The sequence below is a fragment of the Cololabis saira genome, chromosome 10 (genome assembly GCF_033807715.1).
Source record: "Cololabis saira isolate AMF1-May2022 chromosome 10, fColSai1.1, whole genome shotgun sequence".
NCBI classification, from domain to species: Eukaryota; Metazoa; Chordata; class Actinopteri; order Beloniformes; family Belonidae; genus Cololabis; species Cololabis saira.
Genome location: NC_084596.1, coordinates 31,502,397 through 31,557,095, shown reverse-complemented (window position 1 = coordinate 31,557,095; position 54,699 = coordinate 31,502,397). Strand labels below are relative to the sequence as shown.

The window sequence follows — 54,699 nt, the reverse complement described above, 5'->3', positions numbered from 1 at the left end:
CAAACGTTTAACTTGTTACTTGGCCTTAGACTAAATCCTGGAGGGCAGTTTTTCTCACATGCCTTCACACTTTATTATACTGAAATACAACATTCCCTTCTTTCATTTGAACTTTCTGACAATGAAGCTTCAACAAGTCTCAAAGAGAGATTTTCAAAGAAAACGCATTATGTCTCTATAACTTCGGACAGATCTTCATAAGCTTTGAAAAACAACTGAATGGAAGCAGTTTTATTTGCTGTGTTTTGTCCTTGCACATCATTGGTGTTTCTTAACTCTCCTACAAACATATGAGATGACTTCTGAACAGTACTTAAACAATAAAAGATGCATTCAAAAAGCTGATCACTTACACTGCCTGACACATGAAAAGACCTACCGTACACTTTGTTTCAGCATTCATTAACCATGGCACTACGTCACATTAGTTTTCCCCTTCATGAGCGGCCGATGGACCTCCATACATGAACTGTTGGTTTTGGCCACAGGAAACTGAATACATGTCAAGTAACAAGAAGAACACAAGTATTCAAGATTTATTGAAATGATTTATTGCACCGGCATGTGCCAGGGTGATATGCTTTGGAGACAGCCCATCTTTTAAATGCCTTCATTTTACTGTACTACATCATCCTCTAGTGTTTCTTATCCTTGCTCGCCTTGCTCGCCTCTGCGCTCTCTTCCTCCTCTGGGTTGTACACACTGACGGTGAACTCGCCAGCTTCTGTGCCGTACTTGTTCTTGACCACGAGGGCGTATTTGCCAGAGTCAGCTGTGGTGACAGCAGCGATCGTGATGCTGGCAAACTTGCCATGCTCAAATTTGAGTTTGTAGTGGTCGTTGGTGACCAGCTCCTTTTCATTCTTCGTCCAGGTTACCTCAGGTACGGGATCGCCCCACACATTGCCAGTCAAGTTCAGAGACTGAATAGGAAGGGAAAGTTTTGCAGGGGTTTTTAGGTGTGTCGTACAAACATGCAGTCCACAGAAGGATGAATCACACTTCACTGGAAAGGGTGGTTCAAAAGAATGACGCAATGGAAAAGACAAAAGTGAAACTTGAGACATTCTAATTTATTTACCTTGCCCTCTTGGATTGCAACCACATCTGGCAAGCCTCCAACGACACGAGCGCGGTCTAAGAAAGAAACACAGAAGCGTAAGTCAGTAATATTTAGCAACACTGCACTTTTTTTTATGTTTAAGTGAAATATTGTGAAGCATTAGATGAACATTCTCTATTCTAAATTCATTAAAGCCAAATTCTATTATGAGATCTAGATTCATGCATCATTACGTCCCCTGAAGCCCAATTAAAAATGAAACCTTGGAGAAAATGTTATTTCACACAGCACAGTCTCCATGGAGAAACTAAAGAATAAATAATAACTTACTTCTTTCTGCATGTGCTGCAGCTCTATGGAGGGAAACAGACAAGAGAGTTTCAGAAGAATCTTAAAATGGTACCTCAGTTATTACTTAGTTACAATACCACGGCATGTATTTTTAATTCTTTGGAAAGAGCTCGTAAAGTATATAGGGTGCATTGTACGTTTGTTGCTATTTATTTATATAAACATCCTCTCAGATGGAAATACACGATCAAGCAAAAGAACAATCGAGTCAGATGAGTTTGTTTACTTACTTGAGCCTTTGGAATTCTTCAAATGCTTCCTCCCATGCTGCACCAGAACAAATCAACAATTATGATTTGGTTACATGAGCACAAAAATAGACAAACTTGATGAGATAGAAACTCACCCTTGCCACTCAGCTCAAAGGCTCTCTTAACGCCGTCCTTGCCATCAAAGATATCCATGGTGTATTTGCCCTTGTCCTTCTCGGTGGGTTCATTGATCTTAAGCCACAGCTGCTCTCCTGTGACTCCAGCCTTAACTCTCTCTGAAGCTGCAATCTTTGAATCTCTGATGAAGAAATCAGATAGAAACAGATGGAATTATGCCAGACTATGCCAAAACTAAAACTATAGCAAGAATGAAATAAGGAGCAGCCATTGCAGGTGGCTTTTAAAACTACCACAATTATCTCTGTACAAAAAGTAAATTATACATTTGGAAAGGGTTTGTCTCCACTAATGTTCTCATTTCATGGAATCAGAAGATTACAAAAAGAACTAACTAAGGACCCGGTGCTGTTTTCGCTCTCCAGCGTCCAGCATCAACTTACCTCCATTTATTAAAGTCACCATTTTAAGATTATCTTTTTGATCCTTTATGAAACGGTAGGAAGGTCATTGCTTCCCACTCAACCTTTTTTTTTTTTACTTTTAAGACTTGGCTATACAAGTTGCCGCACCCACTTACAGGAAATCATTATCTTTCATACCACCCATTTATGAATTAGACAGTTCTGGAAGTCAGCATTCACACTTTATGCTTCTCAAAGAGGCATAATATTCTTCAAGATTCGCTTATGTGATTCAATTTGACAGTCTTGACTTCTGTTGGTTTTAATGATATTTATATAAGAAACGATCCTGTATTTTAATCTACCTGTTGTGTCCTCATATACTATAGTGATTTATTTGGTTGATTTTATTCTAATATGTGACAAAATAGATTATATGTGAGCAGAATACTATCATCATTGAAAGCCTGACTCCAAAAAATAAAGATACCCATCTAGCTCACTTTTGACTGACATGTTATTTTTTTTCTGTTTTTGTATTGCAAACAAGTGTCTTGTTGTTTCTTTGTGTAACACTGACCCGTTAGTCTGATGATAAAAATCAGCCTCTTGGCTACACATGTCACCGCTAGAGCTTATTGTTGATTGTTGGTCCTGATAAATATATGACTTCACTAGACTCGAACAAATACTTTACTAGCTAAGAATTCACTGGACTGGAACTAAGAATAAATAAATAAAAATAATACATACACACACACACACACATATATATATACCGGTATATATATATATATATATATATATATATATATATATATATAAAATACCCTCTCTATGCGCCTGACCTACAGTGCTGACTCTTTTAAAAGACCCTTTTAGTTGACTGAATCACTAGTCGACAGTTTACCTGTTTGTTTTATACTTCTCCCTTTATCCTGCTCTGATTTTTATTGTAAAGCACTTTCTGTCTGTGATAAGTGCTATAGAAATAAAGTTGATTGATGTGTATGTATATACACATACACACATATATATATATATATATATATATATATATATATATATATATATATATATATATATATATATATATACATATATATATATATATACTCTATATATATATATATATATATATATATATATATATATATATATATATATATATATATATATATATATATATATATACATACATACACACACACATACAGTACTCGAGTTGTAAAAAAAGATCAGGGGGGATGGTGGATTTTATCATATGGGGACAGATAATTTGTGCTGATTACAAATATTATAATATATTACAAATAATAGCACTGACCAAAACACCTGCAGAAATACTGCAGGAATGACATAGCAGCAGTTAAATGCAGCCTTCTGTAAGCTTTAAATATCCACTGGGCTTACATCAAATACATCAAAACACAACAATAAAAAACAGTTTTCTGAACTTATCAATATGACTCTGTCCTTCACAGGATAAGTAAAATGGATCACTGCAAAAACTCAAAATCTTAACAAGAATATTTGTCTGATTTCTAGTTAAAATGTCTCATTTTAGTAAAAAAAATCTCATTACACTTAAAACAAGACTCATCACTGGAAAAAATAACAATTTTCATCTGTTTCAAGTAGATTTTCACTTAAAATAAGTAAAAAAATCTGCATGTGGAACAAGATTTTATTGCTTGTAATGAGAGGATAAATCTTGGCAGATTTTTCTACTTATTTCAAGTGAAAACTTACTTGAAACAGGTGAAAATTGTCAAATAAGTAATTTTTCTGGTAATTACTCAAAATGTTGAAATAGCACATTCATTGATGTAATGACATAAGGGATGGAAAGGGGGGATGATTTGGACCGTTTTTATTTCAGGGGGGATGCCATCCCCCCTCATCCCCCCTCAACTCGAGTACTGCACACATATACATATACACACATACATGTTTTACATACTTGTGAAGCCACCCAACATTCAGGTTCTCATCGTAATATGTGACCGTAGAGTGGAGAACGATGCCGTGTTCAGTGCTGAGAACTTGTACTTCACTGGAAGAGTGGGCTGGAGGAATAGAAAAATAAAAATAGGCTGTATTAACACCCTGTGGAGGTTGTCAAGAATAATGGCATGTTATAAAGCAAAACATGTTTTGATTAAAACTTGTTAATAGTTTTGACTCAAGAAAAGCACCACACAGACTGACATTCTGCTTCTCTCCAAGGTTTTATGTCTTCATCACTTGTTGGTTATTGTAATTCTTGACTTACCAATAACCCTGAACAGCTCATTCATTACAGCCTCGTATCCTGCAGAAATGATGACAAGAGTAATTTATGTACTATTTCCATATATCACATTTATTCAATGCAGCATGCACTTTTACACTTTTTAATTTTCTTCTCATGAATCCACAAGGATGACTTTACCTGCACCCGTCAGGTTGAAGGAGCTCTTATCTTGGCCCCTCTCGTCCTTCAAGGAGATTTCGTAAACACCTACATCGTGCTTGGAGATCTAGGGTTTAAATGAACATGAGTGAACATGAACATCTTCGCAGCAATTAAGTCTTCCCTTCTCCCTTCAAAATGGAGGAACACAATATAATTCTTGAGGACAGTCAACAGATATAAGAATAGCCAGACAGAGACCAACTAAACCGAAAAGTCAAGCTTTTCTTCCGCCCGTGATGCTGCAGGCATTCGAACAAAAACACGAAAACAGTGAAAGGCAACATGAAAAAGATAAAGACGAGAAGGACACATGGAGACATTAGGCTTCAACTTATGGCAATAGATTATGTCCAGACTTTAGGTCTTGGTGGTTGGCGAGCGTCCTCTGCTGGTGATTTTTTCCTTTTCTCTGTTTTCTCTTCCTTAATAACCCACTGCGAATTAGATAAATAAGCAAGTTATTGCAAATGCAGCTGACAGGAGCTCATGCGATGGTACCAGGCCTCTCTAAATGAATTACAGCTATGCAGTTTTGATGAAACATCAATATAACTTCCCCGCCACCGGGTCCTTATTGAGCAAAAAAAACAAAACAAAATCTGTTATTCAAGGGAGTGGTTTAAAGGTGGCATGGGGAGTTAAATTGAATACTGTGTTAGAGATGAAATGAATTAATTAATTGCACAAATAAACCACATGCTACTTCGACTATACAGGTTTAAATGTTTGGGGGAAAAAGGACTTTAAGACATCTATTTAGATTGTCACATATGACACATTAATGTGCTGACTCCAGTAGCATTCGAACTCCTGTTGGACTCAGGATGGTGAACATGTTTTTAAAGATATTCATAATTTATGTTGCTGTGTATCAGATGGTTGGCAGCACAGCATCTCGCCTGCCTCTACATTGACAGCACAGCTGCATGGGCACTGCTTTGAGCTCTGTTAGCTCTTTACTTATAGGCACCCTCCACCATCTAACTCACTGACCTTTCCAATATTAAAGGTCAGCTCGCTGTCCTTTTTCTCGATTTTCTTCGCGTCCTCATCATCCTCTGTAATTTCAATGCGATCCTTTACCCAAATGATCTCAGTCTGTTCTTTAATATTTCCAATCTGTGAAACAATTAGAATAAAATAATGTAATTCAGATGCATATTCCAAACATTTGAATAGTTACATATTTACACATTTATTTTATCTTTATTTTACCTTGCATTTCAGCAGCACATCACACTCTGGAGTGACAGCAAAATCGAGGTACTCAACAAAGTGGGGACCTGTGAACAGCAAAGATGAAATTATTGCAAAATAACACTAAAAAAAAACAGAATTAAATTTAATGTGGCTGAGATTTGTTACCTTGTTTTCTGATCCATTCTGCTCTCTCAAACTCTGATTTCTTTTGAAGCTCCCTGAATTCTGGGGGAAGACAAAATGCATATTAAATACAAAAAAGTAAAAGTAAATCCAATTTTAAATATCACTGGAAAAATACATAAAAGAAAAGAAGACGTGATAGTAGGGAAAGATAGGCCTCTGCTGCCCCTCAGTGGATATATACCTGAACTGCAGACAATGTCGGCCATGTCAATAGTATGCTTGTTTTCTGCATCTATCATTGATATTAATACACTGATGCATCAATGTGAAACATAAATACGAGGGCTACGTTTGAGGTCTTACCATCTCCGATCAGCACCAGACTGGTTGTGCCCTTTGCTTTGCCGTCCACCAGGTTAAACGTGAACGTTCCCTCGTCCGTGACTTCCAGGGAGTCCATAAACATTTCAATGATGCCGGTGGACTTGTCGAAACTCATATTGTATTTCTGATAGCAATGAAGTGATCAATCAGTTATAATGCTAAATGTGAATGCATAAAGCATAATAAAAAGAGACAAGTTAGAACGGATGTTCATTTCTACCTTTCCTTGCTCAACAATGACATCATTGAAGACGTACTCCACATGGCAGTCAGCGGTGAATTTCTCCAGCTGAGTCCAGAATCGCACACGGCCCTTCTCAAGTAGCTCCATGGCCATTTCACTCTTAAAGGGAATAACTGGAGAATACCAATATTATTAAAGCCTTAATGGATATATACTGTCTATATACTGTAGTTAAAAGCATATCTGTATTTGATACAGTATGTTTTAGAGTTTCATTCATGGCATGTATTAATATTCACCAGGGAACTTATGGTCGTAGCTAATGTCCAGAAGACGCAGAAGACCTGGAACAACAACAGAACAAAGTGGGTGGAAGTTAAAACTTCTAAGGAAACAATACTGAATGATGTGAATTAAAAACACATAGGTGAAAAAAGAGGAGTACGACGGAGTATTAGGGCCAAACTAAGACAAAAAAAAATGGAAATTACGAGAATAAAGTCATAATATAATGAGAATAAAGTAGTAAATTTACCAGAATAAAGTCGTAATGTTGCGAGAATAAAGTCGTAATAGAATAAAGTCGTAATATTACGAGAATAAAGTCGTAACATTACGAGAATAAAGTCGTAACATTACGAGAATAAAGTCGTAATATTATCGAGAATAAAGTCGTAATATTACGAGAATAAAGTCGTAATTTATGAGAATAAAGTCGTAATATTATGAAAATAAAGTCGTAATTTATAAGAACTCTAACAGGAAGAGCCTCTTCTCCCTGTGTTAAAATTAGGAATATTGAGCAGCATCTTGTGAAGTTATATATATAATATATTTAATATTACGACTTTATTCTCGTAATATTAAGACTTTATTCTCAAAATATCACGACTTTATTCTCAAAATATTACGACTTTATTCTCGTAATATTATGATTTTATTCTCGTAATTTTTTTGTCTTAGTTTGGCCCTAATACTCCGTCGTAGAGGATCATCTGAAGCAGCTGTTCAACCTGGATAAGACAGGCGAGCATAAGCTGCCGAGGCTGCGGGATGACTCACCCTCCTCAGTGAGTGTGTAGCTGGAGGAGAAGCCGTCAGTGTTGGTGACCTCACAGGAGAACGTGCCCAGATCCTCCATGGAGGGGTTGTTGAAGATAGCCCTAGATCTAAAGAGAAGACCCAGCCATAGAATTTGAGAATTTCTTATATTGGGAGAATCTTTTCAGTGAAGACAGTTGCTGGACTTGTATTACTTACTTGCCCCCTTCGGTGACAACAGTCAGACGGGACGAGTCTGTGATTTCCTTGTAATTCTTGGACCAAACAAATTTAGAGTCCTGGTTCATCTCAGAGCACTCGAAGACCATAGAAATCACACCATCATCATCCACATCCACATAAATCTCTTTGATGCCTAAAAGGGTAGATTATTGAATGAATTAACCTCAGGATGTCAGCCATTTGCAGGGAAAGATCATAAAAATGTAACTAACTCTACAGTCGGATACAAAGCACATTAAAATGGGAAGTCACTTCTCAGTACTGAGAAGTGTAATGTTCCCAAGTCTTTAAACTTTCCTGCGTAGGAACACAGTGCGACGGCACGTGCGAGTTACATAACGATCACACTCACCATGGCGAGTCTGGGCCAGGATTGGACCTAAGTGTGCTGAGGGCTTTCCAACTCCAACAAGATTTTCGGCACGCACACGGAAGACGTAGGATGTTCCAGCCTTCAGCCCAGTCACCTGTCAGCACATGAGGAGGGGAGGGTAAGGGATGGGGGGGGTCTGGGTGGTTACAACACTTCTACTTCATCATCTTACACATGCGTCAGGATATATTCATCTGCATTACCTTCATGTACTTCCTCTTGTTGAGTTTCTCGTGACCAGCCTTCCAGCCTTTCTCCCCGGCCGAGGACTCCTTGATATCCAAATAGTAACCAGTGACAGGACTGCGACCCTCAAACACAGGTTTGTCCCACAGGACCACAGCAGTGGTGTCACGAACCTCCAGCACGTGCAGATGGACAGGAGCACCTTCACAGATGGTAGGATAGGACAATTAGCTGAAATAATGCTGGATAAAAAGAGGCCCTGTGACCCTGTATATATATATATATATATATATATATATATATATATATATATATATATATATATATATATATATACTTCTAAACTTTTGTTACTGTATATGAATAGATGTTTAGATATTGTTTAAAAGTGTCCAGATGATCCCATTAACTGCTTGCTTTGTTGTCATTTGGTGCATTAAATACTAAGAAAAATATGTAAAAAAAAACAAACAACAAAAAAACAATCCAATGCAGACCGACATCTTCATAGATTGTATATTTTATATTGTATATTTTATGTAATCTAATGCAGGAAGAAAAAAATTAAATATCCTGAGAGAAGTTCAACTAAAAGATCAAATCACATAATGCTTTGTATTTATCCATCAAATATAGGTCAGATGATTCATTTATCAACAAATATGTTTTAAAGGTTGTGTCTTAGATGATCAATCATCTACGCTGTCATTCCCGTTGCAGTACTGCATCTACCATCTGAAAATAATAACCATAACTGTAATAATTAATAACTGAGTATACGTTTATACCTGGAACAGTGATGGTCCACTCCTTGCATTCAAACGCTGCACTGGCATGAGAGGCTTTACTCACACCTGCCATGTTCATTGCACGCACTTGGAACTGGTACAAGACGTTTTCCTTCAGGTTTTCAGCCTAAAAGAAGCAAATAATTCAGAAAATCACGTACACGTGTGCAATATTCTGACCGACTAATTTTCATTTTTAAACAACAAAAACAGTGAGTCTCAGCTGACGACTATCCTAAATGTGGTGCACTTGTGCGTGAGGCTCGTGAGCTTACTTTATATGAGGTTGTGGTCAAAGCCTGGAGGTTCATTTCATGCCATTTCCCATACACGTCTCCCTTCACAGATCTGTAGTCCACAAAGTATCCTCTGATATCGGCTCCTCCGTCATCAGCAGGTGCGTTCCAGCCCAGCACCATGTAGTCCTTGACAGCCTCGTGCAGGGTGACGCCGGTGGGCTGCCTGGGTGTTGCTGTGGGGAGAGGACACGGTCTAGATAAAGAAACCTCCTTTTTTGAGGATGAAGTAATAATCCTCCATAACTGACTGGCTGTACAGCTGTTTTTTAAAGATTAGTGTCACAATAACATTGCAGTCACGAGGATTCTAGCTTCACCTGCATACACAAGCAACACACTAGGGCTGTGCGATTAATCGATTTTAAATCTAAATCGGATTTATTAATCAAGACGATGTTAAAAAAGGAAAATCGGAAAATCGATTTTCCTTTTTTGCAGCTGGCTGCATTACAGACTCGTCTAGTCATCTTTGTTTGGTCAAGAAAATTGTAAATGTTGTCACTTTACTAAACTCAAGGAGGATTTACAGTATCTTTCAATTGCACTTCATTCCCAATAAGGAAATTTGTTTGCTATTTTTCTTTAAAAATAAAGATAAAATATTTGAAACAATTTATTCCATTGTCTTTTGTAGTTTTACCAAAAAAATCGAAATCGAAATTGAAAATCGGGTTTTCAGAGAAAAAAATCAGGATTTTATTTTTGTCCAAAATCGCACAGCCCTACAACACACTGTTTTTTTTCTTTTTTTAATTGTCATTTTAAATGATACAATACTTACACTCTCAGACCAGAGGCAGGAAAACTTTCACACTAAGAAGCTCCCAAAGCCAGGCGACACTCTCGTTAGGATCATGCTCTTTAAGAACAGACAGTTTTAGCCTTCAGCTTGGTCATGCACCAAGAGGTGCCCCTGAGGAGTTATCTAACAGCAAAACAGATTTCCAGCAGAGTGAACGTATACACTTATCAATACTCACACAAAGACAAAGCATTTTTAAGCACGATCTGACTGTTGTCAATAAAAATAATGCAAACATGGAAAAATAGCTCCGTGCTATGTTAGTGATACTCTACGTCATGCAGCCACAAATGAATGCCGTTTGCATCAATGAACCACAAAAATACATAAGGGGTTAAACTGCAAGAGAGGAGTCTAGTAAATGAGCCCTATCAGATTGAAATGTCAGAGATTGTATTAATATTTACTGTGAAAATTAAGGATTTAGTCTTTGTGCAGTAGCAGTGAGAGTGAAAAATAAATGAAGGGATTTCATGTCTCGGTGATTTCCTGGATAAACAAATGCTTGGAACTTGGAAGGACGGAGTAGTAGGCGGGAAAACTGTCTGAATGTGACAGACGGGCTGGACGACGGACAGCAGAGCGGTGTGGGGAGGTCACTCACCGACGGCGGCCTTGACGACCACAGCCTCGGAGATGGAGGAGCTCAGGCTGTATCCAGCAGCATTCACTGCCTTTACCTTGAACACGTAGTTCAGCCCCGTAGAGAGGCCATGGCAAACAAACCTGAAAATAACATAAATAAATACATCTCAGCTGATTTTATTTTATTAACACATCCACTTGCACTGCAGAGGCTCCACAAACTTGAAAAACGTAACTTCCTGCCTCTGAGTGAGTCTGTAAAACTACACACCTGGTTTGCTTGACAGGTTTGTTGTTGCAAGGCATCCAGACGTCAGTTCCCACCACGCTGCATTCAATGTAGTAGCCAGCCAAGTGCTTCACATCCTTAGAGGCCGCCCAGAAGACCGCCACAGAGGTGTCTGTGTTCCTGGCAGCCACAGGATCGCCAGGAACCGCCGGCACGTCTGGATGAGAATAAAGTCCCTCAGGAGATAAGCACATAAGGTGGCGTGGGGAAATGTGCAACGTCAGGTCTGGATGATAAACCAGTGACGTTATCCTTTCACGTTGGTCTCCTAAGGTAAAATTCAGGGGTCTCTGGACTTGACGCACCCACGGTGTGTGTCCTAACTCACCAAGTTTATCCCCAACGATGATCTCCTCCGTGGAGACGGAGGCCTCGCTCACACCGGCCGAGTTGCAGCAACGAACACGGAAGCTGTAGGATTTACCTTCAGCCAGGTCAAAAAGTGCAAAGCGAGGAGACTTGACTGGCATGCCGGTGTTCACCCGCTGCCAGTCGTCGGTCCCTGAAACGCGCTGCGGACGAGAGGGGCGCAAGAGAGTTCAGGCATCCAAAATGTGCTGACATATGCTGACACGTTTCACTTTTTTATTTTACGAAGTTAGTTTTAAAGTTGAAATAGTTACACTCTAAGATCCTATTTACTTCCCACAAACTTGAGACAGTGAATCTTTGATCAATTCTTAATGTTGTGGTTCCTTTTTCACATCACTTCTGGGATGGATGGTACCATGTGATGAAGAGTTTCATCCTCGGCTGCTGTATTTTTCTTTCAAGCCGTTGTATTTTTCCTACAATTCTGTTTATTGATTTTCAGTCTTATAACAAACATACAAAACATACATAAGCCCAAAAACACCCCCCCCCCCCCCCCCCCCTCCCCAAAATCCCCCCCCGGGTCCTCAGCAAAAGTACTCAACAGAAAATATGTGAATACATAAAATAACAAGTAATAATAATCAAAAGTAAAGAATAAAATAAAAAAAATAAAAAATAAATAAATAAAAATAATTAATCGTCATCTAATCTTTGTCCATGAGAATCATTGGGCAGATTGTCCATAAAATGTAAAAAGGGTGACCACATGTCATTAAATTCTCCAACTTTACCTCTTAGAATGTATGTTAATTTTTCCAATACTAGGTGTGAAGACATCTCTTTTAACCACTGGGTGGAATTAGGACTCTGAACATCCTTCCACTTCGAGGCTATTACCCTTTTTACTTGTAATAAACAAAAATCTATGAGCTTTCTTTTCTTTGCATTTGCACCAAAGTCTTCAGGGTATGTTCTTGGTTTAGTTTAGTTTATTGGTCCTTAAATTTCCAAAACACAAATAACCCAAAGTACAGGCGTAAATCGTTCTCCGTTGGGAACCCGGCAGGATCTGATACTGAGCCAGTCCAGCACCCACATCCACTGCTTCCGTTTTATAATATGTACAATGTGGCATTGCATCTTTTTGTTAGAATAAATAAACAAATCATAAAAACTGCACAAACATCACTTGTTGTATAGCATACAACATACAAGATGATTACAAACTGGTGAAAGATTTACTCACTACTTAAAAACAGATTTTTTTTCATTCACAAAGTCCATAAAGGCACAACTTTATGAACTACAGAAGCTAAACTTTATGAACTTGTTCTCCATTTGTTCTTACCTTCTCAATGTAGTACATGACTCCTTCGTGACCCTTCTGCAAGGGGGGCTTCCAGGCGAGCACCACATAGCTTTTGGTCGCCTCTGTGACCACGACATCAGCGGGTTCTCCGGGGACGACACCCACTGTGACAGAGGGAGAAGAAAAGAAAAGAAAAGAAAAGACAACAACAAAAAAATCAACCTGGTGCCCACTCCAACCGAGAACCAAACTCAAATAAAAAAAAAAAAATGTAACCATGGTCCTGGAGCTAATTTCTGCACAAGCGTGTCATACCAGTGCAATCCTCCTCAGTGAACTTAATCATCCCTGTCCAAGGTGCTGACGGCCCGGCTGTTGGCAAAAACCAAAAGACAAATATGAAAAAAAAACATATCTTTTGTCTTTGTTGAAGTATATCAGCAAGTCTTTACGGCGTCTCTCACCTCTGAGTCGAGCTCTGTCGTGTGGATCCATGGCGATCACGGCGTCAGAGACGCGAGACGGCCGGCTGACACCTGCCTTGTTCAAGGCTCGAACCCTGAAGACGTAGGAACGGCCCTCTACCAGTCCCGTGACAGGGAAGCGGGCGTACTTGACGGGGTTGTCGTTACACTGAGCCCAGTGATGGGTGCCCACCTCACACCTGCCATGGAAAAGCACACATACGCCGTCATTTATAATGAATTCAAATGTTCATTTTTGATGTTCAGTGTTTACACGCCACTGGATACATCTTGATGTATCCATCAAGATGGAAATCTGACTGTTTTTTGAACAGAAATACCAAATGTAAATAATTTTTTTTGTCATATATGGGGAAATATTGAGTGAGCCGGCCGACCTGTCGATGTAATATCCCAGGACGGAGCTGCTGCCCTCCACCGCTGGCTGCTTCCAGGTCACCACCACATAGTCCTTGTTGGCATCATGACAGTGCACATCCAGGGGGGCCACAGGAACCCCTTCTACCTCCACTTCAGCATCTGGCAACAGCAAGATGAACACACACACACATTTAGCACACATAGCATCACTGTAGCTAACTGGAATACATTACGTTACATCTTGGTAACAGTAAAGCTTGATGCTGAAGGTTTCCTTTGATTAGGCTTGGATTATGTAGCGGACGTTCTTTGTGTGGCGGCAGAAACAGAAGTAACTTTCCACTTCACATGCAGCGTTGTGGCAATTAAGGAAACAGCAAAAGGAAAAAGTTCTCCACTTTCGTTTACAGATAACACATTTAGTTCAGAAAAGACCAGATCAGAAGCGCCGCCGTTTAATTGCATTGGATAATTAATGCAACGGACATGGACGTGAAGCCAGCCTGGGATTTCAAGCACCTCACCTCTGACATACACGTAGGCGGAGTGGGTGTCAAAGCCAGATTTGGTGTTGACGCGAAGGGTGTACATGCCCTCATCTTCCTTGTTAAGGTGGGTGAGAGTGAGAAAAGCACGTTCCCCAGTCCAGTGGGTGTGCACCCATTTAGAAGGCTTCAAGGGTACAGCTGGAGAGATGAATCAGTCATTAAAATACATTAATGAACTGCAGGAATGCCCTAAAAGACAGTTTTTATTATCATTATTTGTTTTTCTACTTACAGTTTCTGTACCACACAACGTCAGGCTGGTATTTTTTCACAGTTGGGTAAATTATGACGGTGCATCCCAGACTCAATGTCTCCCCCTCAGTGCCGAAGCCCACTTCAAATTTCTCAATCATAGTGGTGTTAAAAGTAACACCATGCTCAGGGGAGAAACCATCTGGGGACATGAGAAAATAGCATTTTAATCATCCACTGGTATTTTCCATGACAAACTAAAATGTCCATAATAATCACTTTAACAAACATTTCAGAAACACCTGCCTGTCCAGCTACTACATGCTATATTATCTTTACCTTGACTGATGGTCTGATGAAAGTTTTTTTTTTAAAGACCAAACTGTGTGATGATGTAATTTTTAAACAACCATGAAGAAGCTTTTTCCTGCACATCATATTGGCAGATTTGGCACTACGTACTAAACTAAAGGATCTATGATCAATGACTGACAACACATGGAGTCTGCTGGCAATAGAGTTGATGAATGAGCGTACACTGAACCAAAACATTAAAATCACCTGAATACACAGAGAAAGGGGTGGAGAGATATTGAACTTCTTCACTGGGAAGACTAGGTGACTTTTTTTTTTTTTTTAGGAGTACATCATTATGAGTGACCTCATTTAAATGTATAAACATATATAACACATAAGACTTCCTCACGTGGTTTAGGATCAAGTGGACCTGCTTCCTCACCATCCTGGAACCCTGTGGGGAAACATCTCAGTCAGTCAGTTTTAAAAGGAAACAGCTTTTGTGCATCATAACAAACCGTGAGCCCCAAAATGTATTTCCCACCTTTAACATTTGATATCCTGCACCATGTTTCTCTGTTTGACTCCTATAAAAATACTCGAAAATAAACCAAACGGTGGGACTCTGCTGAGTTCAAGATGACACTTTTTTAAACTTCAGCGCGTGTAATTTGATCTTTAGCCGAAGGAGGCAGGAGCCGATACGGAGAAAGATGTGACCATACGTGAGAGAAAACAGTTACCTACTTTTAACAACAACAGTGGCCACAGAAGAAACTTCCCCTTTTATATTAAGGGCGGATACGCGATACTGAGCAGTGTCCAGGAAATCACAACTAAAAGAAAAAACAAAGATGTGAGAAATGATCAGCATGTCTGACAGTTTGCGCTGCAACAGATGCAAAACTTGAAGAACATCTATTATTTGAATAGCCATGCAGCATGTGAGGTGGCTGATTACCTACTTCTTGATCTCCAGGGAGTGCATGTTGTAACTGCTTTCAGCTCTGAATTTATGGGAGTGAGCCTTGGCATCGATGAGCACATTATTTTTGTACCTTGACAAAAGTAGAAGGATAAAGTAGTTATGTTTCAGGGTCTTGAACTGCAGAGGAGTGTCGATGTGTTTATGTTGCCGCCTACACAATGACAAACAACTAATCGCTCTCATCGGTCTCTTTTCATGTAATGTTTAGAAGGTGAGGAGTTGTGGGCTTGGACTTGAACGCACCAGGCAATCCTGGGTTTGGGCCATCCGGCCACCGTGCAGTGCAGCGTGATCGTCTTGCCCTCCCAGACAGTCTGTCCACGGGGCTTGACGATATACTCCGGAGCGTGCGTCAGGCTGTCTGGGTTCATTTTCTTGCGAAACTCTGACCATTCCTCCATCTACAGCATTAACATCAACCAAAGGATACAAATTGTGTAAGCAAGAATTAGCATCATTCAAGTTTGCAAATCTGTAAGAGAGAAACGGAAAGGATTTACCGTCTTGGTCATTTCCATGCGGTCCGCAGACTCCCTGATATGCATACTTCTGGTTTTCTTCTCCACTTTGACCTCCGTACTCTCCTTGGCCTCCCTGACAAACAGGTTCCTCATGGCCACATAGTTGATCCCCTCCTCTGTAGCGTGTTCCTCCTGATTCTCCATCAGACCCCGAACCGTTTCATGACTAAGGCAATCCAAGCAACAAAGATGTGAGACGAGAAAAATACTCCCCGAAATGAGATCAGAAGCTAAGATTTAAAAAAAAAGCTACATTCAAAATAGTTCTTGCTCACTTGGCTCTAAACATAGGAATGACATAGCCAATAACTTCTTTGTCCTTGTCCATTGCCAGGTAGGTGCGTTTGGCTCTCTTGGGTAGCGGGCTCAGTTTAAGCACCTCTTGCCCCGTCTCTGTCTTCACAGAGGTCTTCTGACTGAGAGATAAGATATAAAAGTCATATTTCATGTGATTAGACATTAAAATATCCAATGCTGAGGTATTTTTCTGCATTTAAAGACAATATTAATGCAATAAGAATGAGGCTCTTGACTGATATAAACATTTACCAGGACAGTAATTTTGTATTAATCCCTGAATGAAACGTGGTCCTCACACCAAACTTACTTGTTTACTTTCTTCTTCTTCTTTTTTTATAAACTACTTCATCCTGTTTCATGAAATAGCTCGACTTAATAAAAAAAGAAGAAACTAAATTACAGTTTTTTGATTATCAGCTTGACTGTTACAGAAAAGGATAAACCATATCACTGGCTGTGTGTATAAAGTCTTATATAAATGTGCTAGTTACCTAACACCATCTTCAGACAGCCTACTTTCTCAAAGAGCCTGGTTCCTTTCTACACACCCTGAGTCTAGGACTTTGAGCTTTGTTACCCCAACTCATGGACTTCTCAGAGCCCCAGTTTCCTGCAGGCTCTTTAAACGGAACCGCCACTGATGAGGGTTCAACAAAGATGGAAATTTCCTTTTTAATGGAAGGCTTTGCTCACAATCTCTGCCGAAAGTACCTCCTCTATCCGTGGAACCTGGAAAAGTGGAACGTCAATAAACCTTTTTCTCTTAGACAAAATAAAAATAACTTATTTAGGAGTTTTTAACCATAGTTTTTACCCTCTAAGGAAGCCAGAACCAACTTCTTCACTTCCATACAGTGTATCTACAGCTGGCCTGATGGCAACGTCTCCGGTCGTCCTAACAGAAATAGCCCAGCTGTCTACAAATAAACCTGGCAGCCACTTCCCTGCAGCTGAAATTCTTTCCTTGACCCCATTTAGAAAGCCTTCCTTGTTCCAGCATGTGTGTCGAGTCCCACAGCTAGAAGGACAAAGACACTCTCACAATATTAAATGCTCAAAAGTGTCAGTGATCACGGGAAATATGTGTCTGCAAACGGCAGATGCAGTGCTTAGCAACTAACACATCTTTTGACATACAAGTCACATCAAATGGAAATCTGAGTAACAAATTATGAAACTTTATAGCAGCATTAACCTACAAAGGCTTCAGTGATCCTATCAACAATGACACAGGTTCACTGAGACACATGATGCATCAGGTTATAACTGGTTAATCGGTAGTCACCAGTTTAAATGTAATATCTCTCCAACATCTCTGCAACATCCATCTGGGTTTTAGAAATATCTTTGAGATTAAGCTGGAAATATTAAGGCCACATGAGGACCGCAACATTACTTGTTATGATTAACGAGCTATTTGGTTTTTTTTTTAATTGCCTTTTTTGTGCAATTAAAAGTCCATCAACAAACTTTATGCAAAGAGACTGTACCATTAAAAGCTAACGGGGAGTATGTTCACTGGACAAACGTAAACAAAAAGGTGTTTTGATATGGTTGAGGTTCGTTTTTTTGTGCTATTTGATTGTATTTGTACTATTGTATCCACACAGGACAACGTAAAGTTCTGGTGAAAAGACTAGAAAACACAACTTTTTTGATTATGATACAAACTATTCTATATTAACATCCTGACAGAATACTTGGTTTCTTCCACTTAAAGACAAAAACTAAATGTCAAACGTTTGCAGTTTTGCACAGCAGACACTTATACGTAAAAATGTAAGACTTGAAATTTAAATTCGACTCAAATTCATTTTCGATCACATAACATTGGAAAACAAAGGCACTCAGAGTTGACTAAACTCTGCTGGAACAGATAAAAAAAGAAAAGAAGAGAAAAGAAAAGAAAGAATAGGAAAGACTGCCATGGTGAAGGTAATAATGACACAAAAGAACAAAATCACACACACACTTCCATCCAAACTGCAAGCAAATTACTCCATATTTGAAAGAGGTCTGCTTGAATGCATTCAGCACATCTGAATTCATGGAAGTGACAGGTTACATACAGAGAAGCTTATTTCAACTTCAATACCACCCATCATATGTAGTCATTTGGACATTGCCTCACCCCCATCCTCTTACCGATGGCTGGTGGCCTTGTGAGAGGAGAACGCCTGCTGGCTAAAAGATGACTTGCTGCTCAGGTGAGAGCGGCTCTCATAGTGATGCTGGTGCTGCAGCTTCTCATGCTGGTGATGCAGCTTCTCATGCTGGTGATGCTGCTTCTCATGATGGTGCTCTAGCTTCTCATGATGGTGATGCAGCTTCTCATGCTGGAGCTGCTGCTTCTCATGATGGTGCTCTAGCTTCTCATGATGGTGATGCAGCTTCTCATGCTGGAGCTGCTGCTTCTCATGATGGTGCTCTAGCTTCTCATGATGGTGCTCTAGCTTCTCATGATGGTGATGCAGCTTCTCATGGTGATGCAGCTTCTCTTGCTGGTGATGCAGATGCTGCTTCTGTGTCACGTGTAAGGATCCTGACATCCTGAGGGACACTCCGCCACCTTACAATCACTGTCCTTTACTTTACCAGCTCTGTAAATCAATCTCACTGTTATCATCATAGACTGATGTTTGAACTATGAGTTAGTTGATAGCAGATGATGATAGTTAGAGATTAGATGCGATGTAGGGAACTAGCTACTTTGTCAAAGTTTTAGAAATTTTGCACGAGTAGCTAAAGTGTTAGCTCTACTCAAGATCTACTTCTAAAAGGTGTTAAATCAAGCGGCAGGTAATAAATCAATGGTGGCAGCAGAGACATTTTAACACTCTCACTGTTGTGGTTTTTGTGTTCTCAATGATAAAACGTGTATATTGGCTTCACATCCTATCCAGCAGTGGTAATATAAAAATCTGATGAGAACGTCTTCTTGAAATATGATAAAAACATGTTCATTCGTTTTTTAAATTTGACTACTACTACTAAATTTGATTACTTTGATCCTATACTCCTAAGGTACAATAGTGATGCTAAAGAATTAAGTGCACCACTTCCCCCATCAGTTAATTTGTGCTATGTAATGTCAAGAAATGGAGATAAATCAATCACTAAAGCTATTATTGGTAACAAAACTGCTTATTTTGAAAAAGTATCCTTTTTTTCCAACTTTTTGACTCAGAGGACAAGCAGATTCAGAACATGGACAGATCTTTGAACGGGCCCACAGGGCACAAGACCAGGGTGAGAAATCAGGGGGACTCCTGACTTCATCAGAGAATCCTTCCCCAGAGATAAGAGTAAAAAATGAATAACAAAAAAGAAAAAAGACAAAGGCAACAAAGAGATGAAAAATATGAAAATGTGACACAAAAACACAAGATGTAAAATTATGACAAAAAGAAAAATATTGCCTGAAAAAAGATTCAGTGTCAAATGAAATAATGCATTTTTTTGTGAAAGGTAAGCAAAATTATTTAAAAAAAAAGAGATAAAGAAATTGACCTGTGACAAGAAAAGAAGTGCAATAACTCTGTAAAAGATACAAGTGTGCATGTTTGCGTTATGTCCCTTTCATGTTTATTGTCAATATAAAATAGTGGGCGGGTGAGTTGGAGGGGGGTGGAGGGAGCCCAGGGGGGCATTGTTTCATAATCCCATGATTGAAAAGACCAAGTTTATGAAAAAGATCAAGAAGACAGGAGATCATTAGACTTTTGGCATCAGGTTTCACCTCTAATATGTATTCCTAAATTTTGGCTGAATTAATGTGCAATTTCTCTCCGGGACAGGGACATCATCAATGCACAGAGCCTTACATTAGATCTGCAGCTTCAAAACATTACAAAAAATAAATGCAGAAATGTTGTCTTTTGAAATGTGTGCTGGCTGTGGGCTTTAGTAACACCTACTGTAGGAAGCAAAGGCTGCCAAGCGCTTCAGATTCAACTCAACTGTAGGCCATGAGATCACTGAGTACAAAAGTGAGTCTCATGGGCTGTCAAACCTTTCTTTGGATTATTATTATAAATCAACTGATAGTTTTGATAGATTAGAAATGACACATGCAGCCTAATCTACAAGAACACTACTTTTAAAAGAACAACACTTTAGTTAGGTTAGTAAGCAATGAAATGATGAATTAGTTTTACATATTAGGATAGGAAATAAACATAATGTGGAAGAAGGCCTTGGTGATTCAGGATTTTAGATTATGGAAATATATAAATTAGAGTAATAATTATTCAATGAAGGAGATAGAGCTCATGATGGTAATAAAAATATATATCACTCACCGAGAATAAAGACAAATCCACCAATCAACAAGAGCTGAAAATATGAGAAAAGGTGAGTTATTCCAGAAGAAGCTAAAGCAGGTCCAGACCCAGGCAAAGCAGCAGGGCGAGGGCTGTGGACGCGGTGGCAGTCCACGGATCAAAAATAATGCTGCCACTCGACAGAATGCACAGGGCGCCGTCAGGACCTTTTAAGGCTGGGGCAGCTTTAAATTTAGACCATGAGACCATGAGAAGGGCCACACGAGCCGCTGGGCCTGGCCCTCCACTGGGCACTGCACTGCACTGCAGATACAGATGGGACATCCTAGTCTGTCCTGAACCCTAACTAACCCACTCACACGTGCAGGAAAAGTTGGAGCAAAATGCTGGGGACTAATCCAATCAGATGTTCCCTAATCATTGTTCAGTTTCCCAACTTACTTTTTTGTAACCGATTTGTATTGGTTAATTGATTTACTAAATTATGAAATAATAATAGTAATAATTTAAGGACTTGGATACAATTGTACGTTAAAATAGCTGTACAGTTGAAAAGGGTTTCAAGGTTTCTCTATAGACCCCTTTCCAGCCTACGTCATCACAGGATGCGCGCGCATTGTTGCGGCAGAAGAGCGGTAGAAGTTGTATGAGTTTGAATGGAGCGAGGGAAGATTTGTTTCTTAAGTTGCGTTTTTGGAGTTGCAGTAACGTTATAGAAGAACAACATGTCCACCAGCTGTTGTGTGTACGGGTGTACAAATCGAAATCCTGAGGAACATACATTTTTTGCAATTCCCAGAGGAATAATGATGATATTGTTATTGTGTGTGCTAGTCTCACAAACCTTAGTAAAAGTGTTGTTCCGAAAAAATCCTAGAAATAAGGGTTCTGAATAATAACATCAAGTCTTGACATTTTTTTATTTTCTCATCAGTGATTTGGAGCTGTGACTATGAATTGAATATCAGCCATTAATGATTTACTTGACTATTAAAATTTTGCTAATAAACTACCGGAGTTATTTGTTTTTTCTCACTGATTGTGTAAATGTATTGATTATTTTCTCTTTTTAAAGCTACAAACATCCAACTTCCACAGCTGTAAATATGCTGCACAAATATACATATATTCACTATATGTGTTGTATATCAAACTCAGGTATATTATAGATATATTAATCCCCACAAACCCTCAAATAAAAATAATGAATTTACCTAAAAATAATGAACTAAGTTTTAAAAAACAGTATTTTGCATTATATGCCTTTTAATGTTTTTCTTTTTATCATATTAGTGGGAATATGTTTCTGTAAATTAATGGTGATAATGTGAGATGCAGGATGGACAATAAAGCTCATATAATTTTTCATTTTTATTTTTTTTTAAATAACTATCAACTTCATTCATTCAGCACAGACAAAGGTACACATGACATGGCTTTCATTCAAAGGCAATGCTTAATGAAACTCATTAAGAAACAAAGGGGACACGGTAAATTAACAAAAATAATAAGATAAATTAAATAAATATGAAATAATAAAATAACTTAAAATGTCTAGTGTATAAAATACATTCAGTTGACTGTCATAATTCTTTACAAACTTCAGCTGTGACAGCTGCTGACTGACAGTGTCGCAGCTTCTCCTGAGTGTAAACACTAGGTTTCTCAACCAAATACAGATGAATATCCGGCCATTGGACATCGGGCCACTTTGTGATATCTTCCTCCGGGAAGGAAGTTGCTTTCCATCCGCCAAAGTTAGTTTAGTAACGTAATTTCCACGATCTTTTTCCATCAATCGGCTGGTGTAAACTGTCATGAACTCCGGCTTTCTGCCGCAACAATGCGCGCGCAGCTTGCCTACGTCATACTTGTTTACAAACACGGAAAGGGGTCTATTACAGATTTCAAAGGCTTGTGTGCCTGTTGTGCATTTCCCTGTGTTTTTCTTATTTCAGACTAACAGCGGATCCCCCCCCCAAACCCCACTCACATATGTTTATATCAAATATAAAAAATAATGTGTATATATATATATATATATATATATATATATATATATATATATATATATATATATATATATATATATATATATATATATATATATATATATATATATATATATATATATATATATATATATATATATATATATATATATATATATATATATATATATATATATATATATATATATATATATATATATATATATATATATATATGTTATATATTATATATTAAATTATATCATATATATATATTAAATATATTATATATTAAAATGCATGTATATGCTTTAGGGTTGAGTTTACTGAGCACAGCATACAAACTTTATGCATCTATTCTTAATACAAGGCTCATGGCCTATCTGGAAGAGAATATATTGCCTATTGCATTTGGATGGGCATATTCTTCATTCATCTTAGAGCATGTAGTTGATATATTGTATAAAACTATGCACCTTTGTTTATTTTTTATCATACTTTTAGTTTCACGGTGCTGGATGAGCGGAAATAAACATGATTGCTCCCGTTTAGAGAATTTTCTTCTTTCTGTTCCAAGGGCTTAACAATATGTTACAATAAATTCAGTAATGACTGGTCAAATGACAGAAAGACGACAAATCAAACCATTTGATCATTTTTACACTGGTCCGCAAGTGTATTAGTTTTAATTTTATGAACTAGAGGGGTCATCTGATCATTGTTTATGTTTTTTTTTATTTTTTATGGCTATCAAAAAATAAATAAATTAAAGCCACACAGTCTTGTGATTCCACTTTTTATCTGAATTTGTTTACTTCTAATTGGATTGATTTAATTTTTAAATCATTTCAGTTTGGAAAGGTATAACTTTAAATCCATTATACAACAGAACTAATGTATTGCTATGCAGATAGTAGTAGATTTGAAGTTATAGCAGTATATAACTTCAGATCCTCTATTATCTATCTAGGACTAGAGCTGAAGTGATAAAGATATTACTTCTAGATACGACTAACTTAAAGTTATACATTTGGGTTATAACTTCTCCATTCTCTGAGGTAGACTCACCATGCTAGTGATGGTTAACTTAGAAATGAATGTGATGTGATGTAAATAGATAGACCGCACACACACAAATATATAAGCCATCCATCAATTTATTAAGAAGTTATAACATACATACATGTTCTGGGGGAGGAGTATCTGGAGATAGTCTGTGCAAGCACAGGGAGAGCATGTAAACCCCCGACAGAAAGACTCCTGCTGGGACTCAAACCAAAACCGTCTTATTGTGAGGTAACAATTTGAACCGCTAAACAAAATTAATGATGAATAATGTAAATAAATAAACACATCCATTTCCTATACCTGTTTAATCCTTTGCAGGGTTACGGGGGTCTGCTGGAGCCTATCCCAGCTCATTACAGGCTTTACAGACTGGTGACCTGTCACAGGGTCACATATGCAGTATTTACACAAACAAACCACACACGCTCACTTGCACCCACACCTTGTGGGACTGAGGGTTCTACACTCTTATGCTCTTAGATATATTGTTAAAATGACTACACTTATTTATGTTTTAACTTTTATTGAGGAGATTTTTATGAGCTTCACTCAGAAATTATATAAAAATGGTATCCCAGCATAATCCTCTAGGTGGGTCAATATCATTATAAAATCCCTTTGAGATGTCTTGATTTCCCTCCCAAAAAAACATTTCCATTTAACTTCATTTTATTGAGTAGACCACTGACAGTATTGATACAGTATTGATAATAGCACGACATGTACATGGAAAACATGTCCACCATGTCATGGACGAAGTGAAAGTAGAATAAATACATTTTAATTGCACAGGGATTATAAAACACATTTTCATCAAAATTATTGTCCTTTTCTTAACAATTTGCAGTGGCGTTGGTTGGATCTTTTCGGGCTCCAAGCAAGAAACTTCTGGGGCCCCCCACCCATTCACGCTTAAATAAACTTTGCACACATGAATGCACAATTTGTGGGACATTTGAGATGAATACTGAAAAACCTTGAATCAAAGTTCAGTTCTCGGTCGAATGTTGGATTAACATTTTCAGATAACTTGTAAGTCTGAGGCAAGAGCATAAACTCTCCTCAATGAAAGTTAAAACACAGATGAGTGTGTGATGTCCCTGCCGGGTCGGTGGTGCCTGTAATCCAAGCTACTGGGAGGCTGAGGCTTGCGGATCGTTTGAGCTCAGGAGCTCTGGGCTGCAGTGGACTATGCCGATCGGGTGTCCGCAGTTCGGTATCGATATGGTGATCCTATATATATATATATATTTTTTATTTTTATATATATTTTTTTTAAATTTAATATATATATATATGTGTGTGTGTGTTTTATATGTTATATCTTAAATTGATTTTATATTAAATTGCATGTATATGCTTTAGGTTTTTACCAACTTGGTTTTAACCATTGATATCTATGCAGAGAAAAAAATGAAAGGGTTTCAGGGGAACGCCTTAGTAATTGGCGCCATCTACTGGTCAAATATATTAACTGCTACTTTTTTTTTTTTTTTTAAAGAAAAATTAAGTAATTGTTTTTGTTTTTTAACATGGCTGCTCTTAAATTATAATTTAAACATGATAACGTTTCTTGGATTAAAATGCTTTGATATTAAACATTACAAATTGATAATCTTGTCACATGGAACATTCCAGAACGTTGGATCCTTCCAGCTGCGCTCTGATTGGCTGAGCTGGGAAACAGGAAGTAAAACATTGATGCTTATCTCCATCTGCCTGTGGATGTGCTGATAGTTGAGTGCACTGCTTTTACTGTTTCATTTTAAAGTTTCTTCAAAGGTACGTTCAGAATGTTTCAATTGCCCGGCACTACTTTAGGCTACATAATTTGAGGGGTTTTATTAATCTTTTTTCTGCGAATTCCCGGGCTAAGGCGCTAACCTCAGCTAGTTAAGTAGGTCAGTAAAAGGCCAGAGGCGATAAATACAATTATTACTATTATTATTTAACTTTATGTTGGGATTTTAATGGGTGTCGTGTTGTATATTTTTTACGGCACACATGTAGGTAATTCCTGTGACATATTAGTCACTACTGGCTGGTAAACTGCGTCTGGTTGGATGCCCTAAAATACCACTTTTTTAAGACAAGAAAATAAATATATCACTGCTTTACGAAGGAAAGAGACAAATAATTAAAGGAAAGTAATTTTAACACCACTCAACACCACTCGAGGTTGATGTAGCTTGGTTTTTGTTAGACTTCCATTATATTCTGTAAATATCCGTCTGTAATTTTTTATATACCAGTATTCTCATTATTTATTTTTCTTCTTATTATGTTTATTGTATATACCAGTTTACTGTTTATAGTGTGTCATACTGATATTATTACTGTTATTACTATTTCTATTGATGCCTCTTGTTTTTGCACTATCCCCTTTGCTGCTGTAAACTGCAAATTTCCCCTCAGTGGGACTATTAAAGGATTATCTTATCTTATCTTATCTTATCTTATTTTGAAATTTGGTATTATTTCTTTTAACTGTCTTATCCGTTTCGAGAGATGCTGAAAAGTGTTTCCTCAGGTTTAAATTTGTGCTTTTCTTGTTCAAATTACTGAACTATTTAACAATATTTTAAGAAGCACATTAATTGTCACCTGATTTTTTACGAAATGGTCTGAACCACATGTGCTGCAGTTAAGTCAGTGTTCACTCCCAGATTCTTGTCAAACTGCAATTTCTTAATTCATAAAGGTAAATGTAATTGAACCAAATAACTCAAACCTGATAGCCTCAGTGTTGTCTGTATTACAGGAGGGAGGACTGCCAGCTGCCAACATGTCAAGCAAAAGGGCCAAGGGGAAGAACACGAAGAAGCGTCCTCAGCGGGCCACCTCCAATGTGTTTGCTATGTTTGATCAGTCTCAAATCCAGGAGTTCAAGGAGGCTTTCAACATGATTGATCAGAACAGAGATGGCTTTATTGACAAAGAAGACCTTCATGACATGCTTGCCTCATTAGGTACACTTATTACACATTTATATTGGTAATTATAGTGTAAATATTGTGTAATAAAAAGCTTTACATTTTCAGAATAAAGAAAAGGAAGCCAGAGAAAGAGAAAACACTAGGACTTGCTCTTATAAAGCCAGTTCCCTCTAAATGTAAGTTTTGAAGTAGAACAACTCTTGACTTTTTTGGTTTTACCAGGTAAAAACCCTACTGATGAGTACCTGGAGGCTATGATGAATGAAGCACCGGGCCCAATCAACTTCACCATGTTTCTGACCATGTTTGGGGAGAAACTTAATGGCACAGATCCAGAAGATGTGATTCGTAATGCGTTTGCCTGCTTTGATGAAGAGGGAACAGGTGAGCTGAAGTTACATGACGTAGATTTACCAAGTTCATGATTTGTGACAGTTATTAGTGCATGCTGAGTGTGGCTTACGCAGAGTTTCATGGTATTTCTCATGTCTTAAGATCCAGTGTTGTCAAGACATTTAACAAAACTATGTACATCCCTATGTCTTGCGATGCTATGGCCACCAGTATTCTTAAAACATATATGTCAGTTTCTTTATAGATACAGGGGTTAGACTTGTAATTTCAAGATTTTATTTTAATATCAAAGAAACAAAAAGGATATAGTAATGTCAAAGTTTGTCAGAGTGATATAAATACCATTTATTACATTTAAGAGATTAAACATTACAATTTTACATTTTTTAGTAGGATCAAGTGCCAGTTAACGCTCTCAAATCTTTTCTTAATTTGGTTGCTTAAATGTGTTTGTTTTTACCATATCAGCAGCAAACTCCTTCATTACTTCTCCTTGCAGGTTTGATCCAGGAGGAGTACCTGAGGGAACTGCTCACTACGATGGGTGACAGGTTCACAGACGAAGAGGTGGATGAGCTCTTCCGCGAGGCGCCCATTGACAAGAAAGGAAACTTCAACTATGTAGCATTTACACGTATTCTAAAACACGGTGCAAAGGACAAGGATGATTAGTGACAGAGGCTGTGCCGTGTGAGGTTCATCCTGTGCTTCGTGCATATCTTTAATGGGTTTCCATTTAGTTTAGAAGAGCTATATCATGTAGTTTGGCTACTGAATAAGCTTCACTGTGGTATAGCTGGTTGAAGGTCATTTGTTAAGCTGCTCTCTGGACCTCTGGGTCCCCCCCCACTCCCCTCTCCAAACCCTCATTTTCAAAGCTCATTTGCACATCCGTGACAACACTTCAGGGTCTGTGTTAAGCTTGTAGAGATGTATGAAAAGACCATTATGGATAAAGCTGGAAATAAACTGATACAAGATGTTTTACTGTGAATGAATCAGTTGTATTTTGAAGGAAAGTTACAAATTTTGGAACATTTTCTTTCATGAATCACCAGTTAATTGTTGTTTTTTTTTTTCCAAAAAAAAAAAGTTTATTTTAAAATCAAAAAGTAATGGATTTATCAGTATAAGTGTATTTTTCAGGCAACTACAATTTCACATTTCACTGTAGTTTCAAAGACACGATTACACAGGATCAGACATTATATTCAACAAAAACTATTGGTCTTTTGTTGAAGATTTTTTAATTGTAGAGTAACACATTATATGGGCTTAGACTGGAGGATAGAAATCCCTTTTTTTTGTCATGCAGTTTCTTCCACTGGACTATTATTCTGGTATGTGCTAGGTTGAGAAGAGATAATTTATCAATCATTCGAATGTATTCAATATTTGCCTATAAATGACAGTTATAGCAAAAGAAATGCTTGACATATTTTCCTTCTGCTATCATGAAGAATACAGAGGGTGAAAATACAGCAAGTAAACAAACATGAAGTAGTGCTTCAGTTCCTGTATGAAGCAAACAAGATATTTACTTAAAATAAGTCCCTTCATTGCTGTGCTAACAAACAAAATCAATTAAAAACAGTGACATCTTTAAAGCTTTGCTTTGCTTTAAAGATGTCACTGTGTTTAATTGTTACATCTACCTCCCTGGTTTATGCTGGCCTGCACAGAAACGTTTGGTCTGGTAGTGACTTGCTCCATAAACTTCATGAGTAAAAATGACATTGAAGTACAGGACACATTTTCTCAATGGAAATTATATTCTGTGCGTCTTTTATCTCCTTTAGCGCAGAAACCCTGGGTAATCTATTATGAGAATAGAGGATACACTACTGTCCCACAACTCTTGGGGCTGCAATATTTAAAATTATGTTTAATTATTTTCATAATATAGAAAGTTGTGATTCATGTAAGAGCACAGTACACAGAGAAATAACAATCATTACTATAATAATGTAATTTGCTTTTACACCTTTTTCTTTATTGTTTTAAAAACCAACCTTGGTAATGAAGTTGGGTTTTCCATGTTCATATAAACTGCATAACAAAACATAATAAGGATAAATAGTGTGTCACACCAGAGAAGAAACCTTTGTTTGACATTTGCATTAATTTTTGAATATTTTGATGGCATATGTCAAGTCCAAGGACATTGATCCACATTGAGTGTTTGCACATTTATGCCGGACTGTGAATCAAACTGTTTGTCTTTGACACAGGAAACTGTTGTGTTGAGCCCAGCATCAGTCCAAGTAGGTCTTTCATTTCCTAAGATCCTCCTCTACACAACACCATCAATAAATACAGACTTTAAGGCTTCACATCTGAAGCCCTCTTTATACTTTGCTATTGCTCACAGAGCAACACAGTATAGGAGACTTGACTATTCTGCCAGAGCCAGGTTTTTTGACTGGATCTTTGATAGATGGTCTGATATACAAGCTTCGATTCTGTCGCACTGGGCAAGGAAATCCTATGACAATAAAATAAAGACAATTATTATTTTTAATTCAAAGGTCTTAACTGTTCAGTTAAAATATGAAGGTTTTGAAACGAAAAATCAATTGCAGACTTACCTGCACAGTCTTTACGAGTCCCTTTTTCTTCATCCTGCAGTCATTAAAGTTTTCTGGGATATTCTGTTAAAAGAAAAGTAGCTCTGAGTTTGTTAAGGAATATGAATAAAATAAACACTCGACTATTAATAACCAAAACCAAAATAGATTACCATGGCATCTATCTGCTCCAGGATCTTCATGAACTGCTCAGCTGCTACTTTCACTCTATGGTCCAGTTTACTCAATGCCTCTGCCTGGAGATCTTTCGCTAGGAAACCCTGTGGAGAAACAGCGATTTTACTAAAAATGTGCAGGAAAACAACAATCAGATACAAAAAATCCATTATTACTACTACTACCACTGTCATTTAGCAAACGCTCTTATCCAAAGCAACTTACATCTGAGAGAACACAAGCAAGAAATCACATAGGAGGTACAGCATTGCTACGTGCTGGTCAGACTGCTGTGAGTCCAGTTGGATTACAGCAAGTGTATTCAACACTTACATTTTTCAGTCCCGTTAACTCTCCGTCTACCATCTCCAGCTTTTTAGCCGTCTGCTCCAATGATTTTTCAATTTCTTTCAGCTTCTTGAGTTCAGCTTCTTCCTCTGGACTGTTCTGTGTATATAGATCGCTGTTAGTACCACACAACATGTATACACTCAGACTAGAGATAAGGCATACATGGAGGTCTTACACGCTTGCCAATCATCATGAGTTTGCATCCTTCTTTTATTCCATAGATGGAGAGATTCTCCTCCATGTCCTTAAGCGACTTTCCTGGAATGTCAGAGTAAATGCACAAAGTTTAGAAGTTGTGAAGTAATCTTGGGTGTGAAATGAAAGTAAGACCAACACTACCTTTAAATATGAGTTTCTGTGACGTGGGAGGAACACCGGTAGCTTGACAGAGAGCATCTGACAGGTCTTTAACAGTGGGGCTCTTCCCATCATCCTGGCTTGTTACTGTGATGCTGTGCTTGACTGAGCCTGGGGGGGGAGAAATGCAACACAATACATTTAAAATGTGATTGTACAAACACCGCTATGAATATCTACCAAACAACAGCAGATGGACTTTTCAGGAAAAGTAGATTCCTCAAATAAAAACCATTAACATTTAAGACTGTCGCCCTCTATCCAGATAATAATCTGATAATTAGTAATATTACAGGTTAACTTCATTTACTTTTATTGAATTTACCCAACATTTACTTTGATTATTAATCAAATTTACACGAATTACAATCATAAATTAAATCGACAGTAAAATATATAGTAAATGGTAATTCAATCTCCTCCTTGTTGGTTTATATTGTGATATTTTAACTCAGGAGAGTAGAAGTAAAAACTACATTAGCTGTATAAGCGACGGTCCGCAGCTGGGAAACTAACAGTTTTTCTTCCTGTCTGTCAGTTTTTACAACGTAAAGTCTTATTACCGTATGCGACCGTCACAGTTATCGTTTGTGCTGACATTTTCTTTGTGAGTGTTTTACCGCTATTCCTGAACCATAACACACCAGCACAGCTAACTGCTGCTCATGGATAACTACTTCCGGTGCACACCGGAAACACTTCAGAGTTATTTATTTTATTTTTCAAATTATATATATATATTTTTTATTATATTGTGAGGGTCCGGTAAAAGCACATATACAGAGCGAATAAGAAAAGGATGTTGATTACTTTTATTTTATTTTATTTATACAACATAGGCAGAATGTATTTGAACCTGGACCAAAGAAAATTTAAAAAAAAAGCGTAATTTACTTGCTTTTAATCCATCAAACTCTTACTCAAAGTTTTTTGAAATATACATCTACAGTAATGGATATTCAAACCGTAGATGTAGTAAAAATGTGTTGAGTAGCATGATGTTGCTAACTAACCGGCTCTGTGGCGCAATGGATAGCGCATTGGACTTCTAGTTAACTACTGAAGCAGTAATTCAAAGGTTGTGGGTTCGAGTCCCACCAGAGTCGACTTTTGAGTTGCCCTAAAGACAGATTTCTGTCAGACATTATATTATAAATGTGGTCTTATCTACTTTCCTCACAAACCGAAAAAGAAACAAGTAATGAGTTAGTATAAAATGTCTCATTCATGAGAAGAGTTTTCCAAGAACATCTCTACTCTTTAATTTCTTAAACTTCCCTTTGGGAACGTCTGAGCTGAACTTTGTGATTTACTTTGTGGGTTTGTAATATTCCACATTAGTCCGTTTTGATAAGTGGATCAATGTAATGTAATACATGAATATGAGTGAAAAAGAGCTTTTTGTGAGTTTCTTCACAAAAATGTAGAATGAATTATGTAGATAGATAGATAGATAGATAGATAGATAGATAGATAGATAGATTCCCACCCAAATTCTGTTGTACTTTTTATTTTTATATTGTTATTTTTGTGTATGTGTGTGTTTGTAAAATGTTTTAAAACCCTCTTTCAGGTATTGTTTCAGTTGTTGTAGAAGTTGTTTTTATATGGACTAAAATATCAAACAAAAATCAGATGAAACACAAGTATGTCTGAGCATTTCCATGAAAGTCTTATTACTTTGCTCTTCTTGCATCTGTCAACACACTCCCAAGGAGGTAACACAATCAGCACTGATCTTATTTACTGTAACGACACATTCTGGGCAACTCCCAGTCTTGCAGTTGACCACAAACTTGTCTGTATACCAAAGTATTTTAGTGTCAAGTGTGAGTCCATCTGTCAAAACAGCTGAAGCCCGGCTAAAAATGGGTCATGGAACAGGATTGAGAAAAAAAAAAAAACAGCCATATGGCATAAAGCTTATGCAACTGGCTCTGTGGCGCAATGGATAGCGCATTGGACTTCTAGCGAACACTAGTGAAGTGATTCAAAGGTTGTGGGTTCGAGTCCCACCAGAGTCGGCTTTTGGGCACCATAGGAGATAGACCGTAAGGGAGTCAGATTACATATCTAGAGAATTCAATGTAAAATGTGGAACACAACTCGAGTCCTCGGGGTGACCGTGAACATGTCTGCGGTTAAAATGTGAGGCCATCTGTTGACAGCTGAAGCTCGGCTCCAAGTAGGTGATACAACAGGACATAAATCCTAGACATAGGCAAGTCTGTTACAAAAAGATCCAGACCCCAGTTTCGTTTTCTATATTTTAGCTTTAGTTTTGTAAAAATATTTCTGTTCACAGGTGTTTTCTTCTGTCATTTACTCATGACAAGGAAACAAAGCCTACAATTCAAAAAGAAAAAAAAAACAATGCAAGTGATCAACAAATTAATAACTCAAGGTTAAGGTAAAACACATAATTTATTTTGCACATTTACAGTATCCCAGTACTAAACCAAAACTGTAATGAATGACTAAACAATACATACAACTAATAAAATATACAAATAATTACGTTTTAACACTGATGAATGACACTGTCAACTTAGCGAGGATGGCTGCTTGAAAATATGAGGGAATCATGTTTTAAAAGAGTTTCAGTATGTTACAAGGCCACATGCTAGCACGGTAGTAGTAACAATACACAACCAGACACCAGGACGGCTGCAAAATCGTAGTGTTCTCAGGTCAAATGGTTACACCTGTATAAATGTTACTCTACATAGAAAAGTGGTTTCAGTTGAAGTGCAGTTATTTCAATCCATTCCTTGTTTATGTGGCGGGAATCTGCGGCAGTCCGAACTCATCCACTAAAACACCATCCTGAAAACAAAACAGTCATCGGTGAGCGTCGCCATTCATTTAGGTGGTCCGTGATAACGCTCATACACTTACTAGACATTTGGGTTCATTATGAACGTTACACGTGACGATGTGAGGCGAGAACAAATGTTTGGCTAAAGTGACACATACAGGACTGTCTCAGAAAATTAGAATATTGTGATAAAGTCCTTTATTTTCTGTAATGCAAAAATGTCATACATTCTGGATTCATTACAAATAAACTGAAATATTGGAAGCCTTTTATTATTATTATTTTAATATTGCTGATCATGACTTACAGCTTAAGAAAACTCTAATATCCTATCTCAAAAAATTAGAATATTCTGGGAATCTTAATCTTAAACTGTAAACCATAATCAGCAATATTAGAATAATAAAAGGCTTGCAATATTTCAGTTGATTTGTAATGAATCCAGAATGTATGACATTTTAGTTTTTTTTTTTTTTTTAAATTGCATTACAGAAAATAAAGAACTTTATCACAATATTCTAATTTTCTGAGACAGTCCTGTACATAAACTCGAGATACTTAAAGGAATACGCACACATTTTGGTAAGTTGGTTTAGCAGTCCTAGCTTCCAATTCTGCCGAATTTAATGTTTTTGGCTTTCACAAATAGAATAAAAGTTTCACAAATCACCAGCTGTGTTTTATATATTATTTACTATTTAAAATATAATTGAGTTCCTCCGTGCAGCAGCGTGACCTGGAGCCTGAGAGACGGCTCCGTGTTGGGGGGGGTTTACGATTGGGGGAACCTAGATTTATGTCCAATGCAGTTTATGTCAAGCAAAATAACTTTGAAGCTCTCTGAAATCATTTTTGGTAACTGTAAATAAATAATTTCCACAACAGTCCTGACTGTTTAGACTTTTTTTCTGAGTTTCACCAAGTAAAAACAATCAACAGGAAGAGAGAACTTAAAACGGACATGTCTAGGTGTCTTTCTCGGTGTCTGGCTCAGACAGATGGTGGCTGGAGACACACACTCATAGAAAAACAAGAACTCCTCTTTTCCAGGTATGAAAAGACTGTTGGAACAGTTTGTGATGGGAAGAAAGCATTTCCCATACTTGATGAAAACAAAACTGCTGAGAAACTCAGAATATAGCCTTGGCCGACTACAGGTGCAGACTACTACTCTGCCCGAACAAAGTTTAGCGGTGGGAACAACACCAATGTTTTGTCTACTAGAATGTATCATCCTCTACGCTTTAATATCAGTATGCTCCTCTGTTTCATTGTCATTCTGCATCGAGACGCCTGATGGATGTTCTGACCCTTTTGCATGCAACTGTTTAATTAAATCTACTTAAATATGAATCATCGCTCAAGTCTTATTCTTGGTAATTTAGACACTCAGTTTTCAGTCCAGTTATTCACCTAGTTGGAAAGAACGTGTTGAAGACGTTTAGCAGGTTTTTACACAACACAGTTTTGAGCATTTCTCTCCTACTCTCCTACCTCTGTGGTTTCAGACAAGTGTACCTCCGGATGGAAAATACTGTGCATGATATGATAAAGCTTGATTTGTCATGTGATTGTTTTCTCTGTTTTTTCCCATGGTGCACCAGATTATAGAACACGCAGATCTTTCAGCACCATATGCAAATACTACTGAAGTACTACTAGAGTAGTCTTACATGTCACTGTTTATAAAACAGGTGTTTATCCTTTGTTAAAAAAGGGCATGAATTAAGAGTATACCCACATTTCCAGGGACCACTACACCACTGGTGCTGTGGTGTCAATACGTATACACCGTAGCCTTTCTTTAATGATGAAACAAATGTAAACAAGTAACCGGCTGGAAGCTAAAACTAAACCTAAGTCACAAGATTATCTAAGTTTTTGAGCCTCAAAGGTCCTGTCAGCTACTCCGAGCGCTATGATGTTCAGACTGTTACCTTGTTTGTCTTGCTGTCACTGGGGACTCCCTCTGGGATCGATGGGGCAGCTGAGGCATCATCCAAGTAGGAGCTGTCATCGTCCAGGAGCAGCTCATCACCTAGCGCATCCAGCTCTGAAAACACAGTTTAACCATCACTGTGCAAAATGTTCAGTGTGACGGTTTTTTTGGAAATCCAAGATGACAGTAATTTATGTTTCCAGTCTCATTATTATCTAATCTGATCAGTGCGTCTCGATGTGCTCCGGTCTGCTCAGTGCAACTCACTTCATCTGCTGTCCAGTAAAGTCTGCAAACGACACTGATGTGCAGGGTATTCTTTTCTTTATAAGGCAGCAGCGTAATTAGAAGTCTGCTGTTATCAGCTCTGCACTCATTAACTGTGATCTGTCATGTGTAATTGTTCTCAGAGAATGAAATCTCCCTGCAAAGCCAAAACAAAACTGAAGTGTCGGGTTTACCCGCTTCCAGATCCTCGTCGTCAATCTCTGGAGTGCCGTAACTTCGGCTCAGGGATTCCTGCACCTCGTTTGCTTCCTCCATCATGTCTTCCAGCTGGTCCTGTAAATCCTGCAAAGTTGCATTTTAGTGCCCCGTTAGTGTCTCCTCACAGGCAAAACATTGATCTCTACTTTTGATCAAACATTTAACTGTCAGTTTCCAACTTGGGTCGGCTCGTTGTGTAGCATTGTTTTTAAAAAACGTCAAGTGCACGTTGCTGCTGGCGTGGTGAGATCCTCGAGGAGCGGTGCACGTCATTTTGAGGAAACATGTTGCTGAACCTAAAACATCATAAAAGGACATGCTGCAAAACATTTTCACACTCCTGCTCACCACTTTCACTCCGGGCCAGATTGTTTTAGTGTGTTTGCTCTGCTCTCCAGCTGTGTGTTTCCCGGCCTGTTTTTTCCCCCATTAAACTGTTTGACTACACTTTGCTGCTTTTATCTGCTTGCCAACCCACCTGTTGCATTCATTAAAAACATTCATGTGTGTTCTGCGGGAGCAGAGATTTTATAATATTGTGTAGGACAAATTAAAATGAGTAAGACCCGGCCATTTACCCATTAGACCCATTGAATATGTGCGAAAAACAGTAGCTCATCCATTTTTCTGCAGGGTGCTAAAATCCACTTTTTTTGTACCAACAGAGGAAATGAACCCATTTTGATTAGTATATTGATTGCCTTGTGTTGCAAAAAGGAATATGTATTACTGCTAAATGAGGAGAGAAACAATTTTCACAAACATACGTCAATCTGATCAACTTTGACGTCCTTGTAGGCCTTTTTCATTTCCTTTGCACCAATCTTCATGGCATCTACCTGTGAAAAGAAGGCAGGTAGAAGAAGATAAATTTAGCAGGATAATCTGTTTACTAGTAAAGGCACTGGCTCGCCTCCATTAAGAGATCAGAGGTTTGTACTACGAAGCTGGATTAGTGGCTCAGAAAATGAACTTGAAGTTCAACTCTGGGTTTTCAGCCCCACTAAGCAGGTTCATTTCTTAAAAGAGTGATAAGACATCAAACTATAAAATAAGAGACTTCAATCTCTTACGATCAAATGTGCATATATCCACAATCAGAATACCTGGATTGACTGACTGAGATTATAAACAGTGTTTTGACACAATTTATCGTGATTTCAAGGGTTAGGATTTGTTGAGTTAGATAACTAAGTTACATCCTGAGCACTTTGAATCTGCTTTGTGACAGATGACAGATCTGAGATCTGTTTAACAGATTTATACTAACATCAAACACTTGCTCAGACAAACAGTTATATACACATGTTGTTATTGTTCCGTGTGGTTCATACTGTTGTTTTGGTGTCTTTTAAGCTCTGGATGGTGTAGTTCGCCTGCTCCATGTTAAACGACTGCTGAGCCAGCTGCTCCCGCTGACTTTCATACCTGAAGAAAAACAATACTGGCTAATGAGATGTATACTTGAAATAAAATTCTCTTTGTCCAAGCATATTTTTCATGTTAAGATAAGATAAGATAAGATAATCCTTTAATAGTCCCACAGAGGGGAAATTTGAAAAATCTAATGGCAGCGGTGGGATTCGAACCCACGCCCCCGAAGAGACTGGAGCCTTAATCCAGCGCCTTAGACCGCTCGGCCACGCTACCTTGCACAGAGTCAGTCCTACCAGTAGTGAACTCGTATACTGTAATGTGAGTAACTATAATCAGCCTTATCGTGTAAATACTTTAACAGAATTTGCTGCTTCTTTTATGTTATAGCACACTTCATATCTATTTTAGACTTTTGACAACAATATCTTGAATATTCAGAAACTGTGACTTTAATATTTCCTATTTGGACCAGTATCCATACTCCTCATCTCTTGCAGTTGAATAAAACCAGCCAGATACCAATCTATATTCTCAATAAATCATTCTGATCTGATTCTGATCTCTGCCCAAAAATGAAAAAACAATGGTATTTACAGCCTGATCTTGAAACCTCAACATGTTTTAGCCTTCTTCACTTTGGTCACATTTATAATCACTGCATTGGAAAATAAAAGTTTCCTTGGTTGTTTTTGTTTTTTTTATCTCCTTATTTCCCCTTTTGACTGTTTTTAATGTACGGGTTGATTATCCAGCACACAAGGCTAAATAGTTTTGTTACAATAGCAACAACACCTTCTAAAAAGTGTTATATCATATTAGCATTTGAGTTTATTTTGAGCTGGAAAACGTGTGCAGAAAAATGATATGGTCAGAAAATTGGTTTACATAATAAACATCATACTGTTCAGTGTAGGACTCACATTCTCTTCTGCTTCAGGACTCTCATCGCCTTCTGCTTCACCATATTCTGTATTTGATAAATGGATAATAATGAAAATTAAAAAAAGATGCTTGCCATGTTAGTTGTAGGTTTAAAGCTATTTTAACATAACATAACCCACCTTTGAGGGCCCGTCTCTCATCTTTTTCATCTGATCCTTGTATTTCAAAAGTTCAGCATCTAAGCGCGCTACTTTCTTTTCTATGGACTCTGACCTGGCGTCCACCTGAAGGAGGACAGCAGTGATAAGTCATGATATGCAGCATCCTGGCAGACCAAACACAGGATGGAAATGTCCTCCCGCCCTTCCCGTTTTATAATATAATAATTTTTAAAAAGCATTCCTTTGCCTCTCCAAACTTAATTGTCACTAACCTCGCAAGAACTGCTGCTGCTGTAGCCTGGGTGGCAGTTCTCGTGAGGTTAGTGGCAACACAGGTACAAACTTGGAACAACAAATCAGAGATGGATGGATGAACGAGAGAGAAGGCATTTCTGCCAAAAAAGCTAAGACTTTGTGTAAATATCTGTAAAAATGGGAAACCGAATTTACTTTCCTAAAGAAGAGCAGGATGGAGCTCAGAAACGTGTATGTGTATATAAACTGAAAATATTTAAAATAAATAAGTGTGCTTTAATTCCCTTTTGTGTTTTCATTTAGGCTCTATTATAGGAATTACATACATAGGAATGTCCACAGCATTTCAGTGTCAACAAAGGTCGACCTATCAGATTCTGAGCACCTAGTTGTAGTTTGTAAGTGGTTGACAGGTAGTTATTTTAGATTTCTCTTAAACCTGTCTTAAAATGTAAGATACTGGTCCTCGGTTGGGCTGGTGGGACAGCGGGTGGTGGAAAATGTCCCTTATTTTTAAATCCCAAACTTGACAGGTATGTGTGTAGGCAGTACTGGAGTTGAGGGGGGATGAGGGGGGATGGCATCCTCCCTGAAATAAAAATGGTCAAAATCATCCCCCCTGTAAAACTGCCATCCCCCCTTTCCATCCCTTATGCCATTTCATCAATTAATGTGGTTTTACTGCTATTTCAACATTTAGTCATCACCAGAAAAATAACTTATTTGACAATTTTCACCTGTTTCAAGTACATTTTCACTTGAAATAAGTAGGAAAATCTGCCAGTGGGACAAGATTTATCATTACAAGCAAAAACATCTTGTTCCACTGGCAGATTTTTCTACTTATTTCAAGTGAAAATCTACTTGAAACAGGTGAAAATTGTTGTTTTTTCCAGTGATGAGTCTTGTTTTAAGTGTAAGAGATTTTTTTTTACTAAAATGAGACATTTTAACTAGAAATAAGTTCTTGTTAAGATTTTGAGTTTTGGCAGTGATCCATTTACTTATCCTGTGAAGGACAGAGTCATATTGATAAGTTCAGAAAACTGTTTTTTATTGTTGTGTTTGGATGTATTTGATGTAAGCAGTGGATATTTACAGAAGGCTGCATTTATCTGCTGCTATGTCATTCCTGCAGTATTTCTGCAGGTGTTTTGGTCACTGATATTATTTGTAATATATTATATTATTTGTAATCAGCACAAATTATCTGTCCCCATATGATAAAATCCACCATCCCCCCTGATTTTTTTTTACAACTCGAGAACTGTGTGTAGGTAACAGTTGTGGTGAACAAACACACCACTCCTCCAAATATGACGCAAAAAAGCCTGTAAATGTGAGATAGTGATGGAGAAGGCAGTTATTTGCAGCGTGGTTTACTGTTTTGATTAGCCTTTTGTGACCATCCCAGCTCAAGCCTAAATTATGGTTCTGCGTTAAATCGACGCAGAGCCTACGGCGAAGGGTGCGCATCGCCGCGTACCCTACGCCGTAAGCTCTGCGTCGATGTAACGCAGAACCATAAATCAGCCTTCAGTCACAGCACCACATCCCATCGTAAACAACAGGACACTAACTACTCACTGTGCCGATACAGTCCGACAGATTCGGAGGAGGCGCTTTGGGCTTCCCGCGTCCAAATATTCTGTTCATGTTTAAAGCGTTTTATGACCTTAAATATATCAAATTGTCTCGCTTAGGACATACAAAAAAAGGATTTTCCCATTGAAGACACCCGGAAGCAACGGTTCACACGCAAAATGCTCCGATTGGCTGGCGGAAAAGATGGTGACCAATCACAGAGCAGGCGCGCTTCTGCCGCGTAGCGGTGAGCGGAGGTACTGCAGCGACTACAGAAAGCCTTTTGTCCCCACAGACGCAACATCCATCAAGGGCCAGTCTTTGTTGGTCATGCTCTGCAGAGAGGCTGCCATGACATGTGGGTTTAAATCAGGAGTTTGACAAACATGGTTCACTTTACCAAATACCCCTTTACAGGTACTGAAATACTCTTTTATAATAGGGAGTTTATAATCTGTAGTGTCTTTTTTTAGGTTGATATAATGTGGTCATGCTTTAAAGGTCAGTTATAGTATATGTACTAAATTAATTATTAATTAAATAGAACCATATAAAGATCATTATTACAGATACTGTATATTTATCATATCGATTTAAGACATTTCTTTTAACTGTCATTGATCATTGGCATCAGTGTATGAGGATCGATTTGTCAAATATACTATATATTACATTACATTTTTATTTTATTTTATTTATATTTCTATTTAAATAAACATAATTTACAAGTTGGGCCCTCTCCACAAGGTCAAAAAAATAAAACAATACATGTGAGCGTGTTAGATAACTAAAACACAATAACTTATAAATTTGGACGACAACTTTAATGAGACCATCACACCGGCAGGTTTTTTTTACTTGTTTGTTCTATTAATTACTGTATTATTTAATTAATATAATATTAGAAATGTATGATAATACCCCAAAAATATTTGTACAGAAAAGGGTGATACACTTGGTATATTTTTTTTAAAACTTTCAGATCAAAATTACACACGTAAACTGTATGATCATGTGTGACTGTAGCTCTGCCCAGCTGGCCTTCAGCAGGAGGGTCCCCCCTTATGATCCACAAACATGAGCAATAAACATACACAGTGACTCCATACATCCATTGCAATATACTCCCTATACCGAGTGCAAATTCAAACTTAACGTATTTGTAACTTATTTATACTTAGCGCAATACGGTCACTGGCACTTTATCCTGCTCTCTGAGTCTTTCCTACCTGACGTGATATTTCTTCGTGTTGTACAATGTGTGGCTTCGTCATCTGTCAGTCTGTCTATCTATCTGTCTGTCTATCTAACCTGTTCAAGATTTTGCCCCTCCTAAAGGGGAGTTTCCTTTCCTCCCACTAGGGGAGTTTTTACCTGCCACTGTTTATGTTATAATTACTTGGTTGTCATGTTCTGGGTCTCTGGAAAGCGCCTAGAGACAACTTGTGTTGTAATAGACGCTATAAATAGAATTGAATTGAAATGAATTGACAGAGAAAACCATCAATTCATCCAGCTTCATACATTAAGTGACAAGAACAAGTTTGTTGCTTTAGTTAAAAAGAGGGGATTGTATTATTCCACTCAGAAAAAGGGCTTTCAGTCAGTCTGCATTCTCTGTTAAAGCTGCACAAGAATGGAACTCCATCCCTGCAACTATCAGAGAACTGGACACATACAGTTTATTTAGAGCTCATTTAAAGAAATGGTTGATTAATACTCAGCTCTGTCAGCACTAAAACTTAATTTGCGCCTTTCTTTATTTCTGTACTTTTGTACTTTTCTGTACTTTCTGTATCTTTTCTGTACTTTTTTGTATTCTTACATCTGTCCAGGGACTACAGATGAAAAATAGCCTCTTGGCTATCTCTGGCACATTTACAGCAATGTTTTTATTGATGTGCATTGTCCCTGTCAAATAAACCAATAAATAAATAAATAAAATAAATAAATAAATAAATAAAAATAACAAAATGTATATTTATTTTCATTGATTTAATTTCCTTGATTTAATTTCTAGAACTCCTGGGCTACAGCAAACAAAAACAACTGAGATTTTCAGATGTTTCTTTAACTTTAATTACGGGCCTGCATTTGTGAGATCCTTGTGGGTTTAGAGAAAGAAAAAATCTTTTTGGTGCTTGTCCTGGTCCAGCGTGTCCCAGCATCTTAGACCAGTGTGCAGAATATTTGAACTCAAATCCATTGGTCAATGTTTGGATGACTGTGACAGACAAACCAGCAAGAGCAAAAAGAAATCGTCCACATCTTAAGTCTTGATTACTTGATTTTTTCGAAGCAGCACATTCATTCATGAACAACAAATAATTTCATCAGTTCCAACTCATAAACTGTTTATAATAGATGGCTTATCTTAAGTTATCTTAAATAGCATATTCAAACATTATTTTTCCAATTATTCGGCTCACTAGCATGCGACTTATGCAGCCAGTCATGTGGGATAGTTTTTCTTTCAAGCAGTGAAGCCAGTTGGATCCTTAATATGACACTTGTCAATTATGACACTGTCAATTTCCCCGAGGGAACCTCCCAAAGGGATAAATAAAGTCGTCTGAATCTGAATCTGAAGATGAACGAAAGCCCAACCTGCTTTGCGTAATTACTTGTTATTTCACATGCATCTTGAGAGACAGGAACTGAGAGCAGGAAAAAAAGGAAGTAATCTTGGTAATTACGGTGGACAGCTTCATCAATGCACCCAGAAGACTGACTGATTTAATTTTGCCTCTCAGACCTCTGAGAATCCCTCTTATCTGTTCACCATTAGGGCTGTCAGCTGCTGTAAAGAGCGCTGCTTCGTCTTGAACGATGTCATGTATGCCAGCTGGTCACAAAGGACGGATTTGAGAACTGTAATAATGAAATAGAAATTCGTCGGGAGTGCAGCGCTGAGGTCAGACCGGGTAGCTACTTCCAGCATGTCCATCAGAGTATAAAGCTTTTCACAAAGTTGCTCTCAGGGTCTTTTTTTTCCCTTCTCTTTGACATATTTTCAGAATTTACTTTTAGAAATTATTCATGCCTTTTTCTACTTAACATTTGATCATTTATGTAAGATGAAATGCAAATCGTTGCTAATGCTGAGTAATTTGAAATAAGGTGAAAAACAAAAACATGATCATTTCTGTTTGTGCTTCACAATATTATCTGGGCTGCCTTTGGCCCTTATGGCTCAGCTATGGCATTTGGGAAGTCCTATATGGGCCAGACTTGGGCCAAAGGTGGGTTTTAGTATGTGTTGTATGGACTAGATGTGACACACAGTTCATAACCTTGTGCTGAAATAGGTTACAGCCTTGAGAGCCAGGGATAATAGAAAAGCTGAACTAAAATCAATATTTGGTCCATGATGGATATGTGGATGGTTGTCTGGGTTTGCTCAGCTTTTTCCCTTTTTTTTTGCTCAGTACTGGCTTCAGGGAGAAAAAAAAACATTGGTTGCAAAGCATGACCTCCAGAGCATCTTCACCTCGCCATGGAGAAAATTAGGTTAACACTTCACATATTGACAGGAGACGAAAGGGTGACAACAAATCTCAAAGGCCACGGAAAAAAAGGAAAACCCGTGCCAAGCTTGAATATGCAAATGTACCAGTGCAGGGCAGGAAAGTCATCGACTGCGTGAAGAGCCATCAAACACGTCAATGGCACTTCACATGAAGGTGGAAGCTTTTCGGTTATGGGAAAGGTACCCTGAAACGACATCTTGAGGTTAGGGGCACAAACATGGAGATTTATCATCCATCCATTTTTCATTTTCTCCTATTCTGAGTTAGTGAAGCATATTCCATCTGCCATTTGGCCAGATGTGGAGTACAGTCCGGAAAGGCCACCAGTCCATCAGAAGTCGACACAGAGGTAACTGGAGACAAACATTCATGCATGCTCACACTCTCATCCACAGAAGATGTATCATTACGGATAAACTTGAAATACACTGTTTTAGATTTAAAAATGTGCAAGTATAAATGATCCTGGCTGTTAATTGTGACTTGAGCTGACTCTTTCCTAAAGTATCGCACAACTGTGGACTTAGTCATCTCATCAAGCAGCACCTGCTGACTTAAAAAAAAAAAAACACCTGTATGTTTTTGAGAGCATCATCCACTCCACATGTCTGAGTGCTTTCCACAAAATCCTTCATATGTGAATGGCTTAGAGGGAACATCAAGGTGGAGTTAGCTGCAATAATGACTGAACCATTGGGAGAAATTAGCTGTGACTAATGTCCAGGCTGCTTAAGTACTCTAATATTATACATATTTGTGCCATTGGAAGCAAATCTCCTTGGGGAGTGAATGTGGATGAAAGCGATTTTAAATATCCTTAAGCTCTTCACACAAGGACTCGATTTTCATTTACAGCTTCTCTGCAAGGCCAAACATCACATAGCCCTTACAATTAGTACGATAAAGGCTTTGACCTCTGTTTCAGTCAGTGTTACACCATGAACAACACCGCTGTAACACGTGGGTTGAACAGAGTTTTTCTGTTGAACAAGACAGAAAAACAGAATTAGTTGTTAGATGGGTCCTAATTTCACGGCTGATTCAGGAAGCACATTTTTCTTCTTGGAACCCACATGGGTTTCGTTAGCAAGGTGTCCTTCACACCACCCAGTCTTCCATTTTACAGCTTTATTAGGACTTAGTTGTGCATGCATGAAGCATGTCTTGACATTCAAAGTTAAAATATACAGCAAAATACCCAACAGATACAGAAGCTGCAGGACATTATACACACATGAGGTACAGACTTGGGCTGACGTCAGCAGATATTTTGCTTACGAATACAGTCAGAATTGATGCAGTCAGGCTGCAGTACATATTGAGAATAATTATTAAGAGAAACACTATACAGCCAAGCTAACAGCCTATTCCCATATAATAAATATTACAATAACGTCAAGCTTTAGACTCAAAAAACGTCTAAATGGATGTGACTATTTGTGCATCAGTTATAAGGCAGAAGGCACACAAACAAGGCACAAAAACAGCTTGTCTGCCAAAAGTACTGTAGTATATTAACCTTATAATAGATACATATATTTATAGTCAGCCCGGTGTCAAAAGTGATATTTAATTAAATCAAGTTGACTATTTTAACTGTTACGAATCAGAAAAAGCAAGACATAAGTCACGTAAATGCTTTTCCGCAAGATAGACCCAAAAAAACAGCAGTTTAAGTAGTCTGAACATAATAGATTCCTTATACACCACATATCTAGAAGTTCTGTCTTTGGATCTGTTCACTGTTTCTTAGTGGTTAAAAAGTCTTGCTTCATCCAAGAAAACAGCCCAAGAGGATGCAGAAAGAAGAAAAGTCTGGATGTTCACATTTAGATTTAGACCTGATCTTACATCTACATGTACCAGTATGTACTGAACACTCACAAATGCACAGTTTTCCAGTTGTTAAAATGAAGTGTTGAGCAGAAACTTACAGCAAGCATCGAGTTGAACTGATTTAACATCAAAAGTCTCACTTACCTACATTCTGTATTACATGTATGTCACTGGAATAAAATCTTTTTTTTTTCTTGTTTGGCTGCCCTTTGACCACGTAGCTGTGGTTTCAGATTAGATGTGGAGATGTCATGATGACACTGTGCACAAGTATTCATCTTCTCCTCACTGACAGTCGGAGCCGCAGCTGAAAATGCTCGGCGGTGCGGAGCACTGCCAGGCACAACAGTTTAAAGGACTGAGTTCATCTTAAATTACGGTGGCTGTCATTTTCACAATGAAGCCTCGTCACAGTCAATCATCTGATCAGAGTGGAAATACTGCAGTTCAGTCTGGAGGATCATCCCTGAGAGGTATGGGTCCACAAATCTACAATAATGTAAAGCACTGAACTACAATTCACACGAAACACAGTCAGCGTAAAAGTGTTGCTTGTAACAATGTTCATGATGTAACCCCATCAATAAACAGGGACAGTTCCTTTTACAGCTCTGTCATTATTCACAGGTAAATATACAGGTCAGGGTAAAGAAACTGCACGTAAAAAAAAACCTGTCTTGTGTGGACATCTTTTAATTTTGTATACCAGTAATGCTAAAAAATATTCTGACAAGTCCTAGTCCCTCCTTTTTCTTCAGAAGAAATATCCTAAACTATGAGATAAAATACAACGATTTAGACTCTAACTGGGCTGTTATCCCCTAAGCAAATGTTTTCAATTTAAATGTATTTTCAAAGGAAGAGAATGATGCCAATATACAATATGTTTCTTATTGTTAACAAATCCCATAAAAAAAACCAAAAGTAATAATGTTTGTCACTGTCTCAGTACTTTTTAATCATTTGAATAAAAGCGACAGAAAGAAGTCTTGTGTAAAAATATCAGTTTCAGTTTTGTTTGAAAGAATATTGTATCTTTTTTTTAGCAAGTGCTGTCTTTTCTCTTGGACTATCTCATCTCTAAAATCCACAAAAACCACAGAAAGTCGCTTTAAACTATTGTGATGGCTCCAAATACAGTCGGGCTCCACTGACCTCCACGTTACGATGTCCTATTCTGCAGCAGAAATGAAGTTTTTACAATCTGGTTTTAGTCTCCATAGCTATATTGCGTATCCATGGCCACCGTAATAGGGAGTATATTTTTTATGTACCTCATCAGGTTAAAAAATAACCACATATTTATGCGAGCTTTGAGCCAATCAACCATAAGTTATCTTATTTTAAAGATAATATGACTTATTGATACTTGTACTAACAGGCCACTATGACATGGTTCTGGGCCCTATAGTGGCTAAAGAAATAAAAATGAACCTTATAGAATTAACAAGATTCTGCCATTTATTATGAGAGGAGAGACATTACTTTTTTTGCACATCATGACTTAAAATAGAAACGCAGCTATTCTCACGTTCGAGTTTTGAGTTATATTAACTGTTTTGAAATATCGCTTGCCGGAGGTTTTGCAGCCAATCTGTCATGGAAACATGGCTACTGTTGGATTTATCAGTGGGCTCTATTTGAGAAGTCTGGTAGCAACGTGGCCAACTTCAAGGAGGGTGATCCATGCCGTCTTTAGATATAAATCTAAGATTACTCAATTGAAAAGAGTGATTCGATTGCTGTGGATTTCAGTCTTCCAGTAACTATTTGCAGTAGGGTATTGATTCATTAAGGAGAGTATTGGTGGAGTCATCAATGTCAAACCATGTTTGGTTTTAGTATTTCCATGAGGTTCATTGACAATAAGACTCTCTGCTCAGATGGCAGTGGTGACTTGAGTCAAACACAGATCATTGGAGTCCTCCCAGCTCTGGCAAGGCCTAGAGGTGGTGTTCATCTCTAGTCATACGGGCCTGGCCTGTCTCATGTCCCCCCGAGCTTCGGTGGGGTAGGTGTGATCTCGCAAGGTACTTCTCACTCTGCTCACTCCCTGGCAGTCACTGTGTCCCTGCAGTCCTGGGCAGCAAAAGTCTCTGAAGCACCTCTTGAAGTTCTCATCCAGGAAAGCATAGAGGATGGGGTTGAGGCTGCTGTTGGTGTAGCCCAACGCTACGCAGAAGAAGTAGGCGGCCATGACGGCGGTGGTCTCGGGGACGTTGGTGGACAGCGCTTTGACCAGGATGAAGATGTGGATGGGTGTCCAGCAGACCACGAAGACGGCCACGACCACCAGCACCAGACGGGTGATCCGACGCAGGTTGCGGTCCTTCTCGCGAGAGCCTGACAGGAGGCGCACGCTCTTTAGTCGCAAAACCATCAGCGTGTAGCAGACGGTGATGATTATGAGCGGGGCCACGAAGGCAAAGATGAAGACACAGATCTTCATCAGGGTGTCCCAGTAGGTGTAGGGATCTGGGAACTGTAAAGCACATTCTGTAGTCCCTGAAAGTTACAGAAAAATAGCATGAGTGCAGCAGATTTCACGAGTTGGTTTTTCCACTGCTATAGTGTTGATGTCACAGGAAGAAAAGGTGAGTTAAAACGCCCTTTTAATGTACATTTTTAATCAATGTATGCAAAGTTGAATTTAAATTATAACAATAATGATCATAATTATTAAAATTAAACTTGTATTGGATTGCAGTTATTTTAATATAGGAAGCTTTATATGCAATCCTGTCACGGTTTGGGCAGTTCCTGTTTTATTTTGAAACCCGTGTCTGTGTTTCAGTTCTGTCTTGACTTCCCTGGTTCCCATCTGCCCTGATTGTTTGCACCTGTGTCTCGTCAACCCTTCTGAGTATATTGTCTTTCCCTTGCTCCCGGCCGGTCCGTACTGTTTGATCCCTCCATGTTTCAGGTCCAGTTTTTTGGCTAAAGCACTTGTGTTTCTATTAATCCTGCTCTGCAGCGCTTTTGGTTTGTTTTTGGCATAAATAAATCACCTTTTTGGAACTCCTGCCTCCCTGCATCTCTCCTGCGCTTGGGTCCTAATCTACCAACTCCTGACACATTCCAAGTGCTCTTTAATGCACTTGAATGAAAAAAATATTTATTTCACCTAAAATAATGTGTTAGACTTTTTATTTTAGGTTGATTATTGTCATTCATTATGTAGTGATAAACCAACTACACTGATAGATTCCTAAAACTAATAATGTGGTCACTGACTAAAATACTTACCTGATAAAGATGACATTAACTCTGTTATAAAACATGCAATCACTGCACTGTTCTAATGTATTTAAGAAGGGTATGAAATAAAAAATTCCCTGAATAACAAGGAAAAAATAGGGACTGAAAGATAAAGGTAAACATTTTCATTCTCAGTGGAGCATGTGTAGGAAATGTTGTGGTGAATCACCCTTAATAGCCATCAAACTGGGCTCACCCACTCCATCTATCCAAACACAAAAGATAATCCCCAATGTGTCTAAAAAAAAATATACCTTTGCAACCATGAAAATGTGCACAAAAGCTATTGTGGCAGACCCAGAGTTAGTCTAAAAACCTTTGTAACCGGGACCAACAAACCACACTAAAGCAAAACTATTATAGTATGGGCAGAAATTCCTCTGTGAGATCTTGTGAGGCAGTAAGTTTGTCAAGCAATGGAAGGTCAGTGTACCGTTATTGGTATTAGTGCTTCCTAGCACCATGGCAGGAATCCCAGCAGCTGACGACAGCACCCAGATGATCACATTGATGATCTTTGCCTTCATAGGAGTGCGGAAATCCAGGGCCTTAACGGGATGGCACACAGCCACGTAGCGATCCACGCTCATCATGGTCAAGGTGAAGATGCTGGTGAACATGTTGTAGTAATCGATAGAGATGAAGACTTTGCACGCCACCTCCCCAAACGGCCAGGAGCTGAGCAGGTAGTCGGTGCTCTGGAAGGGCATGGTGGTAGTAACTAGAGCATCGGCCACAGCCAGGTTGAAGATGTAGATGTTGGTGGCTGTCTTCATTTTGGTGTATCTACAGCAAGAATGAAGTAAGCAAGAGGTACAAGCATGTCTTAAAAAATGTTAAAAATTAAAAAAAAAAAATAAAATAAAAAAAATAAAACTGTCAGCATGTCCATATAAACCCAATCTGGGCTAGTTGGAATATCTGGATACAGAGTCGGCTTGAAATGGAAAAATGGGGATCCATATGTTTTCACTATGACCCCCAAACACAAAGCCTATGTTGGACAAACAAAGGCTAACAGAAGTGGGCATGAGTACTGCAGTGCATGTTAACAATAGATGATGTAATCTTGGACATGTGACTGTGAGGGAGCACCTCTGAACCCCAGATGTCGTACTGTTGTATACGTTTCTATCTGTGCTGTCCACTGAGAGGGTTCACCTATTTTACCTATTATTTCACCTATTATAGTTGTTGCCAGAGGAAAGAAGCAACACGGTAAAGCGGCTGTGATGATCTCTGTGACTTTCAATAACACCAACAATGTACCTATAATAATGTAACTAGCTATCTTTTATTCCCAAGTAATTTACTCTAAAACAAAGTATTTTCCCTTTGGGATTAATTGTATTATCTAATTAATTTAAATTTCCAGTATTTCTTTAAGATTTTGCTGGTATCAAATTAAAAGAAGACATAAATTTAGACATTGTGCCAAATCATGTAAAAGTGTAAATGTTTATTTTTACTGAAGCTATTTTCCGTTATTAACAGCCTTCCATTTAATTTTTGTCTCATGGTATTATCTTAATGGATTACACTTGCACAAAGTGACAAAAACGAAGCAAATAATTTTTCATCTCCCAATTAAAATTCCCTTAATTTGTAATTAACTATGAAAAACATTTTTTACAATCAACACGAAACACCTGATGCCGAACACTGGAGACAAAAACATTGCATTCCACCCAAACCGTTCTAACACCTAAACACAAAAATATATCCATGAGCTCACGGGAGAAAACAGTGACGCAACCAAAGAAAATCCAATATATATGTAAATAAATGTAATTATATTCTCGTGTTAGGCTTCCTGTTTCCTCTTGATGCGTGTAATAATTAATCTGTGGCCCTGTGCACGGACATGGATGCAGGTGAAGGTTAACATGACACATTTTTATCTCAACACAAATGACCCCCCCTCCACACACACACACACACACACACACACACACACACACACACACACACACACACACACACACACACACACACACACACACACACACACACACACACACACACACACATAACAAAGAAAGAAACTCACCTGATAATGACATACATCACTAAACAATTGCCCACTAAGCCCACCACGAACACCACCGAGTACACAGTGACTATGATGGGGATGATGGGCGACATGGGCTCGAGTTCGGAGTCCCAGGTGCCATTGGTGTAGTTGAAGACATCCGATGATCCGGGCTGCCAGGTGAAGTTGGGAATACACTCCCCCGACTGTCCCGAGGGACACCTGTCCTCCTGGAAGATGCGCACCACGCCGCTCTCCATGCTGCTGCCGCTGCTGCTGCTGCTGCTGATGATGATGCTGGGCGGAAACTGACCGCTCAACTTCGGCCAAAACAGCTGAATTTATAGCGTTGGCTTCTAATGAGAACAAAAAAAAGAAGAATGCACGTTTTGCATTTGGCATAGACATTTAAATCTAAATTGGAGGAAAGAATTATAATAATAAGTGCAGCGCAACAGCCTGCGCTCAAGGACATCACACCCAAGTGCAAACACCACCTCACCTATTTTTCCTGCCTTCAAAAAGTTCCTTCAAATACAGCAAGCTGGTGTAGGAGTCTGGTTTAGGACGCACAACCTCAGTCTGAAATCCAGATGCGGGGTGTTTGCCAGAAATGACGGGTTTTTGGGGGTTGGTGGTGAAGGAGCAGGAACATTCACAGCCTGTGCCACCGCTGCGCCCCCGAAGGTGCGCACTGGAAGCCCGCACTGCTCATTCAGTGACATCAGACGCTGAGCCAACAGACATGACAGCCAGAAGAAGAGCTCTCACTACATGCATCACAGGCAGTTGAAAATGCAGTTTGTTTTTCATAAAGATTGTTTTTTTGTTAATCTAAAGTCATGTAAAATACATCCCTAAACTGCATCTTTAATGTTTGCTCCCTTAATTAGCCTGGGAACCTTAGCAAACTTGTAATTTATGTCTCTTTATAAGTTAAGTTTACAAGAAAATATCCAAACTAAAAAAGCTACATTAATGAGATGTTAAAATTCAAATGTTATTCAAAATAAAAGCCAATGTTGCTGTAAAATTTTCCCCAGCAACTCCTGGTAGACATCACTGTGATGCAAAACCCCCCCCAAAACAAACAGATTTGTTATAAAAAGCATTAAGCACGAGAGGGACATCAACCCTCACGTGATTATATCCATTTCTTGCCAGCAGCAGAACATAACAAGCAATTTATAAAATATCACAGACAGATTCATTACTAAGATAAGTAGAAAATATTGAATAGCTTCAAGGAGGGGAAAATAAGCTCATTACCTCATCAGCATGTTTTGATTCCTTTTTGGTCCGAATTAGTTTAGCGCCCAAAAAAAGAGAAGCTTCATTTTCATCCAAGCCTTTTAGTTCTGTGGGTTCATAATAAGCTACACACCTTCTTTCATGGGCATTGTCTCAATTTGATCAACTGTATATTTCCCTCCACCTCAAAAAATATGAGTCTAGTCATCACTCCTGCAACATAATAGCAACGAAGGCTCAAAATGAAAAGACAAAGTGGGTCTAAATGAAGAAAACACTCCTCTCTGCAGAAATCACAGGCTACTCAACTCTTACTAGTTTCTGGTTTTTCATCCTGGAAAAGATAGGAGACAGGTTTCATCCAGTATGTCATTAACATGAGCTGCTTCTTTTTCCTCCTTTCATGTGGTAGCAGTAGTTGCTTAGAGACCCATCATGGCCAGGTGTTGCTTGAGCGACAAAGCCTTTTTGTTGTGTGTTCCCATTGTCAAGGGCTGTGCAGGCTTGACTTCGTGAGATGGACTGTGTTTGCCAGCACAAATATTTGATAGCAACTCACACAGAGGTCCTACTTGAACCTTGAACCGGCAGTGGCTGAATCACATAAACTCTCAAATGAGAGATTCAACGGAGGAAAAGGGCAGTTACAGTGTTTAGCTCGACTCTTAATATGGGATGCAAACGGAGAGAGAAGGAGAATTAGAGGATGTTTGAAGATGTTGAGGATTTTATTTAAATTGATATAAGCATCATTTTTGATTTGAAATGTTTGAAATCAACCCAGTCTCATATCAAAATGTGAAATAGCAACAAATATCCACAGTACGTATCAGTTTCACAATAAGGCCTCTCAGTTTGTGACATGTTCACGTTTTTTCCCCCTATTATTTTCTATTGGCCTGCCGGAAAGTCATGCGACTGCCCGCAGCTGCCTTGTAAAAATAAAAACATGGCGCCATCCTTGTCTTTTCTCAGTGGAAAATGTACAAAATATTTTACGGTAGTTTTGACATATAAAAGCGTTTTGATCATATTTCTATCGAGAAATATACATTTAAATTTCATAATATTCATTCAGTTGCTGTATATGATCTTTGGTTTGTTAGTTATTATGATGAATCTTTCAGGGGATAAAATGGTTAGTTTTACGTTTTCTGTCATTGCTATGCTGGTTGCTAAGTGCGAAGCTATGGATGAAACCAAGTGGCTTGTATGCTATTTTAATTATTCTTTACATTATGTAGTTATATGAGCTCTTAAGATATTTGTGTTATTTTGTGTAACTTTTAATGATATACTTTACAATATAGAACAAAATAAAATGGATTTCAGTGCCCAGGGGATTACACATTTATTAAAAAAAGCACAAAAAAACATTAACATTTTTTTTTATTATTATACCTTTTTTTTGACAAGACAATCAACAAATTAATTAATTTTATAGTGCTTGCAGCGTTAATGCAACCTATAAAGTACTATCCATACATATACGTTGTGTTGGACACTCACATTGTGCAATAAAGAAAAAAAAAGATTCAATGACGTAATGAATCTAGCCACTTGTTAGGGCCTCTTTATTAACAAGTGGGTTTTTTACTGACGTTGTTTCTGTAGTGGAACAAAATGTCTGTATTAGTCTGATGCCAACCACAGACCTCATTCTAAAAAAAAAAACATTCAGGTATGATTCAGGTTAAGCAGAGGCTGGGTTGTTGAAATCATCAAATCCCCATGCAGGACCCCTTCCCAAAGGCAAAGTATACTCATTCAACAAACACTGATTAAAGAACAAAACAGTTGTAGAAAAGATATTCTTGTTACTGAAGAAAAACAATGCTGCTGGATGAGTAATGATTAACTAACTAAATGGCTGAGAAACTTGCACTAAAATCCACACTATGTGTTTCTTTGTTTCTCTAGTTGGTTGTTCAACTATCCAATGCTAGCTAAGTGAATCTGCAGGTCAGAACACAAAAGCACTGGATGGCAAGAGGCTAAAATTCATGTTATATGCACAGATATGCTATGCTGACAAGTAGGGATGGAATGTCAAGCTTTGTAATACCACTTTATTCCACTGTTGGCGATATAATTCAAAAGATGAATAAAATGTGATTAAAAATATATATTTCAGACTGAGCTTGCAGACTGGTAAGATGCAAATGATTGAGCACAGTGAGTCAACAATGTGTGAATCGCTATCCGTAAACGACTCAAAGACGCATCAAGGATCCTCACTTGACACATCAACGAACCCTCTCCATCTGCCAAAATATATTCTGAGTTTTGCCAAATACCTGGAGCCGTCAGGGGAGTGAATGAGCAATACAGAACAATAAACAGAGAAATATTTGGGGGCCAACATGTGAACTTCCCCATAACATGCTGCCCCCATTTGGTCTGGATTTGTTTGCTGACAAGGTGCCTTTAAAGGATCTTCAATAATGGCAAGTTAATTACGCTTAAATAGTACATGACATGCTTCACATTGAGAAAAAATTCCTTCACATCCATGCATACTTTATTGCTATCAATTATGTCTTATCCTTTCAATGTTGATTCGAAGCTGAAAAAAGCTGCCTTTTAGCAGCTGGAATTTGTCCACTTCTCTGGATTTTAGATGTTCTTACTTTCTTATTCAAACTTTAAAGCAGGTGGTACCATATTGATAAGGGCTACTTTTATTCTATGTCATTATCTGGTAACTTGGGACACGGGGCTTACTGCAAACAGCTATTCTTTTACTGGAGAAAATTCTTCTTGATAAGACTGTATTATCAGTATTT

The 54,699-nt window shown here is 38.2% G+C and overlaps 5 protein-coding genes and 3 non-coding genes across 14 annotated transcripts; 3 read left to right on the top strand and 5 right to left on the bottom strand.

The window, feature by feature from the left end:
* Positions 1-528: 528 nt before the first annotated feature.
* myom1a (myomesin 1a (skelemin)) lies at positions 529-20,854 on the bottom strand. Of its 3 annotated transcripts, XM_061732559.1 has the most exons (39): positions 20,722-20,854; positions 18,928-19,020; positions 18,566-18,846; positions 16,396-16,536; positions 16,100-16,286; positions 15,843-16,000; positions 15,577-15,669; positions 15,359-15,447; positions 15,021-15,065; positions 14,355-14,516; positions 14,099-14,260; positions 13,592-13,733; positions 13,194-13,393; positions 13,045-13,101; positions 12,769-12,893; positions 11,434-11,617; positions 11,088-11,262; positions 10,836-10,957; positions 9,406-9,602; positions 9,131-9,257; positions 8,360-8,544; positions 8,136-8,250; positions 7,760-7,916; positions 7,562-7,668; positions 6,799-6,843; positions 6,536-6,672; positions 6,295-6,439; positions 5,971-6,030; positions 5,821-5,888; positions 5,599-5,724; positions 4,962-5,039; positions 4,582-4,669; positions 4,423-4,461; positions 4,111-4,216; positions 1,761-1,924; positions 1,645-1,681; positions 1,394-1,416; positions 1,082-1,137; positions 529-923 (listed from the first exon to the last, which is right to left on the bottom strand). In XM_061732559.1, the coding sequence occupies exons 2-39, from the start codon at positions 18,967-18,969 to the stop codon at positions 636-638; spliced, it is 4,713 nt and encodes a 1,570-aa protein (XP_061588543.1). In that variant the 5' UTR covers positions 18,970-19,020; positions 20,722-20,854; the 3' UTR covers positions 529-635. The 3 variants fall into 3 exon arrangements, with proteins under 3 accessions (XP_061588543.1, XP_061588541.1, XP_061588542.1); XM_061732557.1 differs by having other exon boundaries at positions 18,566-19,020; XM_061732558.1 differs by lacking the exon at positions 4,962-5,039 and having other exon boundaries at positions 18,566-19,020.
* A 4,584-nt stretch (positions 20,855-25,438) lies between these two features.
* Positions 25,439-28,128, top strand: myl12.2 (myosin, light chain 12, genome duplicate 2). Its single transcript, XM_061732551.1, has 4 exons — positions 25,439-25,544; positions 26,524-26,731; positions 26,921-27,082; positions 27,552-28,128. Exons 2-4 carry the CDS (start codon positions 26,548-26,550, stop codon positions 27,722-27,724), a joined length of 519 nt encoding a protein of 172 aa, XP_061588535.1. The 5' UTR covers positions 25,439-25,544; positions 26,524-26,547; the 3' UTR covers positions 27,725-28,128.
* bag1 (BCL2 associated athanogene 1) lies at positions 27,867-31,187 on the bottom strand. Its single transcript, XM_061732550.1, has 7 exons — positions 31,068-31,187; positions 30,487-30,615; positions 30,323-30,405; positions 30,130-30,243; positions 29,793-29,900; positions 29,641-29,703; positions 27,867-29,537 (listed from the first exon to the last, which is right to left on the bottom strand). Exons 1-7 carry the CDS (start codon positions 31,102-31,104, stop codon positions 29,448-29,450), a joined length of 624 nt encoding a protein of 207 aa, XP_061588534.1. The 5' UTR covers positions 31,105-31,187; the 3' UTR covers positions 27,867-29,447.
* A 331-nt stretch (positions 31,188-31,518) lies between these two features.
* On the top strand, positions 31,519-31,610 carry trnar-ucu (transfer RNA arginine (anticodon UCU)). The gene is given in 2 exon segments: positions 31,519-31,555; positions 31,575-31,610. It is a non-coding gene; the product is annotated as a tRNA-Arg (tRNA).
* Positions 31,611-32,437: 827 nt separating this feature from the next.
* trnar-ucu (transfer RNA arginine (anticodon UCU)) lies at positions 32,438-32,528 on the top strand. The gene is given in 2 exon segments: positions 32,438-32,474; positions 32,493-32,528. It is a non-coding gene; the product is annotated as a tRNA-Arg (tRNA).
* Positions 32,529-32,909: 381 nt separating this feature from the next.
* On the bottom strand, positions 32,910-40,167 carry LOC133452000 (charged multivesicular body protein 5-like). Its single transcript, XM_061731184.1, has 8 exons — positions 40,010-40,167; positions 38,186-38,290; positions 38,045-38,091; positions 37,082-37,175; positions 36,515-36,586; positions 35,723-35,831; positions 35,260-35,375; positions 32,910-33,330 (listed from the first exon to the last, which is right to left on the bottom strand). The coding sequence occupies exons 1-8, from the start codon at positions 40,076-40,078 to the stop codon at positions 33,280-33,282; spliced, it is 663 nt and encodes a 220-aa protein (XP_061587168.1). The 5' UTR covers positions 40,079-40,167; the 3' UTR covers positions 32,910-33,279.
* On the bottom strand, positions 37,316-37,397 carry trnal-aag (transfer RNA leucine (anticodon AAG)). Its single transcript has one exon. It is a non-coding gene; the product is annotated as a tRNA-Leu (tRNA).
* Positions 40,168-46,918: 6,751 nt separating the features above from the next.
* On the bottom strand, positions 46,919-50,922 carry oprk1 (opioid receptor, kappa 1). Of its 5 annotated transcripts, none has more exons than XM_061731180.1 (4): positions 50,681-50,922; positions 49,064-49,416; positions 48,818-48,829; positions 46,919-47,877 (listed from the first exon to the last, which is right to left on the bottom strand). In XM_061731180.1, exons 1-4 carry the CDS (start codon positions 50,920-50,922, stop codon positions 47,339-47,341), a joined length of 1,146 nt encoding a protein of 381 aa, XP_061587164.1. In that variant the 3' UTR covers positions 46,919-47,338. The 5 variants fall into 5 exon arrangements, with proteins under 5 accessions (XP_061587164.1, XP_061587163.1, XP_061587165.1 ...); XM_061731179.1 differs by lacking the exon at positions 48,818-48,829 and adding an exon at positions 48,607-48,618; XM_061731181.1 differs by lacking the exon at positions 48,818-48,829 and adding an exon at positions 48,588-48,605 and having other exon boundaries at positions 46,919-47,868.
* Positions 50,923-54,699: the final 3,777 nt, after the last annotated feature.

Excerpts from the sequence above, each read along its gene's own strand:
- myom1a (XM_061732557.1), bottom strand. The coding sequence starts at position 18,969 with ATGTCAGGATCCTTACACGTGACACAGAAGCAGCATCTGCATCACCAG. Across the intron at positions 11,263-11,433 it reads CATCGTTGGGGATAAACTTG|ACGTGCCGGCGGTTCCTGGC; the intron begins GTGAGTTAGGAC and ends ATTCTCATCCAG. Across the intron at positions 9,258-9,405 it reads TGACCACAACCTCATATAAA|GCTGAAAACCTGAAGGAAAA; the intron begins GTAAGCTCACGA and ends TGCTTCTTTTAG.
- myl12.2 (XM_061732551.1), top strand. The coding sequence starts at position 26,548 with ATGTCAAGCAAAAGGGCCAAGGGGAAGAACACGAAGAAGCGTCCTCAG. Across the intron at positions 26,732-26,920 it reads TGACATGCTTGCCTCATTAG|GTAAAAACCCTACTGATGAG; the intron begins GTACACTTATTA and ends TGGTTTTACCAG. Across the intron at positions 27,083-27,551 it reads CTTTGATGAAGAGGGAACAG|GTTTGATCCAGGAGGAGTAC; the intron begins GTGAGCTGAAGT and ends TTCTCCTTGCAG.
- bag1 (XM_061732550.1), bottom strand. The coding sequence starts at position 31,104 with ATGTCAGCACAAACGATAACTGTGACGGTCGCATACG. Across the intron at positions 29,901-30,129 it reads AGTTAACGGGACTGAAAAAT|GGTTTCCTAGCGAAAGATCT; the intron begins GTAAGTGTTGAA and ends GTTTCTCCACAG. Across the intron at positions 29,538-29,640 it reads GACTCGTAAAGACTGTGCAG|GATTTCCTTGCCCAGTGCGA; the intron begins GTAAGTCTGCAA and ends TTATTGTCATAG.
- LOC133452000 (XM_061731184.1), bottom strand. The coding sequence starts at position 40,078 with ATGAACAGAATATTTGGACGCGGGAAGCCCAAAGCGCCTCCTCCGAAT. Across the intron at positions 37,176-38,044 it reads GTCCTGAAGCAGAAGAGAAT|GTATGAAAGTCAGCGGGAGC; the intron begins GTGAGTCCTACA and ends GTTTTTCTTCAG. Across the intron at positions 36,587-37,081 it reads TAAAAGACACCAAAACAACA|GTAGATGCCATGAAGATTGG; the intron begins GTATGAACCACA and ends TTCTTTTCACAG.
- oprk1 (XM_061731180.1), bottom strand. The coding sequence starts at position 50,922 with ATGGAGAGCGGCGTGGTGCGCATCTTCCAGGAGGACAGGTGTCCCTCG. Across the intron at positions 49,417-50,680 it reads GTGATGTATGTCATTATCAG|ATACACCAAAATGAAGACAG; the intron begins GTGAGTTTCTTT and ends TTCTTGCTGTAG.